This window comes from Populus euphratica, unplaced genomic scaffold, assembly GCF_000495115.2.
Source record: "Populus euphratica unplaced genomic scaffold, PopEup_1.0 scaffold46.1, whole genome shotgun sequence".
NCBI lineage: Eukaryota > Viridiplantae > Streptophyta > Magnoliopsida > Malpighiales > Salicaceae > Populus > Populus euphratica.
Window position 1 is genome coordinate 588,201 of NW_011499852.1, and position 53,308 is coordinate 641,508.

Consider the following 53,308-nt stretch of genomic DNA (forward strand, 5'->3'; position numbering starts at 1 on the left):
TCAATATTTGATTATATTTAAGATATGAGTCTCATTGTTTTGATTTTTAATTTTGATTCTTAGCTTTTTTATCATATTATAATTTGTTTTTGATTTTATTCTTAGACCAAATCCAAATGAATCCCGCAAGCTAGATTCATTTGTTAATTTGATTTTTTTTATTTTTTCTTTTCAATTCAAAATTTTAGTTTATCCTCTCAATTTTTTTTGAAAAAGATTTTTATTCTTTTAATTTCTAGTTTTTTTATTTTTTTATTTGACATTTTATTTATTGAGATTTGATCTCTTTGATTTTTCCTATTGTTTCAAGACCCTGTCCAAGAGTCAATACAAGATAATTATTGGATCACAGGTCAAGTGAGTTGATTTAAGTTATTCCAAATCAATCAAATCTTTTTGTTTTATAAGAAAATTAAAATGATATTATTTTGAAAAAAAAATAATCAATAGGTTTTGATTGAATTTTTCCTGAGTTAACCAAAATATGAGTCAATTAGGTTTTTTACTATATTACAATGTATCAATTCTTCTTCAATTTCTTTTTAATTTAGTTTTTTTTATCCTTGTTGATTTTGTCCATTGAAGTTAGAAAATTTTAAAAATTAAAATTAAACTTTACTTATGTTTTACCTTTTATTAGATCATCATATTCACATAATTCTATTCACTAATTTTGATGGTTTGTTGTTTAATATTTTTTTTTATTAATTTTTTTTTTTAATTTAATCCTTTTACATTTTATTTTTAGGGTAGTCGATCATTATTTTTTAAGTTCTTTCTTCAACGTTGAGTCATGAATTTTTTTGTTCTTTAAAATATAATTACAATGCTTGAGCATTGTTTTTTATGTAAAAACATTATCTTATCTTGCAGCAAAACGAGAGCTATCTATCTAGTTTTTTCATTATAACTTGTGACTATTTTCATGTTTATATGCATTTTTTTATTGTCGCTAAAAAACCTATATAGACCATGAATTATGAGTAATGTTCAAGATGAACTCTTCTAAGTATTAAAAAGACACTAAATAGAAAAAAAACGACTGGTCCGAGAATAGCTTTTAGGATTAAATCAAACACATTTACAGTGTAGGCTTGCACATGAATTTAACTTGGTCACATGATAATGGAAATACATTTTGAAGCATTTAAGCTCATGGTTCTCTGACAAGGTAAAAACAAAGGCAAGGGGCATAAAACGCATCCGGGCTAAAATGTGTCAACTTGTAATGACATTAGGAGGGAAAACCTTTTGAATGAACTCTAGGAAGCGTCTGGAGTAGAAAGTTGGATCCACAGCCGAGATAGACAAGGAATCAAATTGAAGAGATTTGTATGCGTGCTCAATCTTCTTACTCATGTTGTATTCTTGCAAGATATCAATGATGCCTAGGTACAGAACAACATCATATGCTTCATGAAAGGTCTGTTTTTCCTCTTCCCCTGGAATCTGCTCTGCCCTGGAAGGCATGTTCACCCCAAGCTGGATTTGGAGCCTGATCAGCAGGTATAAAATAACAAATGATGAATCATTGAAGTAAAACACATCCATCCAATATAGCTTTCTAAATGCAGAAGATATTTGTTCTGTTTGGCATGCTTAATTTGTTCAAGGATGAAATATATAGAAACACCTACGTTGTGCAATTGCCTCATTCATAAAATATCTAGGGCAACTGCTCGAAAAAGCTTTACTAGTATTTTTGGCATTGCAGAAAGAAATATACATGCTCCTGTGGAGCTTCTTACGAATATAATTGGATGGGGTTGGATGCCATACCTTGCTGTGCCGGGAAGGAGGAGATCCACTTCCTCATCACCAGCTGATGATGCTCGTAATCTGCTACCCCTAATGTGAGGACCCACGACAACACTATCATCATCTGTTCCTCGAGGAACCAAGACAAGACCTTGTGGGTAGTTCTCATCCTCTATAGTATCTGTCGGTGAAATATGACCAACAATTTCCATATCAGAACATATTCAGAACAATGCGGTCATATCACTGTCCAGACAAAATATGACAGATGCCATGTGTAATGTATGATATATTGGTTCCAAAGCTGACTTATGATGCGCTCATTTATGCAAAAGAAAATGAAGAGAAAGATCATTTGGATGCTGCTATTAAACTCCTCCTAGCCAAGCAGCAACTTTCGAATTTTTCATCAAGAAATAACTTGAAATCAAACACAAACAAACTTAGGAGTCTTTAGTCAGAGGCACTAAGACTAAAACCTAGGACATTAAGAACATATAACTGTCAGTCTGCAGTACAAATCATCATGCTCCCTTCCTCATGGTTTAATCATAATTAAAAAACCTTTTATCAAAAACATATCTGCAAATTAACTTTTCATGTTCAGTTTCATTTATGATTTTTTCCACTTTCTCCAGCTTTGCTTCAAGCAGCCTGAACAACATGCTAAAAGAACATCAAATATAAGTGTCTAAGGCACCCACCTTCCTCTGCTAGAACTCTCAATCCTTCAGCAGTTATACTTCGATTGTAAGACATTAAAGACCGTAAGTGTTGTGGGGCTCGATAATGCACACCCAGCAAAAGGCTGTAATCCATGATATGCTGCACTTCCAAAAATTTGCTATCAATCTCAATCTGCCTGGATAAAGATGCAGACCAAGCAAAAAACAAAAGGGTTAGCAAGTTGCAATGAACTCAGAGTCTAGGAAGAATATCAGTCTGAAACTTGGAAAGCCAGCCATGTCAGGCCTTGCAAGCCACGTGCAAGTAGATTATCATTGTTTAATAGACAATATGGATACTGATGATAACATTGTTTCACATACATAAACTTGCAAACTTAAGAAACACAATATATAATATAATTGGAAGCATCACTAACTGTAATAAAGCTTCACGCCAAGAAGGTTCCAAATAGAAGCAGTAGTTTAGATCCAAATCTTTAAGTGTTGTGTTCTCTTCTATCTCAACATTCTCTGTAGACCGTCCTAAAGATGACCCTTTCAAATCAAACCTTCGATGGATCCTTAATTCTGTGCAGAACATATTTCCCATCACTACAAAGCGAAACTGCAATGCAGGAAATAGTTCCCAATCTTAGCTTTTTTAAACAGATGTTCATATATTAAGCTTTAAGATAGGAAAATAATGGCTTGATACAAGTTTGATTAAAGTGTTTCTTGAACTAATTGCACATAACAAATGGAAGTAAGCAAACATCTCATGGGATTATGATGAATAAAAAATGCCACTACCTTTTGACCGCTTGAAGGTTTAATCCTGTGAAGACCAAAGAATTTTGTTATGAGTGTATTCTCATACGACCTCACATGATGATGATAGTCCGGCAACATTTTCAGAAGCACCTATATATAAGAACTCTGGTGAGTGGAGTTGTAAATATAACAGTTCAAAAGGAAAAGCAACTAGAAGTGCAAGCATAAGAAATTTATTTGTTTAAAAGACACTTTGTTAGTTGCTAAGTAAACATTCCTAAAACGCATGCAAGGTATCGTCCATGTAACAGGTAGCAGTAATAATGCTTGAATATGAAGTAGGAGAGGTTCGCTGTTCAGAATGGACATTTATGATCCTTTTGTTCACCGACAAAATTAAAACCTGACTAGTCCTTTGTCTTGCATTCAAGTTACTGGGTCTACTTGCAGTTGGTAGGGTATTATGTACCTTCACTTCAGACTTCCGAAGTGTCTTAATCATGAAGTGGTCATCCTGAGATAGGAAAAAGATGCTACCGCTTTTCCCAGGAGAGGAAAGTTCTCTAAGAGCATCATTTCCACAAATGGACATCATGTAGTCAGCCGAATCGATCTTGAACATCTCTCTCAAATTCCTATTGTGAGTATTAAGAATGGCATGTTAGCATGGAAACAAAAAGTAATCCAAGATCCATGAATATATGGATCTGACACATCAAAACTAAGGCAGAGATGTACAGGTAATTCCATTTCCATTTTTTCCTCGTAAAAATAACTGTGGAAAGCTATGCATGGTTATGGTCCAAAAGATTCTAACTGTAGAGAACCACAAAAATGAGAATAAATATCCTAAGTAAATGCAATGTCCTCCATAACAGACGGAGAAAAATACAAGCTAAAATGTTTGATGATACCAAACAAAGTTATTAAGCACTCCAACTGTTTTACGCTATAGAAACACAAAAGAATCAGAAGTTAGCATCATTAGATTAAATTTACATGGAGTTTTAGATCGATTACCAATTGGCACCCCAACTTGGAAGCAAGGATACTGAACATATTATGGAAGATCAAACTTTTATACCTCAAAACTTTAACTATCACAGAAAAATTGGTCAAACTTATGTTTGCTATGCTCAACTTGAGCAAGGTTACTCCATGTTGTGTGAGATGATGCAATATCAGTTTGTTAAAAAGCATAAAGGAAAGAACATTGCAGAAACAGATGGGATGAATTGACCTGATTTACAGATGAACATAGCTTGTTAATTGAAGCTCAGGGAAAACATAAATCTACGGTGAACTCAACAAGACAAAAAAAAGAAGAAGATAGGACCCACAGAGAATTCTCAAAATTTTAATAAACTGAAAGTGAATCAAACAAACCTGAAAACCATTGGACAGTAGTCTTTCCATTTAAAGTCCTCTGATTGGTGAGGAGGTGTCAATTGGGATCCATCTTTTGGAAAATTCATCCAAAAGCTTGCCCTCGGGCCAAAATCTGAAGCACGTACTTCTCGTCTCTGTACAGGTGTAATTTTCCCCACAGTATACCTGACCACATTCTGATGCACATTAAATGCTTGTGTTTGTTAAGATAAACATAATGAAACAAGGGATAATATCAAATGCAATATGCAGATTCCTGCTAAAAAAACTGGCAGACAGCAGTTTAAGGCATTGTTGACAACAACAGTCCTAAACTAGTTGGGGTTGGCTATATGAATCCTTTTGCATCATTCCACGCAATCATAAGACAAATCTGCCTCAGAAGATGCAGAATAGCCACATTTCCACATCAAGATGCATGCTGAGAGCTACATAAATGTCAGAAAGCACAAAGAAAAGGACCCTCTTTAAAGTGGAACAGGCAGGTTGATACTTCTATCCAAATTCCAAGGTACATGAAATATCTAGGAAGAGGGGAGAAAACACAGTGCTTAACAATCATAGGATGATCATACAAAGAAACTGGATGAAAGTAACGGGCTTTTTTAGTGAAGATTAAAGTGACCTTGACACGGGATGAGGGTACATAATAATGGTCGCAAGATTGAGTGTACCTTATTCCAAGCTGCAAACTGAGCATCAAATCATAACTCCTATGCCCTTTAATGATAGCTTCACCAGGCCTCTTGACCTCTTTTGCAAGTTTCTTCTGTCGCTTTTTTGTTCTTCTGGATGATGAAGAAAAACTACTATTCAACACAAGTTCACTAATTAGAACACCTTGCATATATTCTCGTTCCAAGATTGGTGGTGTGTTTGTTTCAAACTCCTTCCCTAAGCCTTCAGATAAATCTAATGATGAATCATGTCCTATCACCTTTTCAATATATACCTCAAGACTCCAGCGCCTTTCCAGAGAAACATTTTTGTTTCGAGACTGCTCCAAAGTTAACAAGTTTCCCTTGGATAGTTTATCAGATGAATTATGACGAGATCCCTGGTTCTCACCTACCTTGACATTTCCCATATTGACCGAAGATGCATGATGAATAAGTGCGTGGTTCTGCTTTCTTAGATCTGGAAGTACCCCCCTTTTTCTTAAAGCGTTGAGGTACCGTTCTTCTGCAGCTTGAAACCGGCTCCCTTTTGGATAAAACGATCCTTTTCCATCCTTCAAACCACGCGTCCAAGTTCCAACATAGCAACCGCCATCGCTCCATGTATACACTCCAAATCCATGCATCATACCATTTAACCAGCTTCCTTCAAATGAATCCCCATTAGTCCATGTAAGAGTCCCTTTCCCTGTCATTTTACCCCCTTTCATATCCCCATGATAGACATTCCCATTAGCCCAGGTATACTTGCCTAGACCCTCTGGACTTCCTTGTATCCAAGAGCCCTCAAAGATATCTCCGTTAGGATAAACCTGGTATCCCAATCCATGCTTGAGATTCAAACGCCATCTTCCTTTATATGTCAAGTTATTGGAACCTACGTAGGTCCCTGCACCATGCATGTATCCACCTGAAAATTCACCCTCATAAGCAGTTCCAGAAGGCCACTGAATTTTTCCATTCCCATGCCTCATGCCCCTTCTCCATTCACCTTCATATACACAACCATCCGACCATACATATTTCCCATTCCCCTCAGGTGCATTGCCGAGCAATGATCCAGAATATGATTCCCCATTGGGAAGACAAAGCTCCCCAACTCTAAAGGCTATATTTTCAGATGAAGCACGGAAAGATTCACCATTGATTGATATAGATGAGCGGTCTCTGTCAGAGATGGCATCAACAGACTTCGTCCTGTCTGCACAAGTCAGTGCTCGTTCCACATTACCAACAATAACCTCAGGGCCAGACATGCAAAATGCCCAAAAGGTCACGATCACTCACAAGTTTAAAGGCAAACCTGAATTTCTCATGGGAGAAATGTCTATGTTGACTTCATAAGAAGAATCTACCAAAATAGTTCAGCAATACCTTTGAGTTGCTGTCGTCCTTTGATCTATACAAAGAAGGGAGGATAGATAATTGTAATCGATGGAAGAAACATGAGCTTACTATTAATACATACTTGTTATTGACATTCTTAATCACAAGCACAAATGATACTACAGTTTCACGAGGGAAAAAAGAAAACACAAGCACCAGGAATAAATTGACAAGCAGAGACCACCAGAGGGCAGAGAACTAAGAACAAAATTAAGCTCCAGTTTCAAAAAGAAAAAAAAAAAGATTAAGAAGAAAGTCAACTGCTGGTAAAGGAAAGGGAAAAAAAACGGACAAAAAGAGGAAGCACCTTAATATCAACAAATTGGCTTTTAATTAAGAAGAGTCCATCATCAACATCCAAAAGTTCCTTCTTTTCTTTTTTTGCTGTGACTTAGAAAGGTGTACGCAAAAGGAAAGCCAAAAAAAAGTGAAATTTGCTGACAAGCTTCAGTCTCTGTTTGTTTCCTAAAGGAAAGAGTAAGGATTCATTTCCCAGAGACTAAGAAATATGAACCCTCCACCTGTTTTAACTACTAATTCACTTCAATGAAAAGAAAAGAAAACTTTTTTGAGATTGCTTTCAAAGCACAATATCATTTGCCTCAACAAAGAAAAAATAAAGGAACTGCATCCTGCAATCTTCCACGCACAAAAAGGAGAAAAAAACAAATAAATATGCAGTAAAGCTAATAATAAAAATAACAAAACAACACAAAAATATAAACGAAATGAAATCATAATTCCTCACCATCAAGTTCCAACCTATCTATCTTTCTCATTGCTTATAGTACACACACCCACACATAAATATGCGGAGAGGGAGTGAGGGGGGGAGAAGTTACCTTGAATTTGGTGAGCAACTTTTTTTCTTTTTCTTTTTTTGTGGTCGCTCTTGTTCTCTTTGCTAGACACAGACAACCCTCTCTCTCTCACTCTCTCTCTCTCTCTCTGAGTTCGCAAGTCAGCAAAAGATCATTCTTTTCGTCTATGGATCGAATCACAAGCCAAGAGGCTGGATGGAACTGCTCCGCTACACTCTTATGGTTAACTGCTGCTGTTATCAAAATGAATGAAGGTTATAACCACTATTAAATAATATTAATTTATTATTAAAAAAATAACGACATCATTTCCTGTTAGGATACGTGCTGAAAACTACGATCTGTAATTACAATTACAATTATAATTAAATAAAAAATAAAAAATAAAACTTAGAGGTTTGTCATTTTCACCGTGGATTTTATTAGTGTTCCAAAGTGTTTTCTTTTGACTTTTTTTCATTTTCATTTTTATTTTTCATTTGATTCTTTAATATTGTATTTATTTGATATTCAATTTACTGGTTTTTTTGGATACTTTGTATAGGGGATCAACAATGTAGAGGAAAAATAATGACTCTTTGATGATGCTCGGTTTAAAAAAATTAAATAAAATTTTATTAATTTAAGATAATTAAAGCTACAAGACTGAATTTAAATAATTAACAAATATTTAACCCCTTTTTGTTTTTGGAACCAAGGAATTAAAGCTATTAGACCGCTTCAACCTTTTTTTATGATGTATTAATATTTTTTTTAATGTGATTATTTTATATTGAGTTTAGTTGGATTATATTTGAAAGTTGTTATTTTTTTACCTAAATATAAAGATCTTGGTTGTCAATAAAAGTTTTTAAAATGTGTATAATGCCCATTTTCACAAGATTAAATGAACTTTTACTGATTTAAAATAATTAAATGTGTCGTAAACCCATTTTTCTTCTCTTTCTCTTTACCTTAGGTTTCATGCCTTGTTTTGTCACCTTTGCTTATATCAATTGTGATCATCATTCTTTTAATTATTATTTCTAATGTTTTTTAGGGTTTTTTATTTTCATCCTTTAATTTTGAGTGAGTTAGGGATTGACTTCCTTAATTGTTTTTTATTTACTTTTTATGGGATAATGGTTTGGAGGGTTAGTCCAAGTTAATTCAAATTGTAAACCCTTGACCCAAAAATTGATGAATTAGTGATAAAAGGGTGATCTTTAGTTTAAAAATGATAAATTAGGAGGGAAATTATTTTGTTATGATACGAATATCCCTAGTAAATTAACTTAAATTTCAGATGAGATAAGTACTAAAATCGGTACGTGAAATGTTTTCAAGGAGTGATAAATCATGTAAATTTCCTGATTGGGTTAAAAAATTATTTTCAAGGAAGAGATTTTATAAAATTTAAGGTGAAATATTTAGAAAAATAAAAGGGAATTCTAAATAAAATAATATATGATTTTACACGTGAAAGACATTGATCATCGATATAAACCCTGCGTACAATTGTGTTATTTTGACTAAAAATAATGAAAATTATAAGGAAAATTTTATTATGATTATGGATAGGAGCTTCCAATAAATTAGTTTTAGAATATTAACAATTTAAGTAAATAAAATAGTATGCAAATCTGGATTTTGGTATAAAATTATCTACAATCCAGTTTTATGATGTTAAGCATAACTCTAAACTTAACTATTAAATCGGGCTAAAATTTTATAAGAAGTCTCTAGATATATTTTTTTATATGGGCTAAAAATGCAGGTTAATAAAAGTTTGGAAAAGCTTTACAAAAGTACCAATGACCAAATAAATTACATAAATAACAAATGGGCATAAATAATGGCAATTCTATAATTAAGTAAAGAATTCCTTCCTTTTCTCTTATAAATGGTCAGAAACATATGTGATGAAAGAGGGGGGATGTTTTTTTTCCTTTCTTTAAAAGTAAATGGCTCATTTGTTCAAGCATATAAGTTAAAGTGTGTTTATAAAGGATCATTGATGTAAAAAATAAGATTAAAAAGGGGATTTAGGGGAGAATTTAAAAGAGAGAGAGTTAGAAACTTGAGAAAGGAATAGAGGATTTGGAAGGGAGAAGAACTTGAGGAGAAACTTACAAAAAAAATCATACAACTAAGTGCAAAACAACTAAGAAAGGCACCAAAAGCAAGATCATTTACAATTGCAAGAACTCATATAGCTGGAGGAGCAAACATGTGTATATCACCTCATCCTATATAAAATTCTAGTACTTTCTAAAGTTTTGTTTTTCTAATGTGCGTTAGTAAAAGTTATGTTGGAAATAGAAATGTAGTGAAATAACTCATAAGAGGGAAGTATAGCATGACTTGATTTGAATAGAAGTTAAGAATTCAGTGTAAAGGGAGGATTCAATTCTAGTCAAGTGTAAGTATCTTTTCTTTTAAAGATCAATAATATTGATGGACACAAGGATGTCTAATACTTATTTTATCATAATGATGATAGCTAAGTAAATGAATATGAATTCTAATCGATAATGTTAACAGACACAAAAGATATTTGATACCTAGTAAGTATAATGGCAATAGCTAAGAAAATAAATACCAATGTTGATTAATATTATTGACAAACACAAAAGATGTCAAATGCTTAGTATACTATAATGATGGTATCTAAGAAAATGAATATCAACGTTCATCAATAATGTTGATGAACATAAAAGATATCTGATACTTAGTATACTATAATGGTGTTAACTAAGAAAATGATATTGATGTTAATCGACAATATTAGTAGGCATAAAGAATTATGATATTTAGTATTCTGTAATGATGATAGTTAAGGAAATTGTTATAGATATTTATTGATAAACTTGACAAACATGACAAGAAAAAAAATGTTATAATACTTAATAATTATATTGATGCTGACTAAAGAGATAGGTAAAAGGCTTTTTAAGTCACCTAGATGATGAGTGGCATGAATAATAAATAACTTCGTTATTTATATTGATAACAATTAAAAGGGTATGTGTAAATTGATTTCTTATTACTAAATATGACTTATGGATATATAGGAATAAATTGATTTTGGTCTTATATTGAAATTTTGGATTATTGACAATACTAAGTTAATATATTGGTTGATACTAAATTTGTGGAATATTAAATTGTCAAATACTAAATTTTCTTTTTACTCTAGATGTTACAATTTTTGCAAATCCATTTTCCTTGGCAGGAAAATGTTGATTTAGTTTATTACTTTATATTTTTTTAAGTATAAAACTCATGTATTTTGAAATAATTATGTTATTGTAATAAAATTTTTTAGGCATATATTGAATATGGAATGTTGTTGTTATGCTAAATCTTTGGTTTAAATCCAATCATACATTTCAATTTGTAATGTATATGGCCTATTAATAAAAAGAAGAAAATGGAAGTGTCATAAGGACTATAGATAAATTGTAAAAAATAATAATAATGGATAAAAAAATAAATCAATGGTATGCTTATGGTGTCTATATGAAATTACTAGAATTATCTTTGTGCAGGTAATATGATAAAATTTTAGATCAAGTTCTGTATATAAAAGACCTTGTAAAATTTTTATTAAAAATATAAAGAATTTAAAAAGACTATTGAATTTCATTAAATGTCAATATATGTCAAACTAGAGTACCTATAAGTATCATCAAAATTAAAAACAAAAAATGTACTCTATTTTAATGTATGTTATATAAAACATTGATTAAATTTACTATTAAAATATCAGGTGTTGTATAAATTGTTTTTTTTTTTTTTGTAATTCTTTTTATTTACAGTGATTGGCTTCAACATTTAACTGCTTATCATTTAGGTTTTATGATTTTTTATTTTTTTATTAAGTTATCTTAATTTTATGACTCGAGTCATGAGATTAATAGGTTAACCTAAGTTGAGTAAGTTGCTTTTTTTCATTTTTCTTTTAAATTTTTCTTTTCGATTTTATCCTTTAACAATGAATTGGTTGAGAGTTAGGATTCATAACTTTTTTTCTCAATCTTCTTTTTATGGGTTAATATTGCTCTTATAACTTAGGTTGTGGGTTTAGTTGGTTGAGAATTAAGTTTCATGATTTTTTCAATTGGTTTTTTATTAAGTTATTGTAGTCCTAGTTCGTTAAGTTAAGTGAGGTTGAATTAACTTGTTTTTTTTTTCAACCATTTCTTGTTTGATTTCTTCCTTAAATAATGGATTGATAGAGAGTATGGGCTTTGTAATTTTTTTAATTTGTTGTCTATAGGGTAATCTCGTTTTTATGACTCCAGTAGGAAGTTTAACGAGTTGACTTAAGCTGTTTTTTAAAAAAATAAATGTTTTTTTTTCATTGTCCAACATTTGGCTTCCTTAGAATTGGACTTTTTAAATTGTTTTAGTTTTATTTCTATGAGGTTATTATGATCTCATAACCCAAGATATGGATTTTATAAGTTAACCAAGATTGGTTTGAGTTGATTTGATATGACATTATCTTAATATTAAAAATACATTTGTGTCATTTGACATCTTAGTATTTAAAAAGTTTGTCGCCAAATATGTATCAAATTTCAAATTCATGGTTGATTTATTATGCTAAAAACAACATTAGCAACACTTTTATAATTTTTTTGTATGTGTTTATTTTTAATTAATCCAACCCTACAACAAAGCGAAGACTAATAGGCTAGTTCATAATCAGATAAGATATTATTAGCCATTTGACCCATGCTTTACTGTAGGCCAGATATTTATTTTAGCAAAACCAATATGCTCGTCCGATGCCTTTTTTATAATAAATGCAAAAATAGAATTTAATAAAAAATAAAATAAAAATCTTCAATCCAAAAAAATAAAAAAATAAAAGATTCAAGTTAACGAGAGTTAATCTATCAAACTTGTTGTTTAGGTTATGCACCCCATTAAATTTAGCAATTTTTTATTTTCATAATTATTTTTTATTTAATTATACCTCAAACCAGATGCATAAACCCTTTGTTATATATATCAAACAATAATTTCAAAAAAAAAAAAGTAAAAATAGGGATTACGTATGGAACTAAAATAAAAAAATAACCCTTTTTATAAAAAAAAAAATTAATTATAAAAAGATGGTTTATTTCAAGTCAAATAAAAAACCCATTAACAAACAATGAAATAATGTGTTTTTTATTTTAAAGGGTTAGAATTACATTAATTTAAAAAAAATCAGGCCATAAAAAATTTGGTTTGCACTTTGGGCACGTGAAAGAGACATAAGCCATTAGCTAAACGCTTTCTTTAGTAACAATAGAGGATAAATGATTCCTTGTCCACTTTTTTTAAAGATATTAAAGGTAAACTAACCTTTTAATTTTGAAAACAAAATAATTGTAGATGACTTGTCATTTGCTAGCCTAGTTTTAGTGATTAAAGATCCTTAAAAATTGAGCCCAATGTAGTTTTTATCGATCTCAAGTTTATCTATTTACCCAAAACACTTAGAAAACACCATATATATCTTAATAAACTCATCCATTGCCTTAAAAAAACAAAAATTGAATACAAAAACCTGAAATCAACCCAAAACCAAAATTCTTTATGAGCTCATATATATTTTTAAGATAATTTAAAGGCAAAAAAAATCTAAGTGAAACTTCTCTCGCCATATAAAACTCGTTAACACTAAGATCGATTATTTTGGTGGTTAAAACCGATATCAATAATGGTTTTCTCTCTTTGCCACTGAAATCCAACAATTTTTTTTCTCTTCTTTTAAACCAGACACTAAAAAACAAGAAAAATAAAGTTTAAGACTAAAATTAATTTTTTTTTTAATTTCAAAAATTAAAGGGATCTAATGAATATTTTATAAAGAGTTCAAAAAAGCCATCCATTTCCTTTGTTTTTTTCACTTTAGCCCCCTTTCTTATAACCTCAAAGAAAAAAATAATGTAACGTGAAAGTTCATTATGTAACGAGTTAGTAGCATTGGGAATAGTATTTTCCTCACTCCTTTGAATTTTTTGTTAATAATATTGATTTGGATTTTTATTATGCATATATGTTTCCAAATGAAAACAAATTAAGAGTGGATATTAACAAAAAGTAACTAAGAAGGGGAAATTATTGTTTCTTTCCTCACAAGAGATTGTTAATAGGAACAATATTTATAAAAAAAATTAATTTAGTATTTGTTTTTTCAATTTTATTTTTGAATATTGATTTTATTAGGGATTGAGCTTTATAATTTTTTTCAGCATGCTTTCTATAAAGATATCCTAGTCATATGACTCAAGTCACAAAGTAACTCGGTTCACTCGAGTTTTCTAAGTCCTTTTTTGTAATTAATTTTTTTTTAATTTTATCTTTCAACATTTAAGTTGATTGGGAATTAAGTTTTATAATTTATTTTAATTTATTTTTTATATAGTTATCTCATTCTCATGACTCAAATTAAATGTTCAGCGGGCTAACCTGGATTAACTCAAGTCTTTTTTTATTATTTTTAATTGATTTTTTTAAATTTTATCTTACAACATTTGATTGATTGAAAATTAGGCTCCATAATTTATTTTGATTTTTTTCCTTCTAGTGGATTATCTAGGTTTAAAAGGTTAACTCGAGTTGACTCGGGTCTTTTTTAATTTTTTTTTTGTCAATTTCATACTTTAACACTAGTTGATTGAGAATCAAACTTCAATATTTTTTTATTATAGTTCTCTGAGATTATTAAAGTCTCATGACCTCGGTCACAACTTTACAATTTGAGTTGACTCGGGTCCATCCAATATGTTTTGTTTCAATATTTGTTTTAAGAAAAAAAAATTGTCTTCATATTGAATTTGAGTTAAACTATTTTTTTTTTAATTATTCAAGTTACGTTTAAGTTATATTGAATTAATCCCTACATAGTTTAAAATTTTTTCTTTTTTGAAAACATGTTACATAGATATCAATTAAAAAAAATATGATTCTCCTCGTAGCAAAGCGCAGGTAAATAATCTATTCTTTATCTAATTAATATTCAAGTTAATAAAAATAAAAAAAACTACACGATTTGTATTGAACTTACTATTCTTATTCTTAATTTTATATTTTTAAATGTTTCTATGCTTGCTTGCTTGGCTTTGAATTTGGACTCTATTTATGATTTTCAGGTGCTTATTTATGAATTTTAATATGCCATACTTTTGGTCCCAGCGAGGAAAATTATTAATTTTTATCCTTTAATTTTTTTAATTATGTGCTATGCAATTATTAATTGATAATTTGTTTTCAAATGGGAATCCTTGATAATTGGACAAAATCCTCCATCTAACGCAGTTCGATCGGACCAAACATCATGACAAATGACAGCTATGGGTTCATAAAAAATCTGTATCCAATTGAATCCTTGCCATCTCTATAGAAAGAGGCTTACATACTGAGTTACATCAATTTTTTGCTTTTAGCATATTTTAATGACTTCAAACAATTGAAGATGACATTTGGTGAGATTGTCTTGATTGCTATCGTTAATTATTAAATTTGTATTTTTTTCTTGTCAAAATTACAGAACCAAAAAGATTCTCTGTTTTTAGAATGAAACAAGCTTACGTGCCAGTGAAGTGTCCGAAAACATATAATAAAAAAACTACATTAAAATCAAAGATCTAGAATTAAATTTTGAAAAATTATTCTACAAGTGGACGTATTTTTTGACATTTTATGAGAAGCTCTAAGTATCTTGATCTTCTTTCTTGGACTATGCAAAGATTTGGATAGTGATTTATTAATTAACACTCTACATGACATTTTCATTACAATCAAATTAAGATCCTTGAAAGGGTAGAACAACACAAAAAACAAGGAAAATATCATAAAAACACTTGGACAAAATCAAATAAAATGGATAAATACAAAATAAATAAATAAAATCAAGTCATATGGAAATAATACTAGATTTAAGATTATTGATGGAGAATATTAAAAAAGAAAACAATGAAAACTACCGCAGATGATGATCGCCAAGGAAAACAACTCAAGGAACTCGCAAAACCCTAGTTAAAAAAGAATCTCGCAATTTCCTTTTTTGGTTGCTGATCATGACTTGTTCATAGAAATTTATTATTATTTTCTTTATCTTTTTTAAATAATTAATAAAAAAGACGATAGGGCATCTCATCGCTCGGTGATGCACTGTAAGTATACCACAAGACAAACCGCTTTAATTAGATTAATATAACATCCGTTGTCACTGTAATTATAGTTAGCAAAAATGATGTAATTCTCACGAAGTCTTTTAATTTTTTATTTCTGTAGAAACAAGTAGAATTGTTGCATTTTTAATTGGTTCAAATACTAGAAAATATTATGATGTCATTTATAAAAAATAAAACATACAAAGTATCCATCTTATCATATATATAAATAAAAGAAAAGGTCTTAGCTAAAAACTTTGAGGGAAATTTCTCATTATAAATTCTTAAATCAATGGAAAACTTATATCATGAGATTACTTTAAGGCGTATATTGCACATTTCTTGTGAAGATATAAAATCTGAAAAAAGGCATGAAAACATTTTTAATATATATCCATTGTTTAACCTTATTATTTATACTAATGCTTTTTTCTTTTCAAGGGATGTAATCTATAATATTATTTAAAAAAATAAAAAGCAATTAAGAACTCAAATCAATGATAAGGAAACATGCATAAGGATTTCATGTTAAAAGATTTATGATGCGATAATTCACATTAAGGTATTGTATTGGAGACTTATGATAAAAAAACATACATAAAAATATTAAGAACTTATGATAAGGTGACCCATATATAAAAAGATGTTCATCGTAATAAAATAAATATTTTTTATGGTTAATTTTATTTTTTATTTTTATTTTTATATTTTATTTTATTTTATTTTTATTTTCTAGTTTTTTTCTATTTAAATGGAATATTTTTTCTATTTTATTTTTTCTATTCATTATTATTAGGTTTTCTAATTTTTTTTATATAAACTATAAAGAGGTTGTAATAGTCATTTGGTAAGTGAGACTAGGATGTATAGAAAATAAGTATTTTAGGTGTCTTCATATAGTTATGGTATTCTTAGTTTTTTACAGTTTTAACTTGTAACAAATTTTATTATCCCTCGCCTCTATAAGTATTATAAACCCAAACTATTTATCGTATTTTTTGGCTATACCAAGTACCACCTAAATTTCTTGACACATGTATTAAGACAAAATTGTGACCTCTAACAAAATCAATATAAAACCATACTTTGCTCAACTAACTCATAAATTGTTAGTTTTACATCACCTTTTTCTCTAATAACAACCTTATACGCACGTCTTTTTAGAAGGCAAATACATCATCATTGCTAATATATCTTATTGAAATAGATGACTAGGTTACTTGTGAACTTAACTTTTATATCTTTAATTATAGCATAAATCTAAAAAAAACTCAATTCTAGCTTGTTTTAAAGCCTTTACTACTATAAAGGCATTTAATTCAATAATGACATGAGTTGGACCAAACCTGACAATTATTCTAACAACCTCTCTAAACACAAAAGCTTTTTTTTACATAGCTAAACAAACATAGTACTAAAAAACACTGCCTTTAATAATATGATCCTTCCAATCCTTGCATATAATACCCAAACATTTGATCTTAAAGCATCACAATTGATATTCACAAATTCATGACTAGGAAAAACTCATATTCTTCATTTTTTAATTATTGTTTATCATGTTGTTTAAGGTTGGGCTTCAAGAATTCCCTTAATTCAACAACTTTACTAACATATTTTAGAGTTTTATTGAGCCTTAATAGAACTCCTTGAAAAACAAAACCATTTATAACCTTTCTAGTATCCGAACATGTATATATCATTCTTGATAGAACATCATTAAATTTCTCGATCTCGCTCCTTATAATATCCTCCTATCAAATAATAGAATTACAAAAATAGACTCTTCTAGATACATAACCTAAGCTAGAACCAACCTAAATGGCTTGAGCATGTGTATAAAAAAATAACATGTGTTCAATGGATTAATCTTTCACATAACACATTTAACACTTAAATATCTTCACAATTCCTCTTCATAACAAACTAGCTTGATAAGGCAGAGAGTTCCTTATAATATGTCAAATTAATAATTTACTTTGATGACAGTTTTTATATTCCAAAACCCTCGTTACAAATTGACACTTGAAGAATGAAAAGATAGATTCATATAAGATAAGATAATTAACGTGGAATGTCTTGGGAATGAATTTAAAAATCATATAGACATATCAAAGTCCAAGAAGAAGTTTGGATGCTCCAAATTACTAATCTAATAAAAATAATCATAACTTTAGAACCAGTCGTTGGATTAGAATTAAATTTTTTTAGGGATTTTACAAGCCTAGTTCTATTGTGGGTGATTTGAGTCTAGATGTAATCAGTCAATATTAGAAATTCCTTTAAATTAGTTCATAAGATGTTGGTTTTGAAATTTTAATTATTTTTAATGTTATTTTAGATTTTATATATTTTTCTAGTTGATTTTGATTTTTTATCCTATATAAACTAGGTTGGTTTTGCTACTATAAAAATAGTTTGTGTGTTATTTTTCGAGTTAGTTTAATGAATCATTAACTTTTTAAAATATATTAGAGTTTTTCTTTATAGTTTAGGATTGTAATTGTTGGTCCCTTAAGAAATCGTAATTCTATCCTTACAATTGCACAATAAATAGTTTGTAAAAAAGTATCACAAATAAAGTTTAAATTAAAAATTCAAAAAATAACTAAATACATAACAATGAGATCTTACTAGGTGCTTTATATAATTCACAAAGGGAAGCGTTCCTCCTATATGCTTGCTCATTAAACCAAAAGTTTTTTTTAAGATCATGATCATTAGTGCCTTTTAAAATCATTTCATACCACAAATTATTAAAACTTAGCTTAATTACCCTCTATGATGTACCTTGGTTTAAAATCTTTCCACATTGCTATGTTATCAGAGCTAATTATGTTCATTTATATTTATGGTTATCACACCATAAATCATGTAATCCAAAACAAAAATTTATTAAATATAAATAAGATAAATAAATGAAATATTACAATAATATAACATTTTTTACTTGATACTTGTTTAATTACATTATGGTTTCCCACACTTTCTTAACCACCCAATCATTTTTCTCATCTCTACAAAAAAAAATTTACAGTTAATTTATACATTAATTAGTTTTTAAAAGTTAAAAAAAAACTACTATACATTTACTCAAAGTATATATTATTTATCTAACCTTAAACTTTTTCCATAAAACATTTACTATATTCATTAATTCAGGATAATCTTGAAACTGACTATATTGAAACAATGTTTCTTGAAAATTTTATCATGGATGTGGTTGAGTGGGGAATTTTAATATTATTAAACCTAAAAATCAATTAATTGAAGTTATTTTCATTTAATATAAATCTTAAAACAACCTAATACAAATAAATAACTTTTCTAATAAGAAAAAAACATGACTTGCATAGCATGGTCAACCTTTCACTCTACAATAAATTTTCATGATACAATGTCTTAAAAAAAAAAAAAAGAGATTTCAGCTTTACTGAACGCATTGAACAAGTATAAACTAATAATGTGTATATTAAATTTCTCTTTAAATATTTTTTTCATTATCGACATCTAAATTAATGACACAATTATCTATATTAACTGTTTGATAAAACATGGATACTCTTATTAAACTTAAACTTACAAGCTTACGTGCCATTGAAGTGTCCGAAAACATATAATAAAAAAACTACATTAAAATCAAAGATCTAGAATTAAATTTTGAAAAATTATTCTACAAGTGGACGTATTTTTTGACATTTTATGAGAAGCTCTAAGTATCTTGATCTTCTTTCTTGGACTATGCAAAGATTTGGATAGTGATTTATTAATTAACACTCTACATGACATTTTCATTACAATCAAATTAAGATCCTTGAAAGGGTAGAACAACACAAAAAACAAGGAAAATATCATAAAAACACTTGGACAAAATCAAATAAAATGGATAAATACAAAATAAATAAATAAAATCAAGTCATATGGAAATAATACTAGATTTAAGATTATTGATGGAGAATATTAAAAAAGAAAACAATGAAAACTACCGCAGATGATGATCGCCAAGGAAAACAACTCAAGGAACTCGCAAAACCCTAGTTAAAAAAGAATCTCGCAATTTCCTTTTTTGGTTGCTGATCATGACTTCTTCATAGAAATTTATTATTATTTTCTTTATCTTTTTTAAATAATTAATAAAAAAGACGATAGGGCATCTCATCGCTCGGTGATGCACTGTAAGTATACCACAAGACAAACCGCTTTAATTAGATTAATATAACATCCGTTGTCACTGTAATTATAGTTAGCAAAAATGATGTAATTCTCACGAAGTCTTTTAATTTTTTATTTCTGTAGAAACAAGTAGAATTGTAGCATTTTTAATTGGTTCAAATACTAGAAAATATTATGATGTCATTTATAAAAAATAAAACATACAAAGTATCCATCTTATCATATATATAAATAAAAGAAAAGGTCTTAGCTAAAAACTTTGAGGGAAATTTCTCATTATAAATTCTTAAATCAATGGAAAACTTATATCATGAGATTACTTTAAGGCGTATATTGCACATTTCTTGTGAAGATATAAAATCTGAAAAAAGGCATGAAAACATTTTTAATATATATCCATTGTTTAACCTTATTATTTATACTAATGCTTTTTTCTTTTCAAGGGATGTAATCTATAATATTATTTAAAAAAATAAAAAGCAATTAAGAACTCAAATCAATGATAAGGAAACATGCATAAGGATTTCATGTTAAAAGATTTATGATGCGATAATTCACATTAAGGTATTGTATTGGAGACTTATGATAGAAAAACATACATAAAAATATTAAGAACTTATGATAAGGTGACCCATATATAAAAAGATGTTCATCGTAATAAAATAAATATTTTTTATGGTTAATTTTATTTTTTATTTTTATTTTTATATTTTATTTTATTTTATTTTTATTTTCTAGTTTTTTTCTATTTAAATGGAATAGTTTTTCTATTTTATTTTTTCTATTTATTATTATTAGGTTTTCTAATTTTTTTTATATAAACTATAAAGAGGTTGTAATAGTCATTTGGTAAGTGAGACTAGGATGTATAGAAAATAAGTATTTTAGGTGTCTTCATATAGTTATGGTATTCTTAGTTTTTTACAGTTTTAACTTGTAACAAACTTTATTATCCCTCGCCCTTATAAGTATTATAAGCTCAAACTATTTATCGTATTTTTTTGCTATACCAAGTACCACCTAAATTTCTTGGCACATGTATTAAAACAAAATTATGACCTCTAACAAAATCAATATAAAACCATACTTTGCTCAACTAACTCATAAATTGTTAGTCTTACATCACCTCTTTCTCTAATAACAACCTTATACGCACGTCTTTTTAGAAGGCAAATACTTCCTTTTCTAATAACTTAAGAGCATTAGTCTCTTTACCAATGATACTACAAGGCATAATAAACATCAATTCAACTTTTCAGGTACTCTTCATCATCACACCATTCTCTGCAAGGTAAATTAACATGACTAAGGTCTATAAATACATCAGATTACTAAGTAAATAGGGTAAATCAAACATGTAACTTTCATTTGTTCATTTAATACATAAATATATGGAGAGCAGATCATATAAGCCATATAAACATTGTTCTTCCCTTGTATTACTCATCTCTCCATATATTTTTTTCATTCCCTCACATTACTTTCTTACTCTGCATACTCATCTCCTCTTATATTTATTGAAATAAGCATAAAAAAATCTCTATCCTAACAAGGAGTATTTTTTATAGGTAAGTGTGAGAATCATTTCGCCAACCTATTAGATTATCGGTTTCATTCCAAGCAGTAGTCAAGCCCCTACAAATAGTGAAGTCATCATATCCATCAACCATTAGTCAAGTCACTCCAGCCAGGTTGCTTTGTCAATCCCCTAATTACTAGCCAAGTCTAATTACTCTATAAGTCTAAGAAACAATTGTGGAAAGCCTGATCTAGTCTAAAATTTTCACAACTTCATCATTGCTAATATATCTTATTGAAATAGATGACTAGGTTACTTGTGAACTTAACTTTTATATCTTTAATTATAGCATAAATCTAAAAAAAACTCAATTCTAGCTTGTTTTAAAGCCTTTACTACTATAAAGGCATTTAATTCAATAATGACATGAGTTGGACCAAACCTGACAATTATTCTAACAACCTCTCTAAACACAAAAGCTTTTTTTGAGCTTTTTTTTATATAGCTAAACAAACATAGTATTAAAAAACACTACCTTTAATAATATGATCCTTCCAATCCTTGCATATAATACCCAAACATTAGATCTTAAAGCATCACAATTGATATTCACAAATTCATGACTAGGAAAAACTCATATTCTTCATTTTTTAATTATTGTTTATCATGTTGTTTAAGGTTGGGCTTCAAGAATTCCCTTAATTCAACAACTTTACTAACATATTTTAGAGTTTTATTGAGCCTTAATAGAACTCCTTGAAAAACAAAACCATTTATAACCTTTCTAGTATCCGAACATGTATATATCATTCTTGATAGAACATCATTAAATTTCTCGATCTCGCTCCTTATAATATCCTCCTATCAAATAATAGAATTACAAAAATAGACTCTTCTAGATACATAACCTAAGCTAGAACCAACCTAAATGGCTTGAGCATGTGTATAAAAAAATAACATGTGTTCAATGGATTAATCTTTCACATAACACATTTAACACTTAAATATCTTCACAATTCCTCTTCATAACAAACTAGCTCGATAAGGCAAAGAGTTCCTTATAATATATCAAATTAATAATTTACTTTGATGACAGTTTTTATATTCCAAAACCCTCGTTACAAATTGACACTTGAAGAATGAAAAGATAGATTCATATAAGATAAGATAATTAACGTGGAATGTCTTGGGAATGAATTTAAAAATCATATAGACATATCAAAGTCCAAGAAGAAGTTTGGATGCTCCAAATTACTAATCTAATAAAAATAATCATAACTTTAGAACCAGTCGTTGGATTAGAATTAAATTTTTTTAGTGATTTTACAAGCCTAGTTCTATTGTGGGTGATTTGAGTCTAGATGTAATCAGTCAATATTAGAAATTCCTTTAAATTAGTTCATAAGATGTTGGTTTTGAAATTTTAATTATTTTTAATGTTATTTTAGATTTTATATATTTTTCTAGTTGATTTTGATTTTTTATCCTATATAAACTAGGTTGGTTTTGCTACTATAAAAATAGTTGGTGTGTTATTTTTCAAGTTAGTTTAATGAATCATTAACTTTTTAAAATATATTAGAGTTTTTCTTTATAGTTTAGGATTGTAATTGTTGGTCCTTAAGAAATTGTAATTCTATCCTTACAATTGCAAGATAAATAGTTTGTAAAAAATTATCACAAATAAAGTTTAAATTAAAAATTAAAAAAATAACTAAATACATAACAATGAGATCTTACCAGGTGTTTTATATAATTCACAAAGGGAAGCGTTCCTCCTATATGCTTGCTCATTAAACCAAAAATTTTCATGATACAATGTCTTAAAAAACAAAAAAGAGATTTCAGCTCTACTGAACGCATTGAACAAGTATTAGCTAATAACGTGTATATTAAATTTCTCAAAATTTTCATGATACAATGTCTTAAAAAAAAAAAAAAGAGATTTCAGCTTTACTGAACGCATTGAACAAGTATAAACTAATAATGTGTATATTAAATTTCTCTTTAAATATTTTTTTCATTATCGACATCTAAATTAATGACACAATTATCTATATTAACTGTTTGATAAAACATGGATACTCTTATTAAACTTAAACTTTTTTTAAAAAAAAACATGATATCTAAAATGAAACATTTAACATAATGCACATGAATAAAATAACCTTATTTTAATGTCTATGACAACTTGAACACAGAGAGAGAAAACATACATATGGTTTGCTCAAAATAGAAACTTAACTATTATAACATGAACACTACACTCGATAAAGATAAAATATTGGTAAGGGAAAGAAGCCATATAGAAATAATGCCATAAAATCATATAACAATTGCAGTAAGCCACCGATTAAAGAACACCTTATGTGATTCGTACCAAGAGCCAAGTACGCCCCAACTAGAAAACTTGGTAAACAAAGAAAAAATTGCAACCAAACAAATTGACTTTAATTTTGTCTAGGTAAGGCTTTGTGTTCTTCAGTTATATTCCAGAAACAATAAATGAATAAGTATAAAATTCAATATTTGTCTTAAAAATATTTATTATTGAGTTCATGACTTAAGATATGTGAATAAAAAACAATAATTACAGCTGCTTAGTCAAAATTATTAAGCATAAATTCAATTAATTTCAGAAACTTTTTGAAGAAATTAGAGAGAGACAGAAAGGAGCTATGTTGTAGCTAACTTTATTGAGAGAGAAAGGGGTTGTCGGAATGAGTAGTTGGAGTGAACCCATGAGGTATGGAGAGAAAACAAGACAATGATGAATAATTAAGGTGGAAGCTAGCTAGGGTTCCTTGTTTGTCCTTCTCTCAAAGCTTGGAACTTTGGGTTGATAATGAATTATGATTTCAAATAAATAATATTGTACCCATAAATATTTAACTAGAACAAAATCGTTTTTTTATTTTAACAGAATTTGAAGATTCATCTAGAGGTTTTGTTTTGTCAGTCAAGGAATTTAGAGGTTAAAGGTCTCCTCGTTAAAATGAAAAGATTCTATGCTTTTGTCTTGAGTTGCAACAATCACTCACAGCCACTCACCCCAGTTATAGATCTAACGTTTGCACCTCTAGATTTCATGGGGGCCCATTTAGTGGGTGACATGGATTCCTTTTTCTATCAAAGTTAAGAAGGAAAAAGGTGCCAGCTTATCTGTCCATATTTAGTGTATTATCTCTTACGTTTAATATTCAATGTCGTCTAGTATCCACCCAATCAAATCACACTTCTATCCCATTCAAACTTTGTACATTATATAATATGATAACGAAGGTGAATAAAAAAAAGTTTGGAATAAAATAACGTGCATGCTTTAGAGGTCAAATATTAATTTTTATTAATTTATTCACCGACCATGTAAGATATTTAATATGCGTTTGGCATTAGAATAGTAATACCGATGGTTGTGTGATTTTAGAATAATATAACTTTTTAAATTGTAAGAAATAAGTAAAAATGGATAATTAAATGTGTGATTGAGAATATATTTAGATTAATTTATCTAGAATTATAAGACAAATGGCATAAAAGTCACGTAAAAGAAGCTATAAAATTATAATGGGAATTTTGTGAAATGGAGCTTCTCTTCTTTTATTGCTATTTTTTATAACACGTATCCTCGTGAGCTAAAAAACAAAAATGAAGTTTGGGACTCCATAAGCCTCCAGGCATTCTATGCTTTGCAACTTGTAATTTTATTATTATTATTATTTGGCAAAATGTGATCCAGATATTTGTGTAAAGGCAACCGCCCACGAGTTTGGTGGAAATGTTGGGTTACCTAAACAAGCAAATTACGTGGATTAACCTGAAGGCATCTTGAGTTCTTTTATTATTTTAATTTCCGTTACATGTTTGGATGATGATCATGTAATTTTAAAATCCGGCCTAGCATTAAACTGAACAAGTTTATATTTAAAAAAATAAAAAAAAAATCAAGAATTCGGATTATCCTACTTGTTAACTTTGTTAACTTGCTAAGATTTAGTTAAAAAATTAATTATAATTCATTAATTATTATTTATTTTAAATCAAAATAATATTATTTTTATTTATATAAAAAAATTAAAATTAACTTAAATGACTCGATAAAAATTTAATAACTTAAACAAAACTTATAACTAAAGCTTTAGGCTTTAAATTAGGTTTGTTATCAAACTAATTTTAAAAAATTTGGGTAATGATGAAGTATGTATATTTCATAATTATGAATAAGAATGAAATTGCAATCCTTCAAGAAAAATAAATGTAATTTTGGATAAAAACAAAAAAACAAAAAACGAATCAAGTAATCATAAAACAAAAAAGAGCATAAATTTAGAAATGCTATTTTCATGTCTCACGTGATAATCCTCTTTCACATGCGACTTGATGTAAAATGATGCTACATCTCTCTTTCTTTTTCTGTGTGTCCTTGGGAGGTGGGTGGTTTCAATATTAATAGTAGGTGAAAATAGAATGATGATTGTTTTTTAGAGTATTTATTTTTAATATATTAAAATATATCTTTTATTTTAAAAAATTAAATTTTAATATAAGTTTATCAAAAAAAATTCAAAATTATTAAAAAATTAATTTTAAAATCATAAAATTTCAAAAAAAATTGAATGCAAAAACAAATACAGAGCTAAACAATTTCAGGGTCGTAAAATTCAGTTCAATTAATGATTAAAGAAGATATATTATTTATATTATTTGGAATCATTTGGAGAGGCTCGTACCAAAATATCAATGATTATGAAATAAAATATACTCATGAGGCTCTGGTCGGCATATAACTATAGGTAGGTTGGTATGGCATATTATACTGTCCTTTTCAGGTTCTCCATTCCCACCAGCACATACTGCTTCAAGTTGTCTCGTGCCGCCAACCGTTCATGGCCACCCATACTGGTATTTTTGTTTACCTTTTTGTTTTTTTTAAAAAAACTATTTCTAAACTGATTTATTTAGAGATAGAGAGTTTTTTTGAAGAATAAAGATGAACATGGATATTGAAGAATAATAAAAAAATAACAGGTCTGACTCATCATTTTATCCATGTATTTATAAGTTATAAGCTTGTTTGGTAATGTAAAATGTGATAATAATTGTTTTTTAAAATATAATTTTAATTAGAAGTGTATTAAAATAATTTTTTTTTACTTTTATATTAATATATTAAAAATATTAATTTGAAATAAAAAATTCAATTTATTTAAAGAATATTTTTAAAATGTAAAAATAAATAAGTTTTTGTTTTTAAAAAATTTTAAGTTTAGTTACATGTTAATATTTTTTTTCAATTTATTATATATGCTATCATTTTTTTAATGAAAATTATATTTTTTTTCAGGGAGAAAACAAGAAAAAAAAAAGAAAAGAGATAAATGTTTTAACTATGTTAATTCATTGTGGTCGTGCCCATAATCTAAGTTATGAATTTAATAAATTAATTCAAATAAAATTGATATATTATTTTTTTTAATATTAAAAAATATTATCTCATGATTTTATTGAAGTTGAACCATGTTTTTAACTTCATATTTAAATTGTTTTTAAACTTAATTAATTGACTAGGTTATATCAAAATAATGCATATACCATTTAATTTGAAGGTTAAATAGAATAACACATCAATTTGAAATATTTTAGAGTTGAGATGCTATATTAAATTTAATGATATTATCAAAAAAAATTCTAATAACATAAACATTATTTTTTTTTATATTAAATTTAATGATATTATCAAAAAAATTCTAATAATATAAACATTATTTTTTTAAAATATAATATTAATTAAATTAAAAAAATCCAAACAACATCACCTTCAGTTTTTTTTTCTGGTCATATCAAATTCCAACCATGTTAATTATTATGTTATGACTTTACGCCTAATAAATAAAATATGCTCACTGGAACGTTACCACATTTTGACACGCATAAGGGTACAGGCAAGGAAATCAGTGTCAACTATTTGAGCAATTTTAATTTTGACTTCAAATATTTTTTTTATGCTATTCTTCATTTTTCAACCGGTCTTTTTATTAAGATTATTTAATTAAAAATGTTAAATTTCTTATAAAATAAATCCCTTTTCAATAAAATATATAATTTAGATTGGAATCTTTGACCAGATATGAAAGGAAATACTTAATTAAGAATATTGAAAACTAAAAACAAAATCTATACAATATTTGATGTGAGAGTAAAATAGAGAATAGTCGAGCTTTGTCTAAGACATGAATGTTTCTTATCCGTGGGATGGCAAACTCGTAAAAATATATGTGGATCCCTTGTCTGAAGAAATATGGAAACACGTGTGATGGATCTGGCCCACGTGTTCGAAGCGCTCTTCCCAGCTGTCATTGACCGCTGCAATGGTCAGTCCACTGCTCAAGTTGCTCGTTAATTATTATTGCCCCTTACGATTTTCATTTTACTTCAGCGCCGCCTGCTGCCCTCCAGAATTATTGTTGAAACGCACCTTATTACTAGCCAACTTACCGACGCTCGTCGGGTAAAAAGTTATTTTTAACGTAATTTTTTTTTACAGTAGCTGTTAAAATATCTCTTTGAACCAAGAAAATTTTCAATTGTGAAATTGAAAGTTTAACACGTGTGAAAACAAGATCTTATTCCATGCGAAGCTATACAGCTATAAATATAAAATGTTTCAATGCGAAGCTATACAGCTATAAATATAAACTGTTTGACATGATAAAACTCGATTTAACTAAAAAATTGTAAATACATCATCGTTTTTACTTTTATTTTTAAATTTTTATGAATAAAATAAATATATAGGGAAGTTATTGAATGAAATGTAGAAAAAAAATCCAAAACAATACGAAGAAGGGTTGTGCAAAGGTAGGATTTACTAGTATAACAAAATAATTTTATAATCTTATTTGAAAATAAAGTAAAAAATTGAAATATATTTAATAAAATAATACCTTAAATATATCTTTATTTGTTTATTTTAATGAGTTTTAGTTTAAATTGAAGGGGGAAGATGTTGGGCGCATGAGTTTAGGTGTGCCAACGTGCCTAACCCATTTAAAAGGAACATGTGAGATGGATGTATTTTAAGGCAACATGAATTATTTTAATTAAAAAACAAAAGGAAGTTGTTTATGCTTGATAAAATAAATAAAATGACAAATCAAATAGAGTTGTTAATGTTGATTAAATAATAAAATAAAGAGGTAATCTTTCTAGTAGAAGCTAAAAATAGATATAAATATAAATGTTTTACTTGGACTATCTATCTTATTTTATATATTTTAATTTATTTTATATTAGAGATTAATTTTGATTGCAATAACAAACCTTTTCCTTACAATTAAAATATAAATTATTTAAATAAATTATAAATAAAATAAAATTACATATAAATTATAATAATATTTTCAAAGCATCAGAAGATTAAATAAAATTTTATCAAAAGATTAAATAAACATTTTAAAAGATTAATAATAATTAAAAAAAATCAAAATAAACATTTTAAAAACCAAGAGAGAAAGAAGAAGAAAAAAAGAGAGGTTAGACTAAACCTAACCTACATGTCATATCAAACTGTAATTTATTTATTTTTAAAAAGCAGATAATGCATTCTCATATATTTTTTTTTAAATAGTTACCAATTGTTTGAAAATTAAAATTTAATGATATCATATATTATAGCTAATGACAATTTATAGAAAGGAAAATGAGATCATATATTGCCTTTATTTAAGTGTTATCATGGCATGGAGCACCTTACTTTAGGAAATAAGATTGAAAGTACCTTTGTGTCCCTTACTTTAGGAAATTAAGATAGTTTCTTTTAAAAAAAAAGATATTAAGTTAGTCTATACTCGATTACTCATTATTATATAGCACATGAATTCAGATGATTCTTAATTAAATAAACAAATAAAAAAATCTTCCAACAAGACACTGTACAAGGCATGCTGGTAATATGTAGTGGAAATAGCACTATAAGAACTTAATTACCTTGGAGTATCCCTGCTCATATAGTGGTCTGTGTTAGCTGGATTTGGACGAAATTAATTAATTAAATGAGTGTTTGAAATTACTGTAATAATAGTTTTTTAAAATATTTTTTATTTAAAAATATATTAAAATAATATTTTATTTTATTTTTAAATATAATTTTAACACCAACAAAACAAAATAATCTAAAAATATAAAAAACAAATTTGTACAAAACACTGCTGAGAACCAAATTCAAAGAAAGTAACTTATGGGGGTAGTTAATGGGATTTGACTTCTTGGAAGCCTCGTTTGTCATACGTTGTTTTGACTAATATACCTTCGTTCTCACTTGACAGCCATGTTGCTTTGTGTGATGATAGTTTTTTTGGAAAACTGATTTTTTTTTAAAATAATTTTTTTATATATTGATTTTAAAAATAAAAAAATATTATCTTAATATAAAAAATACTTGAAAAGAACAGCAGCAACATTATCCCAAAATGTGTAATTATATATACATATCTTCGTCTTGTAGCCCCAACTTGCTAGAAAAGTGATCAGAGCTGCTGATCCATCACGTTGTTCGGCATAACGGTGCGTTTAAGAGTTTTTTAATTTTTGTTGAAATATTTTTAAATTAAAATCATTTTAAAAAATAACATGTACTGTATGTATAAATTAATTAATTAATTAATTCTTCATAAAATAAGATGCCGACATTTGCTTCAGATCTGATTAAAGCTAGGATGTCCGTATCATATGATTTGAATGCCATTGAGACTCGTTAGACAAGCTCTCTGGAGTGTAGGAGGAGCTGACGTGCGGTCAAATAGTTCAAATAATCTACGATAAGTAAATATACGCACCGATTTATTAAAATACATGGAAAAAAAATGCATGGAAGTTAATTAATTTCCGACCCAGATCGGACAAAGTCGTCAGATGACAATGAAGCTCTGCGAGGAAACTGATCTTACTTGAGGGACCTGGTCGGCTGCTTGGTGAGGTTAGTTGTGACTTATGATCACCTCATGAACTTGCCGTGGTGCTAAAGTCCCTGTTATTTGGTTAGTTGACAAGTCTCTGATTGGTTTGGTTTGAGCAGATTACGTAATTTGAAACCCATAGACTAGTTTGGTAAATTAGATTTTCAATATTTAATCAAGTTCAACAATTTAAATAGATTATTCAACGGTAACACAAGTTGATTTAGGTGTTATATATTGACCGGCCGAGTAAGATCCATCTTTTATTGTGTTGTGTAGATAGCTGAGCTGGTAAAGCAAATGTAAGTCAAGATGTATGCTTTCTATTTGGATTTTGGTTTGACTTTCTCTACCCATTAATACTGATGGCCATACACTGCTCTAAGTTATGTTTCATAAACTTTGTTTGGGATTTAATTTGGTGTAAGTTATGTTTCATAAACTTATATGCAAACTGATTGGAGATATTTTATATATAAAAAATATTATAATTTATCAAGGAAAAAAATAAATTGAAGAGAGAACTATGTTGTGCTAAATAAATTTTTTTATTTTTATCTTGTTAGGGTTAAAACCTTTGATTAGATTGTGAGAAGTAAAGTTTTCATAAATCTAAAACATAAATAGTTTGCATTTAAATAAATAGGAAAGGAAACGTAGACTTAGTCTCCTATTAATTAATTAATTAATTGAATGTTTGATCAGGCGGTGGGAGTAAAACCCGGTGAAGAGATGGGCTGGTTTGGACCAGAGGAGCCGGCCCATAACTGCTAATAAGAAATTGAATTTAACCCATTGGGCTCATGTCCATGATTGCTTACGTCGGCCCAAAATATCCTCTCCGGTCCCCAACCCCATACAGCTAGTGAATAAATACATGTATAGTTGTTGTTAAACCCTTAAAACCTCAAGGACTTGTGTAACGCCATAGCAGCCAGCCATAGCAGCAAGCGAAAGCAGCAATGGTCAAGTCGTACCTAAGGTACGAGCCAGCGCTATCGTTTGGTGTAATAGTATCGGTAGAAGGTAACATTGCATACGACAGCTCAGGGAAGCACTTACTCACTCCGGCGCTCGAGAAGGTCGGTGTTTGGCACGTCCGTCAAGGCATATGCACCAAAACCCTAGCTCCTTCTACCTCTTCTTCTCGCAGTGGTCCCTCTCTCGCTGTCACTTCTATCGCACCCTCGCCTTCTTCATCCTCTCTGGTACAAATATTCTTTCTAAATTTGTGTTTGGCATTGGATATTCTATGTTAATTAAGCTGAGAAGATCGAAATTAAGTGAATGGTGATACTGTTTCTATTTCATTCAATTTAATGGATAAATGGAGTCTAGACTATGAAGAGAAAATGGGGTTTCAAAAAGTTTTAGCCTTCTTTCTTTTTGAAGGATAAAAATAGGGTATAAGCTTTAGCTATTTTAGTCTTATTATCTTGCTGTGATGATAACGAATTGCGGACTTTTCAAATACAACTTATTATATATATGGAAATGGAAATTTTTTGGTTTTATATGGTTTTTGGTATCTTTAAGATTTCGAGTCTTTGGGGTATGACACCATAAATAGGTTGATATAGGGGAGAATGGAAGCAAATTAATTTGATTTGAATGCAGGTAGCGGTTGGATATGCCGATGGTAGTATAAGAATTTGGGATAGTGAGAAAGGAACCTGTGAGACCACACTGAATGGCCACAAGGGGGCAGTGACTGTTTTACGTTATAACAAGCCTGGGGCTTTGCTTGCATCTGGAAGTAAAGATAATGATGTTATACTGTGGGATGTTGTTGGAGAAACAGGCCTTTTTCGCCTTCGTGGGCATCGTGACCAGGTTTGTTTCTACAGCCTTTCATTTTAGCGGGGGGAATATCATTTCCGTCACTTGGTTTTCTTGTTTATAATTGTTTGGCATAAAGTTCATCTCCATCTGTGTCATTTTCATTTTTCAGGTTACTGACCTTGTTTTCTTGGAGTCCACTAAAAAACTTGTTAGTTCTTCAAAAGACAAATTTTTGAGAGTATGGGATCTAGAAACACAGCACTGCATGCAAATAATTAGTGGACACCACAGTGAAATTTGGGCAATGGATGCTGACCCAGAGGAGAGATACTTAGTCACTGGTTCAGCAGATCCAGAAATTCGATTTTATACAATCAAGCATGACTCAGAAAACACACAAGCCATATCCAATGAAAAAGGAGCTGTAATTGTGAACAGTGGAGATATGCCCACTCAAAATAAATGGGAAGTCCTGAAGTTGTTTGGTGAGATTAAGAGGCAAAGCAAAGATAGAGTCGCAACTGTGAGATTCGACAAGTCTGGAAGTTTACTGGCTTGTCAAGTGGCTGGGAAGACTGTGGACATATTCCATGTACTAGGAGATGTAGTAGCTAGCCGTAAAGCTAAACGCAGGCTTCATAGGAAGAAAGAGAAGAAATCTGCCAAGGGGGAACTTGGGACAACTGAATCTAAAGAGGATACAAAACATGCATTCGAAGATGGAAATACCCCCACAGTTACCGTTTCTGATGTTTTTAAACATCTTCAAACTGTTCGAGCTGGCAAAAAGATCTGTTCCATTTCATTTAGTCCAATTACTCCAAAGAACTCCTTGGCTACTTTAGCTTTGTCTTTGAATAATAATCTATTGGAATTTTACTCCATTGAAAGCAGCACAAACACAAAAACTCTAGCAATTGAGCTACAAGGGCACCGTTCTGATGTCAGAAGTGTTACACTCAGTTCAGACAATACTCTTTTGATGTCAACCAGTCACAATGCTGTAAAGATTTGGAATCCAAGTACTGGTTCTTGCCTTAGGACCATTGATTCTGATTATGGACTGTGTGGTTTAATCATCCCACAGAACAAGTATGCTTTTGTTGGAACTAAAAGTGGAAAGATAGAGGTAATTGACATTGGTAGCGGCACTTGCATTGACACATTGGAAGCTCATGGTGGGCCTGTACGGTCTATTGCTGCTCTTCCAAATGAAAATGGTTTTGTCACAGGCAGCGCTGATCATGATGTTAAGTTCTGGGAGTATCAAATCAAACAGAAACCTGGTCAGGTATGGCCTTCTATTCTGTTCCTGTTATTTATGTTTGTGTTATACAATTATTTACTGTTTTCCAGCATTTTTCCTATTGAAAATTCTTTGCATGTAAACGTTATCATGCTTTCTTTTGGAGCATAATATGGTGCAAACCATAGTGTCCATTTGAACAAATGTTGCATTTATCATAGGCAATTTTGTTTTAGTTGGAAGTGTTGCAGGACTTAGCATATGTAATGTGTTGCTTACCACATAAGAAGCCACGTGAATATGTTAGTAAAAATATTCATATCTTTAGCGTTATTATTTGAGAAACTGTCTTTCTAGCCTATTTTTTAAGTTTTAGGTAGCTAGCATGTTTTTATGATTTTCAACCTGAGTAATTCAGCTTCCATAGTTATTGTGTTATTGAGGCAAGATTATTTCTGTTTAATTTGCAGGACTCGAAGAACCTTGTTTTGTCAAATGCAAGGTCTATGAAGATGAATGATGATGTTCTCGTGGTTGTAGTTAGCCCTGATGCTAAATATATTGCCGTTGCACTGTTGGATTGTACAGTCAAGGTCAAGTTGTCTTTTCTGATGCTATATGATTTGAACTTGATTTTTTTCATGTCAGTTAGTTTAGTGGATGAATATCTTCCTTAAGATCTTGCTAGGTTATCTAAGGTCATTGCCTAATCATCTTTGCTCTTTGAAAAAACATGCTATGGTAGATTTCTTTTTTTCACTTATATTTGATCTACCCCTTCAACCCACTATTTTACATTTGTCAACTAAATTGATTTTCTGAATATTCTTTCAGTTTTGACATTTCATTATAATATTTTGTCTAGTAATATGAAGCTTAGGTTGATGGCATCTAGACGAACAAAGTGTATTTGATACCTGTATTAATATCCACCTAAAATACTTAGCGCCATCTTGTCAATTCTATTTTCCCTCACATAATTGGATTCTGTTAAATTGACATGATGCAAATATTTAACTCTTTCTTGTCTATTAGAACCCATCAAAGAAATTTGTGAAATGCCCTAGTGGAAGGTAAATACATAAAATTGTATTTTAATGGATTAAGACTGCAAGCAGAGGCCAATAAAACTTTATCTGTGACCATGGAATGGGATTTTGATTCTTTGGTGGGTCCCTTTCAAATAACTTGATTACTAAATTGAGGCTTCTTTGCTAACTCCTGCAACTGTGTTTTCCTTACTGCAAGTTAAAAGTCATTAAAACCTATTCGTCTCACTTGGGCCACCATTGATAATCATATCATGTAAAAATGAACAGAAAGGGAGCAGATGCTAGTTTGGAGTCAAGATGATTGAGAGGGAGAGATGCTAGGTTATACATTGATCACATTCATTGATTCTCTAAAGTGAGCTATTAACTCTGATATATGATTGAACATTGTGCATTACAAAGCAGCAAAGATGGAGTGCTGTGAGTGACAGTTAGACATCTCTTAAAGTCACCTGGTGTGTTTCCAAGAGAACTAGGATGGGAGGTTCAATTGAAGGATGTGAGCGCTACTGACCATTATGAATTTCAATAAAAGGTGTCCTGTTGTTGGCTCAGAATTAAAGTAATTGGTATAAAGCACTGGAAATTAATTGGCCAATTGAGCGGTGATTCTCATTACTGATTTTATGATGGGTGCTTATTGATATGAGGCTCTTAATTTCTGAATCCCTTGATGAGATTGCATAGCTGATAAAAGTTTTTGTTACCGTAGTCCCTTCATTTTAGGTGGATCTTGTATAGTTGAAATAATATATTCAATATTTCTTTGAGCTTCTTATTGTTTCAAGTCTTTTAACACAGTTATACAATGGTATTCAGGTTTTCTTCTTGGATTCGTTCAAATTTTTCCTTTCATTATATGGTCACAAGCTGCCTGTGCTATGTATGGATGTTTCATCAGATGGAGATTTGATTGTTACTGGATCCGCAGACAAAAACTTGAAGATTTGGGGTTTGGATTTTGGTGACTGCCACAAATCCCTTTTTGCTCATGCTGATAGGTGCTGCTTACTTTTTCTGAAGGCACATGAAGAAATTTTTTCCCTTTAATTTCTTATTGCATGGATGAGGGCTTAAGAGTAATTCTAATGAGCTATTTCTGTTTTAGTGTCATGGCAGTGCAATTTGTGCGGAATACCCATTATATGTTTAGCGTTGGAAAAGATCGGCTTGTAAAATACTGGGATGCTGATAAATTTGAGCTTCTTTTAACCCTTGAGGGACATCATGCAGATGTTTGGGGTCTTGCAATCAGTAGTCGTGGTGATTTTCTTGTTACAGGATCCCATGATCGATCACTACGTCGCTGGGATCGTACTGAGGAGCCTTTTTTCATTGAGGTGCTTTCTTATTGTTGTTTTTCAAGTTTGGTAGTTAATGTTCACCTAATGTACCTTTGGTGCAAATAATGGCTGAGATTGGTTTTCAACTAACATACTGCATTATTGGATTTGCAGGAGGAGAAAGAGAAAAGGTTGGAAGAAATGTTTGAAGCTGACATTGAGAATGCATTTGAAAACAAGCATGTGCCTAGAGAAGAACTTCCAGAGGAGGGAGCTGTTGCCTTGGCAGGGAAGAAAACACAAGAAACCCTTTCTGCAACTGACTTAATTCTTGATGCTTTAGATGTAGCAGAGGTAGAATTGAAGCGTATTGCTGAACATCAGGTATGTTTTTCTTCACTATTTGATTACAATAAAACTCCCTTTCTGCCCCCTTTTACCTGATTCTGTTAGCTATTTGTATACTGAAAAGAAAAATAACGAGGAGAAAAGTGAGCAGCAAGCGTATATTTACTAGTTAATGATGATTGTCAACCAAGCTAGTCCTTGAGTAGCAATTCGTGAGTCTCAGCAAACTTATAGGTAAAAGAAGAAACAAACAAACAAATAAGAAAGAGAGGTAAGTGAATGGGAGGTGTAGATTTTCTGGTGAATTGATGATTGTCAAACAAGGTAGTCTTGGAGTGCTAAACCTCGAGTTTCAGCAAACTATTTTGAGTTTTATTTGCATGTTCTTGATGTTTTTCCCCATCTTCTTCATATCACAGTTTATTCTAGAACGAGTTGAGCATTAGGATCGAAAGACACACTGGAATTTTAGTTGAGTCGGATGTTTGGACACTTTGGTCATGGACACTAAGTTGTACGTGGTTGAGCGGAAGTGATTAAAAATTACAGAGGCCTGAAACATGATTATTATTTTTAGGTCCATTGGGAGGCCCTGGGCTACCCAATGGGGGGCAGCCCTCCCCATTACATTATTATAATGTAAACTGGAACCTTGCTTGCTTCACTGAAGGAAGCTACCGAGTGAACAACCTCTAGGCTAAGCTTGCTTGTGTTGAAACATGATTGTTATTGAAAGCTATTTGCCTACGTATTTTTTTCAGGAGGAGAACACCAAGGGAAATGTTACAGAATACCAACCAAATGTTATCATGCGTGGGCTCTCGCCATCTAATTATGTTCTCCATGCTTTCACAAATGTTCACACCAATGATCTGGAGCAGACATTACTGGTACTTTAGCATCACACAATATTCTCATAGAGGAGTACTATGTTCTCCATTTACATGTGAAAATGTAGGTGAAATAGGTCCTTTCTATCTATGTGGTAAATATCTGTTACTTTATACAAAGACTTTGTCGGGGTAAATTGCCATGGCTAAGAAATTTTACAAGTCCATCCATCACTCTATGTGAAACTTCAATAAGTTTATAGATTCCATGTTCCAGTATTAATTAAGTTCCAGATCACTGCTCATTAAATTCATTTTCTGCCACTGTCTAGCACAGAAATTATGCAGAATATAACAATTTATTCAGGTCCTACTGTGATCCTTCACAGGCAACTTAAGCTGGACAAATTTGCAACATCAGCTGTCCTAGCATTACCTAATCCAACCTCCTAAGGGTGCATACTGTAACCTGGTATTTGGAACATGTGTGATTGTCATTGCTGTCATACCACCTCTTCTCATTTTAGTAATCTCACCTACACTTGGACCTTTAAAATTCTCTCTATCACACTCACATGTGCGCACAGCCAAATTTATTCATTTTAGTAATTTATTCAGGTCCTACTGTGATCCTTCACAGGCAACTTAAGCTGGACAAATTTGCAACATCAGCTGTCCTAGCATTACCTAATCCAACCTCCTAAGGGTGCATACTGTAACCTGGTATTTGGAACATGTGTGATTGTCCTTGCTGTCATACCACCTCTTCTCATTTTAGTAATTTCACCTGCACTTGGACCTTTGAAATTCTCTCTATCACACTCACATGCACGCACAGCCAAATTTTGTTCTAGACAGACTGGGATATCATCCAAACAAATAGCTGTTGTGGAAACAACAATGCAAAATGATGAATCTTTTTTTTTTTTTTTAATGTCGCTGCTGCATGCACCTTCTTTGTTCCTTTAAAATTAAAATGCCTTTCAAAACTGGGCTAAAAAACCTATCATTTTTGCTCTCTCTCTGGCAATTGATTATGCTATAAGCTCGTGCACATGTGATTAGGAGGTTTATGATTCAGATTATTTTCTTGAAGTCTAACGGCAAATGATTTCTGTGCAGGCTTTGCCATTCTCAGATGGCTTGAAGCTTCTGTCTTACTGTAAGGATTGGACCTCAAATCCTGATAAGGTTGGTACTAATAGACTTCCAGTCTTACATACAGAAGTGGTTGAATTTAGACGGTTTTGTTTACATTTATTAAATGGTATGTGGAATGTTGTGATCTTTTTAGTTTCTGTAATTAAACATCAGCATGGAGATTAACAACTGGCCATTATTCATAGCTTTTAATAGGGATCACTACATCAATTCATCTGGAGATCAGGTTCTAACTATGAGGCATGCATGTCCATTGCTTTGCGCGTGCAAGGGTGTGCTTTTTTTCTTTTTTGTTGCCATCAAATAGTTGTTGATAATCATTTTTAACACCACTTTCCAGGTTGAGCTTGTTTGCAGGCTTGCTACTGTGCTATTGCAGACACATTACAATCAGTTGGTTACAACCCCAGCTGCAAGACCGGTGTTGACTCTTCTCAAAGACATTCTTTATGAAAGAGTCAAGGTAGTCATACAAGTCAGCTTTTAGAGTCCTTGTTAGGTCTCTTATCTTAGTATTTCTTGGATTGGATAGTGACATTCAGCCCGTGACATGATTCTATCTGAACTTTCATCTAGTTATGCTGGACTTTCTCAATGATGTTCTTGACAAAATGTCTCGTTGGTTTTTTCCTTTGAACAATATCTGGGAACAGAAATTTTTTTATAGTTTTTAAATGCTTATGACAGTGTTTTCCTTTTTCTGTTTTGTGAGAACATGAGAAATATATGGTCCTGTATTAACAATATCTCATTTGAGCTTGTCTCAGGAATGCAAAGATACTCTGGGTTTCAATCTTGCTGCGATGGATCATCTCAAGGTGTGAATTAGTTTTAACTTCTGGCAATTGTGATTGAAAAAAAGCAATTCTTTGTTTTGCCTAAAACTTTTGTTTGTCAATTCAATGTATCAGGAATTGATGGCTTCAAGATCAGATGCACTCTTTAGAGATGCAAAAGCAAAGTTGCTAGAAATCCGCTTACAGCAGTCAAAACGTCTGGAAGCAAGGACTGATACAAGAGAAGAAAAACGGAGAAAGAAAAAAAAGAAAACATCAAGTGACATGCACGCTTTGACAGGATTTTGAGCAACACCAGCACTATGTCCTAGAAATTGAATAGTTACGAGTCAGCAAATGGTTAATCAGTAAACATTACAAGTCTAATGCCTGAGAAAGGACCACATCCATATTCCAAACTTGCTGCTTGGTACTTTATCAAAGCCTTTATGCATAAGTTGAAAAGAAATTCATTGCTGGTGAGGCAAAGACGAAGGATGCTTCAAGTTAGCAACAGGTAGTTTTGGTGTCTTTATTATCATGTAGTATATGTAAAATGATTGTTTGATAACGGAAATTTGAGTTTTGAATGAGGTATGAGATAATCGCACAGTATTTAAAAATTATTTTATCCTTTTTTCCATAGAAAAATGCTTTGCTTAAATGTAATGATCATCTCACTTGTTTAATCGGAATTTTCCAGACAAATATTTTGTCTGGAGTCGAAGGCATTGTGATTTGTGGTTTAGGAACTGTCTGGATTTCCACAACTACTGCAAAGTGATTCTCTGCATCACATCTCATCCTAAATTCTGTAAGGTATATTCATTTGAGTTTGTTAGACCCATGTTTTGGAGTGAGATGGTGTCAGAAATGTGGAGAGCATACTATTCGTTATGTTCTATCAACTATCGCTCAGTTTATAGTTCTGAATCGCTCTTGATGTCTCCCATCACGTATCTGCGCTGAAAAGGAGGCGTTTACTCATGACAGCACTGTACCAAGTCTAGTTTATATGTGGTTAAGAATTCAGGAGAAGCTGCAACTGTATGGAAATTGGTGGGAGCAGAAGCGAAATAGTAATATACTAGAAGTATCGATGATGTTGTGATGATAATGGGAAAAGGAGGATAAAAATAGTGGAATTCATGGAGAGATTGAAGAACATAAAGAAAAGGGATAAGCAAGCTTTGTGGATAGCAAAGGCAATATAAAATCTTGCTTATTGTCCTGTAATCACAACCGATGTCAACTGGACCGCTATTCTCTTCAGAAGTCAGCATCACGATAACAATTATGTCATGTTTGTCATTAATAAAGATATTGATGGTTACTACTGGCTTATGGTGCTCGCTTGCTAATAATAAGGGAGGAAGTTCCATTTAAGAAAACATGCTAGAAAGAGATTACAATTAATTGAAAAAAATGGTACCATAATGATAATTGGTAAGCCAATCAAGATATGATACTGTACTACCTATTTTTAAACCCATCATTATTTGTCTTACCTGATGATTGAGTGTATTTATATGCTCAATCACTTGAAATTACTTCATGAAAAAAAAAAAAAAAGATGAGTGTCATGCTTATTATTGATAACAATATTTATGATTATAATTAATTTATGGCGCTCACTTGTCATTGTCTTTAAACGACGAAGAGTGTAACTAATCATTAGCTTCAAAATTAACTTTTCATCGTGTCTATAAATTTGTTTTCATTAAGATATATATCTAAAAAATGTTATCAATGTCGCTATAGCATGTTTTTAATGTTATATTCTCTTCTCTATTTTTTTTCTTTCTTTTTCTCTCTCCTGCTTTGACTTTTGTGCCCCCATTCCTCTCTCGTTCTTCCACCCTGGGATCTCCTTGCTCCGACTCCGGCCATTGAATCTACATGTTGACTAAGTAAAATGTTCATTATCTTGGGAGGGCACATTTCGTTTATTTTTCTGCCTGTTTGGGCTTTCAAGGCAAGGCATCTGGGCTGGCCTGAACGACATGGAGGACATTCTGTTTGGGCTTGGCTAGAATAGCGTGAAGTGGAGGTCGCTTGGGCCTAGCATCAACAGTTGGATTTATTTTTGGGACACCGCACGACCTCTTTTAAAAGAATTCCTACAAAACTTGTTGCGACGGAGAAAACATTGCACTTTCCTGATATTAAAAATGTAAATTTTGATATGATGATCTGCTGCTATTTTTATATTTTGATATTTAAATATTGATTCTGTTTCAAAATATTTTTATATTTAAAAATACAATGAAAAGATATATTTTTTAATTTTTAATTTATTTTTAACATTATTATATTAAAATAATATAAAAACAAAAAAATATAAAAAAATAAATATTTTAAAAAACACATATAGTTTTGAAATGATAAACTCCTACCGTGCTCCCATTCTTTCTTACAAGTTTTTCTCATCTCAACTTTTCTTAAATACTAACATGAACAAATGCCAGTAATCAAAACAAACTCGAAGAAAAAATACTAAACTATTTACATCATAACATTAATTTTCATGAGATTTTAATAAGATGTGTGCTCTCATATTATTAATACTATTTAAACTTACTGCAGTGTATATTTATTTTATTTATATATAAAAACTAGTTTAATCATCGTCTTCATTCATGTCCCATATAGATTATGGTGCGGATTCAAACAAATAGAATAGAAAATTCTGCATTGGTTTGCTAAAAACTAGTTTAATCATCGTCTTCATTCATGTCCCATATAGATTATGGTGCGGATTCAAACAAATAGAATAGAAAATTCTGCATTGGTTTGCTAAACCATTATTTTCCCTCCAATCTGCGACGAATGGCCTGCCTAATAACGGTGTATCAATTGCTTGTATGCTTCCTTGTTCTGGGAGTAATAGTCAATCTCCGCCTGCAAAGAATTCACATAAAACCATGAGAACTTGCATCATGCAGGAATTTAAGAAGATGTCAGAGCAGCCTCTCCTTTATTGCACCGTGCAGCTTGGAGGGTCCAAAGCATTATTGTGAACAGCTTTCTCGATCACTAGGTGCAAGCCAGCACTTATTTTGTTTCAAAGCAACTTCTAGGACCATTTCTACGTAATTGTTAAAATAAATTTGAAATAGAAGAGTTTTTAGACGCCCAGGGCAACTGAAATCCTTCCTCGATGTCCTTGGTTTAACAAGTAAACCCAACATCGTCCATCTATACCATAGCAGATCCTCACTGATTTTATGTCCTTGCATATTACTATTTGTTAAACCAAAACAGGACCTGTAATGGTCTACTGCTCATACATACCATTATTCTAGCTGATAAATCCAATATTATGACAGTATCACCAACATTTGGTTGAAACTGTTACAAGCAAACCAAAACTGAAGGCTTCATTTAAGCATGCACTTCCTGGACAACTCAATTAAGGGAAATTTAAGCATGCACTTCCTGGACAACTCAATTAAGGGAAAAACTAGTGCAGCTGTAAGAATTAGCCCATGATGGATCAAGGGCTTGAACCCCCATTTAAGACTTAGCTGATAAAGTAGGCTTCCAGGATTTCCATGCCAAATTGAGCTTGAGAAATAAGAAATTCTTATATTTTATTCAGATTCTTAGTGAGTAGGTTCAGCATCATCATTCAAAATGATCTTTGCGGACATACCTTGCGAACTCCTTTTATAGCAGCCAAAAGCTTTTCCCCAATAAGATCCTCCAACACACTGTCTTTCTTAAGAGCTTCTAGAGATTCAGGAAGTGATTGAGGCAATCTAGGAAGGTTTGCACAGAGAGAAGGGTTTTTATCTGTTTCAAGGTCAAGAATGAATACATTAGATGCCAGTACAATTTTCTTTAAGGACAGGAGCAGAGGCAATGGAATATCACTATGCAAAATCAGCTACAAAGGGATGTAAAAATTGAGCCCGAGTCAATGTTGAGATAATGTGTAGAGAACGAACCACATATGCAGATTTAGGACTTCACCCAGACCTTTAATTTAGCAATTCATATACAACTTTTCAGTTTTTCCAAAAGGTAAAGAAAGAATAAAATTTGTAGTAAAAAAGAAAATGAGTATACAGAGACCAATAGCTGTATGGATAAACAAAAATGTTAGGAGGTCGAAGGAATGGCCAAAAATAATGGTTAAAGTAGTGCAGAAAAAATCTTATGCCAAAAAAAAAAAAAGTTCTGGTGATAAAAAGTTGCTTGCGCAGAAAGCCTTTGTTAAAGCACCACAGGGGAAGTGAATAAAAATACAGATCTTAAGTTCTAACATACTTGCTCAAGTGCTAACCACTAATAAGTGGAAATTCATTGGTGTGTGAAACACATTGACAAAAGCTTGTCAGTCTACTGCCACACTAGGTATCAGTGTTCCACAAGAAAACCACTTTTTTACGACATTGTTCACATTTATGAAATTAAAACCAACCTTTTGACTAAAAGAAAGCAACACTGAATTTAAAAATTCACTAGCTAGATGCAATGTGAATAACTCCAGTCAATTAAGCTCAAAACAAAAAATACAAATGAAGCAATTCCATAAAAGCTTCCTTCATGTCTGGAATTATCAAAGATGAAATAAACTTACCAACAGGTTCAGGCAGACGAAGATGCTTTCTAAGGCCATCTATGCCAGCAGCCCCTATAGCAGCCAAGCCCAAGTATGGATTTGCACATGCATCGAAAGATTTAATTTCAAAGTTGCTCACCAAACCATCTATGATACCAGGTGGGCAAGCAGTTCTTAATGGAGCTTCCCTGTTTTCTTTTCCCCAACACTGGTATGCTCCACTCCATGTGTTTGGTTGTATTCGATCATAACTACAGGCACCAACAATTGGATGGGATATAAATATAGTGTACAAGGAGAAAATTTCCAGCATGTAATATTGAGTAACGACTTATTTAGAGTAGCATTAAGAAAGTTAAGATTCCCGCAAGTTGTGCATCCAAGATGGAAAGGTGCACGTGCACTTGGCTGTTTCAGTTAAAGTCCTCTGGAATCTTACTCGAATATAAGACCTAAAACTGAAATTTGATTGGCAAACTAAAAATGCAGTATTCCTATGTTAGGAAATACGTTAGAGGAGACTATAAGCTTAAGTTTTTGCAAGAAAACCCCTCATGTCATTTATCCATAACGAGAATGAGAAAACACATCAATTAGAAGAATAGGAATCACAAAGAACCAACATAAAATATAAAAAAAGACAACCTATTTGGAATTGGTGCTGTGAAGGCCAAAATTGAAGGAAGATGATGCAAAACCCCAGCCATAAACTCCTCTCCAATGCTCGAAATCCCATGCTTGGAAGGTCCACCAGATGCCATAAAAACATTTTCTCCATTTCTCAACAAGCTAATGTGCACATGGGATCCAGAACCAATGTCATCTAATGCAAGCCTAGAGAAAAAGAAAATGTCTTTAGATTAAGATTAAGCAGAGAAGAATATCAGGTTCTATAAAATTCAGAACCAGACATAAACAGTGCTTAAAAAATATAGCCAAGTGAACTTATAATGTCCATTGTTGGAGCATCCAAACTGAGAAGATTGTATTAAGTCATGGACAATAGTTTTGCACAGGGTATGGTGATACTTCAATTAAACAAAATGAAACAATTATTCAAGCAAAATAGGTGAAGCATATTGATGATGCCTATATTAAATGAAGTTATCATTTTCAAATCAATACTTGTCATTCAGTGAGCATCTTCTTATATTCAAAACTCCAATAGCAGAAAAGGTATCTTTTCCAGTCTCATACTATGAACAAGAAAACAAATATCTACCATATAAAAAGAAAATAGTGAACCTACTTTGGAACAAAAGTTGCCAATAATCCATGTTTCCTTGCAATAGCCCTAATAACTTCACGGGTATATATTAAGTTGTCAGCAGAGAGTGGGCAGGTTGTGTGTCCCATGGCCAATTCAAATTGACCTTTCCCAGCTTCTGCATGTAACTGTAAGAACATACCAAAATGAGGGGTGGGGGGTTAAAGGGACACGAAGAGAGAAAAAGACTTTCGATGAAAATCAAAGACTGTACATTATTCAAATATTTTTCTACGGAAAACCAAACCTGTTCTTCTTCTCAGTCTATTGGAATGCATAATTGAGAAAGCTTTTATATGATAAGAAATGTATAAGCTTCAGTAAATCATTCCCAATTTTTTAGTAGTGAAAGTGCATGACTAAAGCACTATGGGTCCATGTGAGCTGTTTTGGTGGGGCAATCATCTGTCTTATTTTCATTTGTGTCAAATTAAGGAATACAACTGAGTTTCTAGATTTATTTTGAAGGCTTGGAGCCTACAGCTTTTCGTCCTTCTTCTGTTCTTCTATTTTTCAGAAGTTTTCTTTTTCGCTTGCTTCAATATTCTGCTAAAAAGCTACTGTTCACAGCCCATTCCTAACCTGTTACTTCTAAAACAAGTCTTGTTCAACCTTAATTCCACATTAGTTTTAGTATCATTCAACTAAGTCATTGGCAAGCACTTTATGGTATGATTTGAATTCCTATGGTGAGCCCTGATTTTTCATTTCTGTGAGCAGTTCTTTTAGTCAAGAGCAGCGGGGAAGGCATTTTGTATCAACACTTAGACATGAAAAGGTCAGACGTGTCTAACTACCAATAATGGCAACATATAGTTGGCATACTTCTGGTTTATTGAAAATTCTTCTAAAATTTGAATCTGTTTAACCACGTTTGAGTTGTCTACAGTACCTGCTCCACTGTAATATCCAAGGAATGAAGAGCACCAACTATTTCATCAAGTATAGGGGAAACTAAATCAAATGATGCTGTAGAGCAGTAGGGACTTGAGTCAATGGGCACCCATTCTTCTTTCCCTTCACTGAAAAAGATTTTCCGCTTCAATTTAACAACAAATGTCACAGCCAATTTGATGCTTAAAGGACAAAAGGTCATGTCATATACCATGATACACTCTTCAAAAGCACAAACTCATTTTCAAAACCTGCATCCATTAACTGAATATAGGCACTAGAAAATCAGATGACAGATATCTAATATGAAAATATAAAATAAAGTACTTCCCATTTATAAGTATCAAAGATATAAATGCCGGACATACCAAGTCGAACTCATCCTTTAAGACTTTTAAAACCCTTCGCAAGGCCTCTCTTGGGCAATATTCCCAAGGTTCACCAGGTACAAGATGCATGTCAGCCAAAACCATTTCCTGCCGTTCCATCCTATAGTGGAAGAAACAATTTCAGTACAAATAAACAGCAATTATAAGCATTTTCAAATCCCCTCAATAGACACTAGGGGAACACAAACTGAGATTTTTAAATTATATGTGAACTAATTATAACCTAGGAACATTTGTCAAAAGTATTTCTACACCATCTTCTCCTTGCAAATTGGTTATGCTGTTGAATGAGCAATCTGCAACATTTTTATTTTCTGCCAAACAAATGTGACTTTTAGCTAAATCAGTGACTCTAGAAAAATAAGTGGTCACCCAATACTTGTAAATTTTTTTAGGAACTTAATATTGTCTATTGTAGGGATATAAGGTGGTTTTTCGAATGAAATGGAGAAGTGAGACAACCACCATAGCAGTTCTAGAAAACGAAGAGGACAGCTGCCAATGCTGTTCATTCAGGATGACAGCATATTAGTTTTAATTTCTGCGGTCCTTTTGTGAGATAGGATGTAGGATAGCACCCTGCATCCCTATAGTTGTTTCCCCATCTGATATTCAATTTTAGAACTCTTGTCTTGATTTTTTGTTCCTTTTCTTTATTGGAGGATGTCCACCTCGCCAAATTGATAATGCACCTCTTTTCTTTCAAATCAAAAGCTCTTTCATTTTAAGAAATAGCAAATTAACTTCTCCTCTAAGGATAACCTTATACTTTTTTGTGGCCTGAGTTGATAAAAGTCAGGCACAAGTACCGGTGATCAAGAACATGCAATATCCAAGTGGAGTGCCTTTGCCTAGGGATCTGATAATGAGAATAAAAAAGTGGAACTAGAGCATAAATTGTTCTCTCTGGCAATCTTCAGTCAGATGCCTGATCTGGTCTGTACTAGGTCCTTGAGCACTAATCTTTTACAGGCATATTGACATGTTTTAGTTGCAAATGAAAATTTAAAAAACAGAAAGTGCATGGAAATACATGACAGCATAAAATAAAACACCAGTGACAATCTCAGATGTAGAAATAGTACCATGGAATTTTCTTTCTGGTTGTTACGTCAGGTATTAGTCTGATCTCACCTACTCCAGTAAGACCAGTCTCATCTGCTGGAGAATCAGCAGCTGAACTCATTCCCATAGACGCATGAGTCAAGCCGACACCATTCTTCCTAACAATGTCACTGAAGCGCTTTACTGGAACAGCCTGAAAAGACAAATGGAAATTAAAACTATAAAACTAACTATGCTAGAAGACTAATAGTGAAGTCTAGAATGGTGTCAAGTTTTCCCATATGTCACAGACCAATGGAAGTTTATAACTCTTTTCTATGCTTCCTTAAAAAATCTCCCATTGAATCATGAAAAAGGCAGACCCAAGCTACAGGAAAGCACTATCAAAAATCCAAATTTTAAAAAACAACTTACACGACATCGGTGCTGTCCAGAGGTGTCAACCCACATGATACGAACAAGTGAACTGCTATTTTCTAGAGCTCTACTCTCAATCTTCACAGGATTGACAGAAACAGTATCCTTTGAACTAAAAGCATTTGCATCCACATTAATCTTGTAAAATTTAATAGCATTTAGAGCAAAAATATCTTTAGCTGCTTCAATAGCTTCAGCTAATGTGAGATCACCATCAATGGCTGCATCACGTAGAACAGAAAATAAACATTCGCGTGCTTTCTTTGCACCTGAAAAGCCATGAGCAATAGTTTTAAATGATAGTCTTTATAAAGCTTCCAAGAAATATGGCAACTCCATAAGTTTATTAGAAGGAAAAAAGCATGGTCTTTCAACTTCCTTATTTACAATACCAAAAAAATACAGCTACCCCGTTGATGCTTCCACATGCTCATTTTTCTACAAACTAATTTGGCTGGCAGTGATGTATGTATGCATCAATGACTGGTTACTCCACTAACAAGGGAGCATATCAGCATGCAGAAATGTTCCAAGGACATCAGAAGCCTTTGCTTGGGATCAAGTATTTTCCTTACTTTTCTTGAAGGAAGACTGATCCTAAGTTAAACAAGAACAAATCCCTGACCATGTGCAATTTTTTGAAATATTCCTAGCTGTCACCTCCACCATAATGAAGTGACAATATATGAAATACTAGTCTCGTAGAGATTGAGAAACATCCAATGATATGAAATATAAAGAAAATATATTCTAACATGGCTCCCACAGAAGTCTAGTATAAAACTTGTATCTTATGTAGCCATAGATAGATACATTTTGGACAGTAAATTAGCTATTTTCTTACATAAAGGACACAAAAATTGATAAAGTATGTTAATCCTAAGAAATGAGGCCACAGTCCAACATCATCAAATACAATAAGACACAAAAGGAACAGTGCATCCACTTTATAGTCATGTGCAGAACACTTACAAAATAAACTTCAGACTTTAGATCGATGAAATTTCAGGCAAAACATGCATTATTTTCAAAGAAAATAAACAAACCTAAGTAGTAAGTTTCAGGAAATGCATAGCCATCTGTGCTGAACATAACCTGCAGGTTCGTTGACATTGACATCAAACATCATTAGTATAGACAAACTTCATGAACATCATTGGAAAAGATGAAATAAAACTCATCGAAGATAGAGTTCTGAAATGTGTAAACTAATCCATGTACAGAATCCATTTTTTCTGTATTTTCTCAATAGGGACTGTTGTCACCTTCTTTATTGGGGCCAATTCCAAAAGTTCTTTGACAGAAGATATCATGCCTTGGACACTGAGTTTAGGAACAGCCAATCCAAAGTCAAGGTACACCTGAAAGTAAAGACATTGGATCATTTTCACAAGAATTTCTGGGCAAGCAACGTAATTACATGTATAGAAAGTAAAAAGAATCCATTGGAAATTAATGATTTCACCTGGGGATAAACAGAGGCAAGGTATGATGCTTCCCTTGAAAATGGGTATGATGCATGTAAGAGAACAACTCGACACTTGGAAAATCTCTCATCCTCAAGAAGCATTCGAAGATGAAGAGGATTGGACAACCGTAAATCCAAATCTTTGTCTCCAAAACTAAATTTGAGAAAGAATACTCATTTAATAATTTTAAAAAAAATATGTATGAGCATTTAGATGATCAATTCCTTGTCTTGGCTATAAATAGGGAAACGAAAATAATGATTACATGTGCATCAAGCTGAATCCATCTACCCCACCCACAGAAACTAACAGCTTCCTTTAAACTATTTAGTTACAGCCATTAGAATTTACATGGCAATACTTGAATGAATGAGGTCCTTAACATTAACTTCAAAATTAAAACTATTAAGCTTCACATATTGGGTTTTCAGCTCAATGGTACTCTTGGTCTCAATTTCATGTCCCACCTTTGTCAATTCATCACTGATCTCAATAAATAAATAAATGTATAAACAACAGTCAGCTTCGGGCTGGAGTCTAGGTTTCCAGTTCCTTTCCCATAATTCCTAGAAATAATCATAGCATAAGTGCAACTAGTTTAACAAAGCCAAAAATCTTTTTTACCCAGTGTGTATCTGCATCGGCAAGTCAAAGCTTAGAGAAACCTCTAGACTCAGTGTGAAAATATAGTCGATAAAGCTTTTGTTTACTATGCGAGTAGGATTCCCATCTGCAAAGAAGAATGGATCAATTATTAAATGCAATAATGGTAGAACGGAAAAAATGTCAATCCACATTTCACACTCACCACGTAAAACTTCACCAAGGCCTTTCTCAGCATCTTTTCTAGCAACATTTGTATTAATCTCTAGACCACTGCGGTATGCAACTATGCTTTTCAAGCCAACTATCTTATCAGCAACTGTAATAGATTGTAAGAAACTAACAGAAAAAAAAAAAGGACAGCTCTACTTATAACCATTAAAACATAAAATAGTAGATGCACAAAAATGGCTACAGCTAACTGAAAGGATATGATTTCAATTTTCTAACAAAAGCTTCAGTGAACTTGTCCAGTGTCCAGCCATCTGGTATCTCCTGTAAAAGCACAGAATAAAAAGAACAGCCTCATAAGACCCTAAAATTAAAAGGGCCATAGAGACACTGATGACTGCATGTAAAAATTCTGACTTTTAAACAAATAAAATAATATCATTCCATCAAAAAAAAAAATAGGTGAGTAATTTTAAGAAAAGAAAATAATAATCAGAGATCGAAAAAAAATTTAAGAAACCAGTCAAGGGTCATTATTAATTTCTACCTCTTGATCAAAATTGAACTCAAGGTTTATATATTAATGCCTCATTGGCCTAGATATTAATGCCTGCTTCATAATACACAACCACCATTAAAACAAAAAGGTATGACCCCAACAACCCATGAAAGCTACAAAGAATTAATATCACAGACTGGCTTAAATACCGACAACATTAATTTTGTGCAAAACATAAGAGTATCTCACACTATCAAGAATTTCCTCAGCTAAGGTTTCAATCCTCAAAATTCGACCAACAAAAGGAGCCAAACTCTTGTGCCACTCAATACCAAGCTTCTCATCCAATTTCAGTCCATCATCAATCAATATAGCAGATATCCTCGCAGCTTCAAAGCATTTCAAGCTACTATATTCCAACCCTGACGATCTGCGATATTCTTCAACACCTTTCAATGAATTCTCACAGCCATACAACTCCGCAATCTCCCTCAAATTTCTCTGCCAAAAACCAAAACAAACCCATAATTATTATCATTATGATTGCATAAAGAAAGAAACACATGAAGATATATGTGTTATTTTTGTGCGTGTGAGGAGGGTACCTTGAAGGAGAGGGAGTGAGGGGCAAAGGACAAGGCAGCGGCGCCAGTGGCTTCAGTGAATGCATTGATAAAAGAAAATGAAGAATTCAGAGCTACAATGTTGTGAGCATGAGCGTCTACTAATCCCACCTTCTCTATTGCTTCTCTTAACTCTGAAAACTCCATTTTCTTGATTTCTTGTGTGTCTCTGTGTGTCTTGCCTATTTATTTGACCAGAGGTAGAAGAAGCGGTCCTCTCTGTGTTTGGTTTTGGACCTTCTACCAGTTCCGTTAATAGTTGTGCCTTTTTCTATGTAAGGAAATTAATAATTAATTAGAAAACATGGCCTTATAAGCGTAGATTGACCTTTCCTAGCCTTCTCTATCAGGCATGGTCTTATTTGTCAATAAATCTCCAGTAGGTCCAAGGGTCCGTTTGTTTTGTACCTTTTGAATTTGCGCTGTAAGATCAAATTTTGTTATGAAGCAGTTTTTATATTTTTTAATTAAATTTCATAAAAAAAAAGTTTTATTTTTAAATTTTTTAATTATTTTTTTAATTTGAAATATTTTTATTTTTTATTCATTTTAAATTATTTTTTTATATTTTCAATATTATTTTAATGAATTAATATTAAAAATAAATTTTTAAAAATAAAAAAATTATTTTGATATATTTCCAAATAAAAAAGCACTTTTCAAAAGCAATAATAACCAAATATTTTATATATATTTTTTGTTCCACATAAATTTCAACCATAATTTTTACAAAATAAATACTAAATCCAACTAATCATATTTAATCATATTTTTTAAAATTTATTTTTTAAAATCACAATCATAAAAACTACATTAAAAACCAACATACTCTAAAATGTAAATCAGATAATTTGATAGGTATTCATAATTATTTTATAAAAATAAAATAAAAGTTGATTTTCATAAAATATTTTTCTAATATTCTCATGTTTAGTTACAAAACAATTCATTAATAAAATTTATTTTACAATAAAAATTATAAATTTTAAATAAAAAATATTATTCAGTTTAAATATCAAAAAATAAAATATCAATAAAATATTATATAAATGTCAAGTGATTTAAAAAACTTATTTGTAACTATATTAAGTCTCATGTGATGTATAATTATGTATATAATGAAAAATGAGGATAGCTTTTATATAATGAAAATTTTTAATTTTTTTAAAATATTTTTAAAACAAAAAATAAACGGGAAAGGTTTTTCAAGACAGATGTTATCTCATCTGAATTGCCTTCGACATGGCTTTAGATACTAGAGCTGAGTGTACTGGGTTTAGATATTAAGTCATCATTCGAAGTGGTCCAGTGCCTGCCACCGCTTCGAAGGATGACAGCGTAGTGTTCACTGGTTCGGTGACTTGTCTTATGTTATGATTTCATTTTTTTATATAAAAATATTTAAAATAAAATAAAGATTTTAAAAGTGTTAAGTATGTCAATAAAGTTCGATCCAATAGCTTGAATCTGACTATAATATCACATCTAAAAATATTAAATTTAGATTTAATTATAATTAAAGATATAAGAATTTTGGGTTTGTTTATAAAGTTACTACAAGAATATTAGAATATTTGATTTGATTGTTTTATCTGACTGAACATTTATGGTATGGTAGTTATGTCATGCTCTAGGATTTGTGGTTGGCAATCATGTCATACACTAATAAAATCCAGATTAATTATTTTGTTCTTAATTACTATTTTAATACTAAATGATTCTTATATAAAAAGAAAAAAGAAAAAAGTAATCTCAACTCTCACTGTATGCTAAACAAGATTGCGTAAGTGTGTGTCTGTATCTTATTAAAATATATATATATATATATATATATATATATACATATATATATATCTGCGCCCACGTGTATGTGTGGAAATAAAGAACCAAAGAGGGACTATCCGACTTTTATTACACTACTATTATTATAGAATATATTAAAAGGTAGAGAAGGTGTGGATGAATTATTTACTATTATTGTTATAGAATATATTAAAAGGTGGAAGGTGTGGATGAATTATTTACTACTATTGTTATATAATATATTAAAAGGCAGAAGGTGTGGATGAATTATTATATATGGACACCTTTTGTATACTCAAAAAATATTATGTATTTACTTTTTATATTTCAATAATTCATTTCAGTTCTCAAAGTTTTTTTTAGATGATTTGATCCTAATTTAAACCCAATTACATCTAATTTTTTAGACAATAGTAAAACTAAAAAAATAGTGAAATAAAAAAGATGTCAAATGCTGGTGGTATATTAAAGATTTTATAAAAAATACACTTAGATTTCTAATATTTAAAGATAACAGTATTTATATGATTTAGATACTTTAAATTTTTAAAATTTACTTTTGATATAAAAATCAGTTTTAATTATTTGTATTTCCTGGTTACACAAAAAAGATAGAGATGGGTGAGGAATTCCTGCGACCAAAAACAATTATCACTCACACCATTTTTAATTACTAAAATGATTTTTCTTGATATTCATGGTTTTTATTTTTAACTACAACAATAATTTTTCTTGGTGTTCGTATTTCCATACAATAAAAAAGAATTTGATAGGGTTTCTTTAAAACCTCA

At 31.0% G+C, this 53,308-nt stretch overlaps 3 protein-coding genes and 1 long non-coding RNA gene across 6 annotated transcripts; 2 read left to right on the plus strand and 2 right to left on the minus strand.

The window, feature by feature from the left end:
• Nucleotides 1–1,043: 1,043 nt before the first annotated feature.
• PIP5K9 (phosphatidyl inositol monophosphate 5 kinase) lies at nucleotides 1,044–7,709 on the minus strand. 3 transcript variants are annotated; one of them, XM_011020512.1, is made up of 10 exons: nucleotides 7,398–7,412; nucleotides 6,957–7,288; nucleotides 5,261–6,662; nucleotides 4,584–4,751; nucleotides 3,667–3,832; nucleotides 3,237–3,347; nucleotides 2,864–3,051; nucleotides 2,463–2,620; nucleotides 1,780–1,939; nucleotides 1,044–1,495 (listed from the first exon to the last, which is right to left on the minus strand). In XM_011020512.1, the coding sequence occupies exons 3-10, from the start codon at nucleotides 6,517–6,519 to the stop codon at nucleotides 1,219–1,221; spliced, it is 2,487 nt and encodes an 828-aa protein (XP_011018814.1). In that variant the 5' UTR covers nucleotides 6,520–6,662; nucleotides 6,957–7,288; nucleotides 7,398–7,412; the 3' UTR covers nucleotides 1,044–1,218. The 3 variants fall into 3 exon arrangements, with proteins under 3 accessions (XP_011018814.1, XP_011018813.1, XP_011018815.1); XM_011020511.1 differs by lacking the exons at nucleotides 6,957–7,288; nucleotides 7,398–7,412 and adding an exon at nucleotides 7,492–7,709; XM_011020513.1 differs by lacking the exon at nucleotides 6,957–7,288 and having other exon boundaries at nucleotides 7,398–7,485.
• A 23,449-nt stretch (nucleotides 7,710–31,158) lies between these two features.
• On the plus strand, nucleotides 31,159–39,498 carry LOC105121743 (transducin family protein / WD-40 repeat family protein). The gene is made up of 12 exons (XM_011020515.1): nucleotides 31,159–31,480; nucleotides 31,890–32,105; nucleotides 32,224–33,345; nucleotides 33,771–33,893; nucleotides 35,172–35,353; nucleotides 35,461–35,692; nucleotides 35,810–36,019; nucleotides 36,745–36,873; nucleotides 37,936–38,004; nucleotides 38,315–38,437; nucleotides 38,742–38,792; nucleotides 38,886–39,498. The coding sequence occupies exons 1-12, from the start codon at nucleotides 31,235–31,237 to the stop codon at nucleotides 39,057–39,059; spliced, it is 2,877 nt and encodes a 958-aa protein (XP_011018817.1). The 5' UTR covers nucleotides 31,159–31,234; the 3' UTR covers nucleotides 39,060–39,498.
• Nucleotides 36,880–37,712, plus strand: LOC105121742 (uncharacterized). The gene is made up of 2 exons (XR_841593.1): nucleotides 36,880–37,180; nucleotides 37,432–37,712. It is a non-coding gene; the product is annotated as an uncharacterized LOC105121742 (long non-coding RNA).
• Nucleotides 39,499–41,283: 1,785 nt separating the features above from the next.
• NODGS (nodulin/glutamine synthase-like protein) lies at nucleotides 41,284–50,980 on the minus strand. Its single transcript, XM_011020516.1, has 18 exons — nucleotides 50,697–50,980; nucleotides 50,341–50,592; nucleotides 49,855–49,916; nucleotides 49,627–49,742; nucleotides 49,443–49,548; nucleotides 48,815–48,971; nucleotides 48,615–48,710; nucleotides 48,396–48,444; nucleotides 47,347–47,618; nucleotides 46,953–47,125; nucleotides 45,847–45,967; nucleotides 45,690–45,742; nucleotides 45,477–45,606; nucleotides 44,567–44,712; nucleotides 43,963–44,151; nucleotides 43,336–43,568; nucleotides 42,406–42,545; nucleotides 41,284–41,651 (listed from the first exon to the last, which is right to left on the minus strand). Exons 1-18 carry the CDS (start codon nucleotides 50,859–50,861, stop codon nucleotides 41,589–41,591), a joined length of 2,523 nt encoding a protein of 840 aa, XP_011018818.1. The 5' UTR covers nucleotides 50,862–50,980; the 3' UTR covers nucleotides 41,284–41,588.
• Between the last annotated feature and the right edge of the window lie 2,328 nt (nucleotides 50,981–53,308).

Coding starts and splice junctions, on each gene's coding strand:
- PIP5K9 (XM_011020511.1), bottom strand. CDS start 6,519: ATGTCTGGCCCTGAGGTTATTGTTGGTAATGTGGAACGAGCACTGACT. Junction 3,052..3,236: donor AACCTTCAAGCGGTCAAAAG/GTAGTGGCATTT, acceptor CCTGCATTGCAG/TTTCGCTTTGTAGTGATGGG. Junction 1,940..2,462: donor GAGAGTTCTAGCAGAGGAAG/GTGGGTGCCTTA, acceptor TTTCACCGACAG/ATACTATAGAGGATGAGAAC.
- LOC105121743 (XM_011020515.1), top strand. CDS start 31,235: ATGGTCAAGTCGTACCTAAGGTACGAGCCAGCGCTATCGTTTGGTGTA. Junction 36,020..36,744: donor AGCGTATTGCTGAACATCAG/GTATGTTTTTCT, acceptor TATTTTTTTCAG/GAGGAGAACACCAAGGGAAA. Junction 38,005..38,314: donor GGACCTCAAATCCTGATAAG/GTTGGTACTAAT, acceptor ACCACTTTCCAG/GTTGAGCTTGTTTGCAGGCT.
- NODGS (XM_011020516.1), bottom strand. CDS start 50,861: ATGGAGTTTTCAGAGTTAAGAGAAGCAATAGAGAAGGTGGGATTAGTA. Junction 47,126..47,346: donor CTGGACAGCACCGATGTCGT/GTAAGTTGTTTT, acceptor TTGTCTTTTCAG/GCTGTTCCAGTAAAGCGCTT. Junction 45,743..45,846: donor TAAAGGATGAGTTCGACTTG/GTATGTCCGGCA, acceptor GCCTATATTCAG/TTAATGGATGCAGGTTTTGA.